Here is a 71,408-nt window from a genome sequence, read left to right on the forward strand (position 1 = left end):
AGGAAATTACAACAAAAGAATAGAAGAAGATGAATGTAACAACAAAGAATTGAAAGGTAGAAGTAGAAGAAAGCAAAGATTAAAACCTAGATCTAAGAACTAATCCTAATCCTAATCCTAATTCTAGAGAGAAGTGAGAGCTTCTCTCTCTAGAAACTAATTCTAAAACTAAACTATGACTAATCTAAACTAATGGTAACTAACATGTGTTTCCCTCTTCACTCCTTGGGTTAAATAGCATCAGAAATGAGTTGGATTGGGCCCACAAGGCTTTTAAAATCGCTGGCCACGTTTTGCTTCAAGTGGACTAGGTGGCAGCAACGGCGCGTGCGCGTACTATGCGCGTGCGCGCCACCATACTTGTAGCAACTATGGCAAATATTATACCGTTTCGAAGCCCCGGATGTTAGCTTTCTAACCCAACTGGAACCGCATCATTTGGACCTCTGTAGCTCAAGTTATGGTCGTTTAAGTGTGAAGAGGTCGGCTTGACAGCTTTCCGGTTCTTTCATTTCTTCATGAGTTCTCCAACTTTTCATGCTTCTTTCTTCATTCCCTTGATCCAATCTTTGCCTCCTAAATTTGAAATCACTTAACAAACATATCAAGGCATCTAATGGAATCAAGGTGAATTAGATTTATTCATTTTAAGACCTAAAAAGCATGTTTTCACTCTTAAGCACAATTAAAGGAGAAGTTATAAAACCATGCTATTTCATTGAATAAATGTGGGTAAAAGGTTATAAAATCCCCAAAAATCATTACAAGATAAACCGTCAAAATGGGGTTTGTCAATTAGTCACGCACTTCTCCCTTCCGCACCATGAAATCACCGACGGCGGTCCTACTCCTCACATCGTCATCAGTGGCGGTTGTCCGTGGGTTCGGCGCCTCCCAAGGAAGAAACCGAGCCGTGTCTTATCGCTGTCGCTGGAGTGAGGTCTCGTCGCCATCAAGCCATGTTGTTGCTTCTGCTTTTCTGCTTTTACTTTCTGCCTTCTGCTTATACTTATGTGTCTATTTTTGCTTTTGTTGTTGCTTCACCATTGTTGATTCACCCTTCACATTTGTTGTTGTTAATTTATTATTGGTGATACTGATTCTGATTATAGTAAATTAGTAATTGCTTCTGATTATAGTAATTGTATGATGATGATTTGGCTATGGTGGCAGTGGTGATGGTGGTGAGGAAAGGGAGAGTGAGGAGGTGCGAGGGAGAAGAGGTGATGGCTATGTTGCTGTTAATTTAATTTCTTGCTTCTACCTTTTGTTATGCTCTATCTGCCTGGTAGAATGAAGAAGAGTGAGAAGCTGAAAGGGGATTGGGAAAGAGTGAGAAGAGGAAGGGAAGGAGGGAAGAGTGAGAAGCTGGAAGAGGATTGGGGAAGAATGAGAAGGAGGAAGGGGAGGAGGGGTGGGTGTCCTCCGGCAGTGGTAATTGCCGCGACAAACGTGAGAAAAAGAGGGTGATGGTGAAGAGTAGAAGGAAGGGGATTGGGGGAGGGGTGGGGGGAGAGACCAAAGAGATGCTCGGGAGTAGGTAGAGTGGGGTTTTGCTCTTTTTTTTAATATTATTTTTATTAATAATAAAGGGTAATTTGGTTAAAAAAATAAAATTGAAGTAGAAAAGAATGATTTTATAACGTTTTGTAACGTTGAGGATGATTTTAATAACAAAAAAAAGTCGGAGATGATTTTAATTTTGACCTTAAATCTTATGGACGAAAAAAATACTTATCCCTTTTTTTTAATAATAAATAAATAATACTGTCTAATAATAATAAAAATTAATCCTTAGTATTTTGTAATGAAAAATAAATAATGTTTAATTATTTTTTAGTTACCGTTGTTATTATTATTATTATTATTGTTATTATTATTATTATTATAATTGTTAGTCATTATAGAATACTATATAATATTATTATTATTTTTAATAATAAATAATAAATAAATATTTTTTATTTTTTAATAATTTATTATTATTTTTTAAGATAATAATAATAATATTGTTTAGTTACCATTTTTAAATTTTTATTATTATTATTATTATTATTATTATTATTATTATTAAATACTATATAATATTTATTATTATTTTCTAATAATAAATAAATCATTTTTATTTTGTAGTAATTTATTATTATTTTTTAAGATAATAATAGTAATAATATTGTTTAGTTATTATTATTATTATTATTGTTATTATTATTATTATTCATTATAGAATACTGTATAATATTTATTATTATTTTCTAATAATAAATAAATATTAATTATTTTTTAATAATTTATTATTATTTTTTGAGATAATAATAGTAATAATATTGTTTAGTTATCGTTTTTATTATTATTATTATTATTATTATTATTATTATTATTATTATTATTATTATTATTATTAACTGATATCATTTAGAATTTAATAATTATCATTTTTTTTGCAGGCTAATAGGAATTTGTTGCACAGAAAACTCGATCCGCCCGATACTTTTAATGAGGTAGCTGCAGCGGCACTTGAATTTACCCGGTTTCAACACATTTTGCGAGTAGGCGAAATGAGAGGTCGTTCTGCACTACTGAGTGCCTTGGTGGAACGCTGGAGGCCGGAGACTCACACGTTTCATCTTCCGGTCGGTGAAGTAATAGTGACACTGGAAGATGCGAGCTATATTCTTGGTCTCCCAATTAGTGGGGAGGCCGTTACGGGTAGATTAGACAGCAGTCACCAGTTTTTGGTGGCAAAATGTATTGCGTATTTTGGTTGGGAGCCCGGTCCGCAAGATCACGCGTTGGGGAAGTTTAATATTGCATGGGTCCGGCGGTGTAGAGACACCGAACCGTGTGACACTCAGGAGTCTGTTGAGTGGTACGTCCGGGCGCACATTTTCTGCGTGCTCAGAACAGTTGTGTTTCCGGATAAGTCGACCACTTCATTTAACTCGAAGTTTCTACCGCTACTTTGGAATTTCCACCGGATTTCAGCATATAGTTGGGAAGCAGCCAGTCTGCCACACCTATACAGATCGTTGTGTTGTGCATCACGATACAACTGTAAAAAGATGGATGGCCCACAGATACTGCTTTTTGTTTGGGTGTGGGAGCGTATGCCGCTCCTGGCACCTATACCCCGCAATCAGCTCGGCGATCAGTAATTACTATTAATTGTATTTAATTGTTAATTAGGTGCCGGCATATGAGCACCACTATCAGGTCCCGGCATATGAGCACTAGGTTCAGATGCCGGCATATGCCCAGCAGTTTCAGGATCCGGCATATGCCCAACAATTTCAGGATCCGGCATATGCCCAGTAGTGGCCGGCATATCAGCAGTAGGCAGCATAGATACCAGAACCACAGTCGCCTCAGGCACCTGAGCCCTACATACCATATCTGGTAATTCCAGCCAAGGGTCATTTTAGTTCGTTGGGTGGATCTGACACCATCAGTTTCTCTCAGGTCCTGAGAGATACAGATTATCTATTTTCAACGATACCGTAGGAAGGGCCTGCTACATCTCAGCATTTTGGTGGTCGTCGTGCCACTTCAGGTCATACCAGTGACTTCGACTTTGATCAGTCGACGGGTCATGTAGATCCGTCCGGTCCTTTCGCACCACCATGCCGCCAGTTGTTTGATTTGAATGAGTACCCGCAGCAGAAATGGGGAGACTTGAGATACGAGTTGCAGCACTGGTATGATCATGGTGGAGCGAGTGCTCCGGGGATGAGTGGCTCCGGTTTGTATGACACTGGTGGTGCGAGCATGACAGATGTCGGTGGTCCTGATGTTAGCAGTGGGCTGGATGTCGGTGTGTCTCAGAGTCATCCATATAACTTACGGACATAGACTGCGCCTCCGGACAAATACACCCCATCCTTGTATTCGAAGAAGGCGCCAAGGAAGTAGTCTGTTGCAGTTGATCTTGTATTCAGTGTTGTATTTAGTGTCGTATCTTATATTTAGATAATTCTATTCAGTATTATTATTATGACATATTTTGCTTTGTTCTCGTATAACTCTGTTTGGATCGAAATGTTTGTTCTCTAAAAAATTAAGTAATGAGGTTAAAAATTTTATTTATTATAAATTGTTAACTAGGTTAAAGTAAATGACGAGGTTACAAAAAAAGTAACATATAATTATAAAGTAGGTCATAACAAAGTTACATTGAAAAGCTTAACCATTAATAACCTTCAGTGGAGCTTGGATCTGCGTGCTGAGGACATCGGCTGCGGCTATGTCCCTCGCGTCCACATATAGTGCACTGGCGATGACCACGCATATCCCGCGAATTCATCTTATTCAAGTAGCGGGTTGACTTCGATTTTTCTTTTGTCGCGCGCCTCAATATTCAGTTGGCGATCACCTTCGCTCCTTCGTATCTATCCCACGTATGTGGGTCACCCATCGGAACAAACTCGCCTCTATACACCTTGCAAATTTCAGACATCTTGTACACATCGTGCACGTACACTTGCCAATCACGACGCTGGTTGGCGCAACATGCAAGCACGTGGCGACATGAAAATTGCTCGACCTGAAAATGGTCACAGTCGCAGTGTTGTTGCGCAAGGATAACAGTTTAAATGATACCATCTTGCATTTCGCGAACCTCAAATATCTCGTTGCGCTTATCGAACCAGTTGACCACAGTGTTTCCTGCATGTCGGAAGCTTTCTTCAACTCTCTTCGTTGCAAATTCTGAATACGTGAATCTGTTGCGGAGACACTCATGAGCCTTGGTACTCTTCCGAGTTAACAACTCATTCAGCCGATAGAAAGTTGACCGGACAAGGGCAGTCACAGGAAGGTGGCGTGCACCATTCAGGACAGAATTTATGCACTCTACCAAGTTTGTCGTCATATGTCCCCACCGATGATCCCATCGAATGCCAACACCCATCTCTCAACACCGATCTTATCGCACCATTGAGTATATGCCTCACCCTACTCTTTAAGCCTTTAGTAGTTTTTGTTGTACTCCTGCTCCATCATAGAATAGCCTGTTGAACAAACCATTTAATCATAAGCAGATGCCACAAATTTACTATGAATAGAACCATAACAGCGAGTTGAAATACCTGTGTTCACCATGAGTTTATGCAAATATGGAGTCTTGAACCTCCTTAAGAAGTTGGACCCGATGTGCCTGATGCAGTACATATGCCACGCCCTTGGTGGTGACCATGCACTGTTACTGCGAGCTATTGCAGCGTCGATGGAGGTATGGCGGTCAGAAATAATACCCACACCATCAATGATAACAACATATCTCCGCAAATTGGTTAGGACAAACTCCCATGCGTCTGTTGTCTCGCCCTCGACAATTGCAAATGCAATAGGTACAATGTTTTGATTCCCATCTTGTGCAACCGCTACCAGAAGTGCACCTTTTTATTTTCCGTATATGTGCGAGCCATCAACCTGCACCAGTGGCTTACAGTGTCTGAATGCTACAATACACGGATAGAAGCTCCAAAAAACGCGGTGCAGAACTCTTATACTTGAACCTTCTCACTCTCACGGTAAACGGAGAGCATTTTAATTTGAACACGATACCTTGACATCTTCACTATCATTGCTTTTAACCATACTGGTAGAGTCTGGTAAGAAACTTTCCAATCACCAAAAACTTTTGCAACAGCTTTCTGCTTTGCCAACCAAGCCTTGCGGTAACTCACAGTGTCGTTGAACTTGCCTTGAACTTCTTCAATAACAGACTTCACTTTTATCGAGGGGTCTACTTCGACCAACGGCCTAATGGCACCTGCAATTGTGTCTGAGTCTAACTTGGCATGATCTTGTGAAATCGTGCCCATGGTGCATGTGTGCTTGCCATTGTATCTCCTGATTTTCCAACAAGCTTTTTTTCGAATCAAGCTAGCTCGGATAAGCCAGTCGTACCCTGCACCATACCCCTTGCATTTCGCATAGAATATTTGCGGCTCAGACTCATACACTGTATAATCAACTCTTCTAGAGATGGTGTAGCTTTTGATTGCAGATATCACCGACTCTCTCGAACCAAATTCCATTCCGACACTATACTCGCCATCTTCCGCCGCGTTGCCTTCACCTACGACATGCGCACCACCATCAGTCAGACAAGACAAATAAAATAAGCACTATAAATAACTTGAGTTAATAATCATAACACACCTGTATTCACATACTCAGAAAATTCCGGGGCATGCATGGCTTTGAGATCTAGAGTCCGCATAAAAGACGGAACACCAAACAGGTATTGGCTTACAATCGCATTTGCTTCATTTTGCACCGTCGGATTGTCTGCCAAGTCTCCGTCATCGTTTTCATCATCGACTTCATAGTTAGCTTCGAATTCCTCTTTGCTGTCATTATTATCTTCTTCCCAATCTATATCCCCGAGCTCATCAACATTGACCTCGTCGCCGATCGTACCCATCTCCAACTGCTGTTCAAACTCAATGTACAGCTCTATCATCGGCATGTGAGATCGGGTTTGTTGATAAATATACAACATCTGTTACATAATGGCATCGTCAATGATGGGCATTATTTGAAACTATATTAACCCACCAAATACTTGCACAGGACTTCTGTATAAAAGATTGCTCACCCTTTTCAAAATGTGGTTTTGAATGTTATTAAAAAGATCATTTTGCAACTCGACAAAACTCATGGTATATGGAATAGCAAATGACAATGGACATTCACAAACAAAAGTCACTCTTTCATATGTGTTTGGTATAACCTCACCGTTATAATATACTCGCAAATTTGCAACACTTTCCATAACTTCAGCCTCAACTAACTTTATTTTTTTGACACAGTTATCTGCCAAAAAAGTACAACACCACTAAAAACTTTATGCAAGAAAGAGTAAGAGGAGAAGTGAAGATGAAGATGAATGAAACTGGACTTCGTATTTATAGGCAAAGTTATGGATTTAAATATTATTTTGTGTACAAAACGCAACCTGCGTTTTGGGGATTTCAAGAAAAATTTTTTGACACTAACAAAATGCAACCTACGTTTTGTGGGTTTCAAAAAAATTTTGAATTTTCTGGCTTAAAAAACGCAACCTGCGTTTAGCCTAAAACAAAATAAAAAAAAATGGAAATGCCAAAAGATAACCTACGTTTAGTGTATTTCAAATTAAAAAAAAAAACAAATACAAAACGCAACTTGCATTTTATATTTGACCCATAGCAGTGCAATTTTTTTGATTCCCTCTATTTTATGGTGTTACACGTTAACAATTTCCATAACAAAAAAAAAAAACAGCCTTACTTTTTATTTCCTAATATTTTTTGTTTTAGTTCTTTTTGTGTAAAATAAAAAAGGAGAAAAAGATTTTTTTTAAAAATAACTAAATTAAATATTTTATTTATCAATATATATAATTTAAAGAGTATTTATATTTTTATATTGTATTATATATTTTATTTATAATGTAAACAATATTAATATATACACATATCTCATTTATATTTTTGTAAATGAGATAAATCATTTTTTTAAAATGTATTTTGAATACAAACAAGATATGTGTTAAATGATGTATTTCAGTCAATTAGTTTGACAATAACAAACGTGACACTAGAATATTTGGTTAATGACACAAAAAATCTCTTAAAAATGATACCAAAATGTTTAGTAAATAACACAAAAAATATTTAAATAAAATTATATATTTAAAATCTTAACTCACTCAACCAACAAAATATATTTAAATATGTTTTAGAACAAAAAAATATAATTATTTGTTACAAATGACACAAAAATAGTTAGACCTCTTATTTATGAGTTTAATATCACTCAATTAAATTCAATGATAAAAAAATAGTTAAAAATTTTTATTTATTACGATTAAGAAATTTCGATGTCAAAATTAAAAAAATTGTGTCATAGTTAAAAGATTTCATTGTTAGTTTTTCAATAAATTTTACAAAACTCAAAATTTCAGTTCCTCTTCTTCTTCATATTCTTTTTGTTTTACATTTTCATAATTCTTCTTGTTTCACCCTCTTAACAAAAATTTATGTTACGGTTAAGAAATTACGATGTCAAAATTAAGAAATTTCCTATATCATTATAAAAAAGTTTCGGTGTTATTTCTAATAAATTTTGGAGAATTCAAAAAACTCTCCTTCCTTGTCATATTATTATTCTTCTTTCTTTCTTATTTCACCCTTTTTAATAAGAACTTGAATTACAGTTAAAAAATTTTAATGTTAAAATAAAAAAACTTCACATGTCAAAGTTAAAAAATTTGGTACTATTTTTTTGAATTAATTCAGCAAATTCAAAATTCTCCATTCTCCTTTTCTTTTTTTCACCGTCATCTTTTTTTATTTTTTTTTTATCTTCTTCTTTTTATTTCACCTACTTATAATTTTTTATTTATCATTTTAACAAGAATAAAAATAAGAAAAAGAGAAAAAATCAAATAAAAAAAAATAAAAATATTGCAAAGAAAAAGAAGAGAGAGAAAAAAATAAAAAAACTCATTAACAACAAAAGAACGATAATGAAAAAAAAACGCACAAAAAAAAGAAATGTGAAAAAAAAGTGCGTGATTCACGTGCACATTGTGTGAGTAGTTTTATTGAATTTTGACTAACTTAATCAAACTTTGTTACAAAAGCACTTGAATATGTAATGAAACCGAAAATTTAAATTAAACTATTTATTAAATAAACAATATATATATCATCTTTAACTTTAAGATATAACATTTATTGCTACTAAAATATCTTAAAATACTAAAATATTCCAATTATATATATATTAATTTTAAAAATTTTAAATTATAGTCCTTGCTGTCATAGAGTTATGATTTGGAGTTTTCAAAATATATATATTATAGGAATAAATATTTTAGTTATTTTCTATAATAAGAATATTGTAGTCATTTTTATAAAAAAAATAATATTAATTTAGATCGATTTTTAATTTAGACTGGTCTAAAATTTGATTCACCATTTTTTCGATTAAATTAATTTATTTGGTCTAATTTTGACAAAAATAATACCATTTAATTGATTACATATGTTAAATTTTAATTACTAAAAAATATCATAAAAAATATTTTAGACGTCTTTATCTGTACTACTCTCTTATATTTTATATTTGTATATCTTATCAAATATAATAAAAGACATTTAATGAAAGTTTTTTTCTTTTGGAAGACTACATTAGTTATTAGTAGTACAAATTGAAAATATCACGTTAGAGTTGATCTCTTAAAATAGTGTCCTCATGCAATAGCGTGAAAGAAAAGACTACCAACTTTGTCAATTAGTGAGTAACAAGTTATACCTTATGCTCCTTCCTCATCGGCACTACTAAACAAAACCATCTAAGCCATACAAGAATTCAATTTTTAACTCTTTTCATGGCATCTCTCATTAGTAGTGTTGGCCATTATTGCTGCATCACAAAGGCACTACTTGCTCATCAACTCACAAATGGAATTATTGTATCTTCCTGCCATGTTAGAAGACCCTCCAATGATTCCAATAATTCTCAAGAAGGAAAGAAGAAAGACATGGATGGAGGAAGGCTCAAGAATAATAGCATGGTGAAATTGAGATTATTATCACTGTTGAATGGTTTTGAGAAGTTTGGGAGAAGAAGGACCAAGCAATATTTGAGTCCAGAGCAAAAGGGTGGTGATTGGAAAGACTTGTTTCTAATGAGTTTGTCCTTTGCTGTTTATGTGTACATATCCCAGCAACTAGTTTGTGCTTATTTTGTTTGGACAACTATGCCCAAGCAACTTTGGTAGTAACTAATTTTTACTTGTTATATATATGCTTTTTCTTTTGATGATTGTATAAAGGATATAAGGTATATTAGCACTAAGCTTAGATATGAAGTAATGCATTTTATTTGTTGTTTCATACTTTGTTGATAGTTTATTTGGAGTTGTTATGTTGACCCAAAAATGAAGTGTCAGAGATTCATGATTCTGACTTAAAAAAATGTTACCATTTAAAGCAAATACTGTTTTCTTTTCTGGGCATTTTTGGCACTTGGAATGATGGCTTGAGCTTAAGTTGGATTGTTAGAACTTAGAAGCACAGAACAGAAGAATACATGCATCTTTGATCAAATTTTGAGAATATTTTTCTCTTGTAGCAGAATTGTCTAAGAATCAATATCACTAACATTCTACAATATTATAGTAGCTTCTGATTGTACATAAAGTAGCATGTAAGTCACATTTACAGGCAGCATAACATTGCTCTAGAGATCAATTTATTATTCTAATATTTTAGTAATACTTAACAACTTAGTTTTATTCCTTGATTATGTTACAATGCAAATATATTATATTTGAGACCGGAAGCCTTGATGTAGTCATGTGGAGCAGCTTCTAGATAAAACAGCAAAGTGATAATATGAATATGTGAATCAATGCAAGGCGTGATAATGTGATTCTCAGAAGCAAAAGGCGTGGCCCTTACTTAGAAATGGTTAAGTCATCAAAACATTTCAATTCAAGTAGTCAGATTTGGGGCTTTTATGCTTGAAGAGATTAACAAAGCCATAAAATAGTGAAAGCAACCACTGCCAAATGAGAATCAGCAAGTTACCACATCGCTTATTACTAGGTCTTGGTTCTGGCCTTGGTCTAAAGATCCCATTGTATAGTTCTTTCTGCTTTTGATAAACAATTTGTCGTGTTCAGCAAGAAACCTCAATTTGTCTTCAGGGGCATACTTGCGTGTCTTTTGAAAATCTTCCTTGGCGGCATCTGTTTGCCCAAGTGCTGCCCTAGCCTTAGCCTCTCCTAAATAGAGCCTTGACATTGTTTTCATCCTCAGTCAGTACCTTCAAGTTCCATCATCCAATCAAATATCAGGGGAGCAATAAATCTCATGTACCTATTATTGTAAAATTTTAAGAGTTTTAATTCATTGCAAAAACCAGATTTTTCATAACTTAATTTGTTTTTGGAGAAGATAAAATATCTTTTGATAGAACATATGAACCAGAAGTAAAACAATTCTCTGGTTGGAGAGAGAAAGAGAGAAAGAGAGAAAGAGAGAGAAACTATGTAGTTTACTTGAATGACAAAATATGACCGAACATGTTAGTGGTGATGAAATCCACAAGTTTCTGTATACGAATGACTGAACTGTGTGATTATGCGATAATGAAAACTGAGTTTGAAGTTTTCCTCTGCTAAGATTAAGCAAACCCTTACGATAAGATGTTGTAACTCTCTTGTGTCAGAGAGAACTTAATTGGTTCCATTTTTTGTTGTGACATTAAAGATAGCAATATTTTCAAAATCATTCTACTTCCGTAGTTATATTCCATTAACAACCCAAAATTAAGTTAACGGAACTTGCAGAAGTCGTAATTATCAATTTTTATATCCAGAGTTATAATAGTGATTATTAGAATATTACATTATTTTGTGAGATAACAGACATTTATTTTTATTTTTTCTTGATATTTTTACATCTTAACTATGACATTATCAAAAGTTTGGTGCAAAATTTCAGTCAACTCTTCGGATTCTGACTCAAATTCACAAACATTGTGCGAGCGAAATACCAAATTGTCAAATCTTTTGCTTCTTGACTCCAATAGAGGCTCGTCTTGGTTGTTCTTGATATGTATGTGCCTCCTCTTTATGTTTTTACTCCGGCTTTCCAATATATACTTCGGTGTCACTTTATCTACTCGCTCAAAGCTAAAAGCATTAAGAGAATGACAGTACAGTATACCTCTTAACTCAAACAACAAACACTGACACGTTACATCGCGTGATATTGCGTCGTATGTAACAACAAACTTGTTAAATGTTGAGTTAGAAACATACTCTACAACTTCAAATGTCGTAAAACCTAGAATAAAATATGCTGATCTTGTGATGCAATTCACCTTTTCTTTAAATTATGCTTGAACTTCCCTGAACTTCTCGTGAGTATACATGTGCTGAAATTGAGTATCTATTGAGTATCTATCACGGTATAAAAATCTGCACCATCAAATTCTCTCTCTCTTTGCTCTCTGCTTCCTAGACAATTATCATATTACTTCACAAATTGAATCAATGAGCTATTTCGTGTGATAAATTTGTTAAAAAAATATGCATGCTTTCGCTCCTTTGTGTGCTTCTCATCCCGACCCAAAAGTGGTGATCGAGATAAACTAGAATCCATAAATGACGATCTTCGTGTAGCTCTGCAAAATATGACACAATGCAAAAATCAGACACGAAAATGAATCGAAAGTTATACCCGTTCGAACTGGAAAAATAACAACATCAATTAATTCGAATGAAACTGCGGTTATCTGAAAGTCACTTATTGCCTCTAACACCATACTTTGTGAGAAAATCATTCCAATTTTTGTCAAATGCATCTTTCGTAAACGAGTTCCAAACAACGTGACTCATCTCTTGTTCGATTTTTTCATGTCGCTTGTAGCCATTTAATTTATTTGGGATCTTCTTCATGATATGCCAAATGCATCACAGGTGAATTATTGTTGGCATAGAGGTCTCAATAGTCTTTTGCATTGATGTGCATTGATTAGTAAGAATTTCTTTTTGTGCCTTTCCTCCTATGCAACGAAGTCAACATTTGAATGATTGAATATCCTCATTTTTTATCAAAGCACATTCGAAAATTGTTGACTGACCGTGGTAGTTCCCACCCACAAAAGAACCAAAAATCATATTATACTTGCAAATGGACACCAATAGTTATGAACCGAAACTCGTTATGCGTATGAACTGAATACTATATCACAGTGAACCGAATACCTATATGTGTTGTAAGTGGTATCAAATGAAACAACATCTCCAAAAAATTCGTACGCAGCTCTGCTTCTAGTGTCAGCCCAAAATGTATTTTTGATAGAGTGATCAACTTCAAGGTTAAGTTCAAAAAAGAAATTTTAACTTTTTTTTCTCATTCTTAATAAGTACTTGTCAAATTCTTTGGCATTATCTTGTTCGTAAACATTCCGCAGTTTCCTTGTAATGTAACTCCTCGCATCTATTTCAATAAAACTTAGTTCACGATGACCACTTGCTGCTGCTACAAATGACTGACTGATATGTTTTGCTCGGTCTGATTTTGGCTTTTGCATTATTTTCAATGGTACAACGCACAAACATACTTAGGTCCCTGTGTTGTTTAAGCATCTCTACTCGATCTGGATAGCAAGGGTGTGAATAATTCAAAACAACTTTAGAAATGATCTCAAGACCAACAGTCTTCAATATATGTTTATAAATCTTAGCTGGACAATTTATTCCTGCTGAGGAGTTTGTCTTTAGAGTTGGAGATATCTTGAATTTTCACTTCCCCTCTCTACTGCATGTAATTAATTGATTCTTAATTTAATCTCCTTTCTGAGTGGTGTTCCTTATTTTCGTAGAAAAATCAGCAAGTTTGGAATAATCTTTGTAGAACTTTCCAGCTTCTTCGAGTGTCTTGAAAGTCATCCAAACCTTTGGGACAAATTGTTCATCGACAACATATCTGGACTGTAAAATGAACCGAAATATTGTCATAATAAGACCATTGTGTAATAACCAATGAACCGAAACATGTGCATTCTATAAATTCAGAAACTCCTACATTTTATCCAAATTCAAATTCATAAACAATACTGATTTTAGCAAAGAAGAATAAAATTATTCATTATTACTTTATTCAATTGCATTCTATTTTATTCAATTCAAAATTGTTGAAGAATGAACGGAAATACTATCATAACAAGACCATTGTGTAATAAAAAATGAATTAAAAAGTGTCCATTATATAAATTCAAATTTAGAAACTCTTGCATTCTAGAATGAACTGAAAATATTATAAAAAAACCATTGTATAATACCAAATGAACCGAAAAATGTGTTCATAAGCGACACTGGTTTTAGCAATGAAAAATGAAAATATTCATTATCACTTTATTCAATTGCATTCCATTCCATTCAATTCAAAATTATTGAAGAATGAAACTAGATAAAATGAAAATCGATCCAAACCTCGTCCACTTTATTCGATTCAGAAACATAATCCAAATTGCTCTCACTCAGCTGATTTGAACTTGAATCATTCATTGTTTTGATACAGAAGAATAATACGCTATTCAATTCAGAAGAATAATACGCTGTTCAAATGCAGATCAAAATCTGAAGAGAAAGAGAAGAAATCAGAGGAGAAACACAACGAAAACGAAAAAGAAAACGAAAATTTAAAGAGAAATCAAAGAAAAATGAAGAAGCTTTACGTTGAAGAAGAACGAAGAAAGAAGCTTTACGTTAAGAAGTTTACATTAAAAGTCTGTTATAAAAGCGTGAAAGAAAAGGTGGCACGACGTGTGAGAGAAAATAACATAGTTAGACTTAGTTAGGAAAATTACTTAGATGTAGAGCATTACTGTAAAAATATTTAATGTAGCATTACGTTTAAATTAACCATTAAATTAGTTTGTAAATAGTATTTTTAATCTAAATTAGTCTATGACTAGGAGTTTATTTAATATTTGAAATAATTTTAATTTATACTTCAAAGTTCAAATATTATTGGAAAGAAACTTAATTAGTTTACCTTTGATCGTACGTATATTTGATATATATATATATATATATATATATATATATATATATATATATATATATATATATATATATATATATATATATATAATCTAGAGTTCAAATATTAATTTTAACTATATTTTTAATAATATAATATAGTCCTAATTTATAATTTAAAATAATTATTATATTATAGTTATTTTCCCCCTATAAGTATTAACTTGTAAACATAGTTGCATTTGCAAAATTATTACCAAAAGAGAATTTGAAACACAGACAATTCTTAAAAGCATAACAACAATGAACTTATTTAAGAGAATGGTTAAACATCTTTTACATACATAGTTTGACTGAAATGTACGATTCAGGTTCCCAACTGCACCTCAAACGTAGATGATCATCATCCTTCATGCTCATGGTGAATTTCAGTTGTTACAAAGACTCAGTTGTGTGTTAGGATACTAATACCATGATATTTTTGCGGAAGAAGAAGTAGAACATTCTGAATAAGATTAAAACTCTTCTCATGTCTTTCTGATTGATAAGCAGATTGGAATTTCCATCTACAAGAAATTGCCTTTACAAAATTCTCATGTCCCCATAATGAAATCAGATGTGGACAATAAACAAAAGGAAAAAGAATGCAAACTCACTCTCATATAAAGGGATTTATCTATACATTTATAAACAGCTCCGAATGCAAGGATGCAACTAAATAAAAGGATATACACCAAGCAAATCAGAGCAGAAGAAGAATAAATATAATTGATAAATGTTGTTGCCAATTCATTGTCGACATAGCTGCTCTATTTTTCTGCATCTGCCGAGAATCAACATCCGGCGGCCTTCAAGAAATTATCATACGGGCGTGCCGCTGGCAGTTGAAAGAAGTTAGGCTGATGTTGGTATGCAGTTCCACAATGCCTTGGAGCAGAGTCAGGAAATGTGTTGAGTGAATTAGGACCCATGTTTGGAGGATCCAAGAATGGATTTCCACTCTGCAATTCAATTGTCATAAAAATTATATAGTTGTTTGGTTTCAGGAAACAAGTTCATGTTTTTAAACTTGATCAAATCGACCAATGATTAATATATAAATTAATGATTAAGCCCTCTTTTAAAAAAAAGTGCAGACTTAATTTGCCAATAAACCATAGATGTAAATGTCTCAGAAAAGTACCATAGAAGTCATTTGAAGATTGGAATTTGCAGACGTGTCCTTGTCCCAGTTCTCATGGTTGTACATAGGAGGAGCAAACCTAAATGATGATTGCAATGTATTGGAAGCCATGAAAACATTCAACTTCTCCTGCTTTCCCATGAGGAGGTTCTCACAATGGAGAGCCATTTCTTTGTAACTCATGTCAGGAGCCGTTGATGTAGAAATTCTCCCTACATGATTGGTTGTGTCCAAAACCTGCAAATGAATGATAATATCAGGAGTTCATTGGTTTTCAGAAATAAAATGTAGAGGAAAATTGAAAAGTCAAGCGTGTGATGTGTGCTTATAAATGAACAGAAGCACTTACTGAACCCAAAATGTCATCAACACTCAAAAGGTTTGTATTTCCTAAAGGCTGCTGTGCATTAGGATGAACTTGGATTTCCATTCCGTTAGATGGAATGTCGTCATCCATAGTAAATAATGGAATATCAACCTGCATTTTTTTCATGTTCGAACGACGAAGGTTCAGATAAAAGGAAATAACTGGAAAAAGAAAAAAGAAGAAAACAGCATAGCAGTTCAGGTTACCATATCGGAATGTTTATCATCTTTCAACCCGGCCTGATAGATTTCTGTTGTCTCAGTAGATAATTGGGCTCCTAGTGGACAAGCATCATCAGGCGAAAATTCACGAAGTAGCTCTTCTTTTAAGGTGGATGATTCCTGTTTCACAAGGAACTCAAGGGTATTACTAAAGTCCTGATAAATAGTGCAACATTGCATGGTATAGAATTTTTACATCTATTGGAATTCCTAGACCCTGTACTATCATGGTAGCAAATGATTCTTTAGACTGGCTTTCTGTCAATTTTATAGCTGAAAGTGACTTCAAAGCAGCTGCATCATCCTCTTTCGATCCATAAACTCTACTTGAATGTCTAGCTGTATCAAGAACAACTTGTAACTTGCTGTCGTTTAACAGTTGCAGGAATGGATCACACTGAAGAAAACCATAAAAGACAATTCAGAAGATACACGGATTATAATTTTATCACTTCACATACCAGTACAAAATAGATAGAAGCCTATTCAATTGAGTAAACAATCATCATATTATCAAGCTAAAAGAGAAAATGGGGAAGTTATAGAAAAGTAAAATAACTTAAATGCACAAAAGAAAATTCCATAAAATTAGAAGTACATACTGTCTTATCTGTCAGTGGCATTTTAGCAATAGAAATGAGAGAACCAATATTGTAGGCCTTGGAAGTGAAAACAATCATGGATGTTGCCAGTGTAAAGAGAGATCTGCGCCGTGATGGTTGAAGTTTGACTGGAAAATATAACAAAGCTTTAGAACTAGGCACTTTTAACAATGATTCACAACAAATTTTCTCCGAAGTAATATAAGGAAAATAAGCATTAAATAACAATCATCTAATATGAGAATAAGACTATGCTATGAACAAAGTATGTTATCACGACTTTTGTTTGGTTGAGTATGAACGAAGGGATCCAATTAATTTTGTTCCATTTTGTGCATCGCTGAAAATCCAACCTGCCATATTTTTATGTGAAGCATTGTACATAAATTACCACATGATAATTTTGCTACACAATATTGACTGCTAGTTTTTAATTAAAATCACAAAATTAATGAGTGCTTGATGCATAGTTTTTCTAGTTCAATTATTTAAAATAAGTGAGATGCTATGCATGAAATTGCATATGAATCCCGATCAAATTTAAAGGCATTCATCCAATAAATTTATAAAAGAAATCACTATCTACTATACTCTACCATCCATAACGCTAATATAGTTACATTGTCAAATCAAGAGAAAAGTTAGATCATGCACTATATAATCATCATTATATAAAGAAACTTCTCTTTTAGTCAGTGAAATACTGAACTTTTGATGAAAACTTAGTCCCTGAAATATTTTACCAAAGCTTCATATTTTGTCGGAGCAGTAAGTACTAAATATTATGCTTTTAGTTACTAACAGTGCCTTAATTTAACTTATTAACTATGAAAAAATGACAAATGAGGGAAAATTTTGAGAAAACAAGAAAAATAATCATGTGATGTCCAAACAAATGTGGGAACGAAGGCTCTACCTTTATCATTGAGGGAAATGCTCCTCAAGGAAATTGCCAACTGAAAGCTTTCAGTTAAGGCCTCATAAGAGGAATTCTGCAAGAGCCAAACTCACAAGATATGAGCATAAGATAAAAAGCCTACACTAACTTTTTAATGTAATAGAGACTATGAACTTTCAAAGAATGATTTTTTTTTAAGAGATTATTTGTATTTCCAGACAAAAATGCTGACATTTTATATCTTACAGTTAAAAAGGCAAATTGAATGAACAATCTGCATCTAATCTAACTATAATCGTCAAATGCATGCACTTCCATTACCTTACTCTGAGCAACAAGCAAGACAAGGCTGAAGGTGTGAGCAATTGCTTCAAAATTTTCAGGCGTGTTCATGGGGTAGACGGACTGAGCCCAGATAGATGATAGCATAAGAGTAATCTGATGACTACTCAACCTAAGGGGTAATGCCTGTAACACATTACTCATCAGAAGACAGGCAGAATTTGGTGGTGTTGATTGAAAAATTATGTTCTTGTTATTATTACAGTGAATTGTAAATAAGTAAACAAGAGCAAACTGTGCAATTATATACCAGTTGTTTATTGGAACTATCTGTAGTATTATTTTCTTCGGGCTGAGTCCTTCTTACACTACCTGATCGGCTAGACTTTAATCTATTTATTATAGAACTACTACCCTTTGAATTCTTTCTCTCCAGAGATTCAATAGAAGAAGATCTTCTACTAGCTGTCCGACTATAAGTTGACTTCAATCTGTTAAAAATAGAGTTATCACCAGTGTTTCCATCTGAATGACTTTCTTCTTGAATGGTAGCTGGCTTCCTCTCCAACTTTTCAAAGAGTGCAGCTGAAGAAGAAAAGACAGACGTGTTTCTTGAAAGCACCCTTTGAATATCCGCTGAATGTTGAGGTTGTGGACAAACGGATGATGGCACAAGAACAACAGAAAATATGCGGTGTGCACCCACCCTGGTTTCTTGGTCCAGATGGACCATCGACAAGAGTAACTGATGAAATAGAGCCTCGGGGAATGCCTATATAATAGAGTAACAAATTTGCAGGAAGGAAAGATGGAAAAATGAAAAAGTCAGATAGAAGCAAGGAAAATTACAATCATAACCAATCAATCAATTTAATAAATCTTGCCTTGTTCTGATATGTCAAATTCGGTATTGACGCGACTATTTGAGCAGTTCTATAAACTGCAGAAATCAAGGTCCTGGACATAACTGTAATACTAGACATATTTTCCAGCATCACAGCCATTGTGTCGAGAACAGGACCTGCATCTGCAATCTGTTTAACATTACAGCCACACAAGAGAGTTAGATCATAGAGATCATATGTTTATCTTGTTCATTACACTAATAAATAATATCTTTAATAATGTGGAATTTTTTATCACCTTAGTTGTTAACTGTACAAGGCATTCATCTACTTCTTGTCGGTATTTTTGGTTCCATTGTATCACTTCAGCCCCCAGACTTGAATCGTCAAGGGAGCAGTGTATGCTTTTCCGTAGATGCCTCATCATATCACTCAATGCACCAATAATGGCAACAGATTGTTGAGATCTTGTATGCTGAGCAACACAACTAATAACGCCAACAATGTCAAGTTGCATATTAGGATTCTTTAAAACATTCTTGTGATCAAGGTGTTTGACTAAAATGGACAGCAACAAATGTGTATTCTGTCCTGTAAATTACAATGAACTCAATTTTAAGATGATCAGATAATAAAAACTGGTATAAAATGTACCATATCTTAGAGCACTCAAGAAGATAAATACCAGAATTTTCAATTATCGACTGCATGTCAAGCAAGACAGAAAGAGCAAGACCATGATCAGGAGACCAGAGATTTGAATTATCAAAATAGCGGAACAAGGATTCCAAAACTCGTCGAACAGTTGTACCCTCCTTGGCTAACTTTGCCATATTCTGTATGCAAACTCGTGACCAGAATCCAGGGTTTGCTGCATCCTCCCTATGGATATGAAAAAAAGAAGTTAACAGCAACTATGATAGATCAGTAACATACAATGGAAGCTATCACAATGACAAGGACGATTACTTTGACACTTGAAGTTCTCCTTTTTCATTCACTATCATTTTCCAAGAATAGAGCCTGGCTGCATTCCGTTGAGCATCTTTCTGGACTTCACCGTAATTTTCCAAAACAACTGAAACAACCTGAGTTAACAAGAGTTGCATAAAGCTGTTAAAGGCATGATAAACATAAAAGGGTATCAACAAACATATTTTGTGCGTGTAGATTCCAACGCTATCAGAATTGATCATGACAGAAAATAATCATTAGTTACATATTTAAAGAAACAGCACCAATTTGAGTAGAACTAGAAATCACAGTGAAGACAGTCACCGATTTAGTTTTCCAAGGAAAAAAAAAAGAAAAAAAAGAGAGAAATGCAATCTCAAAAAAACATTTAAAATGGACTACTAACTCACATTGTCAAATTCAACTGAAATATGAGAGAATTCTCCCATGAACCAAACCTGTAAAAGAAATAAATAATGATCAAGCTGCTGTTGCAAGCATCCAGTTTGCTAACAAAAATATGGCTTAAATAAGCTAGGAATATGGGAAGAAGGACCACTCTAGTTGGCCAATTGGGCGGGCAAGAAGAGAAGAAAGTTTAAAGAATCTTTTCAAATAGTAGATCGCATATGGCTAATATTACCATTGATGAAAGGACTTGAATTCCAGCAGCACGCAAATTTTGTATTTTTGCATCTTCTCCCATTTCTTGAGCTAGACGGCAAAGTTTTGAAATGAAGCCATCTAGATTGAACATATAAGTACCATCCGTCTGTATCATAAGAGAATACCTCTACATGCTTCAAACTCCACAGGAACAAATTGCTATATTATACATAATTTAAGTACAAAAATAAAAATAAACTTGCAACAAATTCCTAAATAGATAACCTACCAAAAAACCCCACCTGATTGTTCACAAAGTCAAACAAGGTGTGGCAGCCTAAAATCTGCACTTCATCATGCCGTGTTTGATCAAGAAGAATTTGTATAATACTAAGCAAGCTACTTGCAAACAAAGGCCTGCCACAATAGTATTCTCACAAATCATACAGATGCTTTTGTGCATAAGAAATAGAAAATCAGCTAATATTGCTTCCTTAGAGGCTATTTGGTCAAATTGGTGCAAATTCAAGGAGACTATAGTCTCCAAAACAAGCAACAATTTCTGCATAGTGTCTTTTCTGTGATACATTAGACATCAGGATATTGGTGATAGAGTACTGCTTGGTTAAATCTGAATGTATATTTATTTAACTAGTTTACTGACAAGGTGAAAAAAACATATTGATGTTGACGGTGAAAGTATATGTCATGAGAAACTCAAAATCCTGTTTGCCTCAAATAACCTGATTATTTCAAATGGAGGGGGGGGGGGGGGGGGGGGAAGGTGAATTCAATATGATGAAAGTACTCACATTTGGTCCCGACAAGAAACCAACAACTTCCTGTAGATACAAATGACAACTTTGACAGCGTGGTAGTTCTCATTTCTCAACTCCCTATAACACCTTTGCTCAAGATAGCTCGTTATCTGAAATAAGCAAAGATCGCAGAAGGTTAATTCAATATTTATAAGAAAAGAAATAGACTTTAAATTTTTAAAGGTGTGAAAGATGCTATAGCACTTCACGTAGTAGCTGTGCACATGGCAAATAACAACATTCAAAAGCCTTTGCCCCTAAACTAAAATCTTTCAACTGAGAAGCAGTGATTGTTTATCCGAGAATGCATGGTAAAACATTGTGCAAAATGTGATCTCCAAATATACAAAATCAAAATACACAGACACACGGAAAGAAAGAAAGATAGATAGATAGATACCTTAGGAACGCGAAGGGGATTTTTGGCGGCGTATTCACATAACTTGCTAATCATTCGATCATTGGGTTCCTCGTCCTGCCACAATCACAACCAAGAAACATACAATACACACATTCATTCATTCATTTACTCTCTCATATTGCTAACAATCATAGGCAGTTATCCGAATGAGCCGAACTAATCCCTCATCTGACCCCTGACATAGCCTCAAAATATCAAGAGCGAGGGAAGGGAAACATAACATTTTCCCCTCACAGGCTCGAAACCGTGACGCTAGCTAACACCTATTCTCTACTTGGCTTTGTCTTGCAGATCCAATAAATTTTTAAACAGAGAATGAAATGAAATGAAAATTTAACAGAAAAATAGAAAAACCTGGTTTTTAGGGAAGATATCAGCAAGGAGCTTCTTGTAACGCTTGATTGGATGCCTTGAACGCTCCCTCAACGCAGGACAGAAACAACACAAGCTGCCGCATACGGGCCATATGTTCCGAGAAATCACGCTCATTCTTCTTCTTCTTCTTCTTCTTCTTCTTTCTTCTTCCTCCTCTTCTTCTTCTCTCTTTCTACCTTATTGATGATTGATCCTATCAGCATTCAATTCAGTTTCGCAACGAAGAGAAGAGAGAGAGAGAGGGAGAGAGAGAAAGAGAGAAAGAGAGAGAATGAATGAGAGAGAGAATTAAAAATCGGTAACTGTATTTTGTGTGTTCGAGGTTGATTCGATCCCCTCCCTGCCTCTGCTTTCTTTCTCTATTTTTTTTAGATCTTTTGATTTTTGATTTTGTAATGTTACCTTCACTTCCTCTTCCTCTTCCTCTTCTTCTTCTTCATTCATTCAATTTTTTGACACTGCAATGATTGGATTAGGCAACATTGTAAGGTAATTTTCTATCTAATGATAAGTAATAATGGTTTATGGTATTTATTTGTCGTCTATTATGTTCAGACAGCTCGATGGTTTGGGAGACACGTAAGATTCACGTCATATCCTTAACTTCTTTTATTCAAATTCCCCGCCAAGTGCCAACCAACCAACCTTATTTTCGAAAAAAAAATCCGGTACCCACTCAAGAAATAGTGAGGCTCTTGATAAAAAAAAAGATATTCTTTTTTATCCTTAAATTTTATTTTTTTGAGATTAATTAGTTTTTGAGTCCTGCTAGTATAGTTGTTAGAACCGAACCAGTGATTGAACCGGTCAAGTTATTGATTTATTAGTTTATTAGTTCAACCGATAAATTATTAGTTGAATCGATAAAATCAGTCTCACGTAAATATAAAATATAAAATAGTTAAAAACTTAAAAATTAAAATTTGAAATATATATCTTCACTGACATTTTATGAAGAATCAAGTCTCAACTTTTAAAAATAACTAATATAAAAAAAACCATAAAATTTATCAGTAATACTACAATAGTATCTTAATTTGACACAATAAAAAAATAATTAATTCACAAAGTCTATCATCTAACTATAATATCAGTAGATTTTAACACTAATATCAAAACAAATAATCTTAATCACAATACTAGCAATAAAATAGATCAAGTAAATTAATAAATTTTTAGTGAAATTTATATTTATATTAATAATGGTATATAATTAAAATATAATTAATTTGAAAAATAGAAAAAACAAAAATTAAATTAAATTAGATATTTATGTATACTATATAATTAATATTTGTCAAATATAATATTTAGAAGCGTAATGGTTGAGTGGCAAGTGGAGGTTGCTTTTGCAACAAGGTTCTTGGTTTGAGACCTGGTGGAGACATTTTTAAAAAATTTTCAAGCAGGCCGGTTCGATTAGACCGATTTGCACTGGTTCTCATCGGTTTCGATTGGTTTGATCCGATTCATCCCGGTTTTCTTCCTTAAACGGTTCAAAGAGTAAATCGAACTGGACTAGAGTTCGTTTTACCGGTCGAACCGGCCGGTCCGGTTCAATTTTTACAACTATGCCTACTAGGGAGCTAATGGAATATTTGTACAATGTGTACAATGGGTTATATGAGTTACAAAATGAACATGACCCATATTATCCAGAATAACCATCCGGGTACTAGGGATCTCATGTCATAAAACCACTCATCCCAAAAGCTTAAGCTTATTTTGGGGTTCACCGAAGATCAAACTTTTGACCTTTCGGATCTAGAGCTCTGATACCATGTCATAATACCACTCATCCCAAAAGTTTAAACTGATGGAAAAAGGTAACACTAATGGTTATATCTCTAATTAGGGATGACAATACCTCCCGAATCTGCAGGTACCCACTCCGCCCCTACCCGCTCAGGGCAAGTAATTACCCGCCCCGCACCGGGACGCGTTTTTAGCGGAGCGGGTTCTTGAGAAGGGCGGGGCGGGGCGGGGCCGGGTTTAGGTAATACCCGCCCCTACTCGCACCGCTATATATATAATATTATATAATTTTAATATATAATATGTATAATATATGTAAAATAATTAGTAAATGATTAATAATATTGTATCATATTTAAATTTTTACTTTAATTTATGTTATGTATGTAATGATGGTTATATAAATTTTGAAATTTAATTTAATTTATTGGATTTTAATAATTATAGGGGTGGGGCGAGTACCCGCAGGGGCGGGTTAGGGTTTAACGTTTTACTACCCGCTAGTATAAGTGGAGCGGGTTCTATATGGGTTGTTGTAGGGCGGGGCGGGTTGGGTAGAGCAAAAACACGCTCCTACCCGCCCCGCTGCCACCCTCTAAACTTCCATTGTACACATTGTACAAATATTCCATTGGCTCCCTATACTTCCTCTTAGTTTTTTTGTCAATATTTTCTCTGTATATTAATAAAATAAGCTTATATAGCATATTAAAATGTTGATTTATCTATTAAAAATAAACTAAAATTGATAAATTCTTTTTAATTGAAAGCTCGTGGTCATTAGAAATAATTATTATTTTTTTTTGGTTACCTTTTATAAATAATGGACTAAATTTACTATGTACAACTAAAAAGTATTAGTAATTTTTAAATTATTTTTATTTATAAAAATTAAATAAAGAATATATTAGTAATTAACGAGTCAGATAAGTATGTTATGGAGAGATGATTGACAAAGGGACTAATCAATCTCACGAAGTTTTTTTTTTTTTTTTTTGGTTTCCCACGGTATCCCCCAACCCGGCAGGTCAAGGACTAATCCGTCGCGGTACTGAGCTCCATTTAAGGGTTTGCCGCTGGCCAATGGGTTGCTGCATGCACAAGGCGGGATTCGAACCCCCGACACTTGCTTAAGCGGACTAGTGAGCTAACCACTAGACCAACCCAACTTGGTTTCACGAAGTTAATTATCAGAGGCTGAAATAGGTATTTTTTTTTTTTAAAAATCTCATACTCCTTCAAAGAAATTATCAAGAGTTTGAAATGGGTATTCAATCTATTTTCTTCTGTTCTCTTCTTTTTTACTAATTACTTCTTGGTCTTGACCATAAAATTATTTTTTTTTCGGTAAATACTAAATAACCAGTTAATATTTATTTATTTTTTTGTTTATTTTTTAACATTTATTCATTAATTAAGTAGTTTATTGTTGATTAAAATAGTTAGTACCTTAATAAAATTGTATATTGCTAATATTTATTCGTATTAATGTTACTTTTGGCATTATCTAAAATACATTTTAATTTTATATACATATTTTTTTGTTAATATTATATCCTCTCGTCTAGCAGTACAAAGACTCATTCGTCATGAATTTGAGTTCTCTTTAACAGTACATGCGAGATAAAATTCGAACTTTTAAGTTTTAACACTTATTTAAATTGATTAGTGAACTAACTATTAAACTAATTCAAATTGGTTATTTTATATACATGTTAATTATGCTTATTTATATCGAATAATACTACACATTCAAATTTTTTTATTAATCAAGTTGGTCAACATGCCAATGAATAATAGCTCAAATGGCATAGTCTCCACATACTCAATTAAGAGGTTGCGGGTTCGAGTCTCCTATCTTTGATAAAAAAAAAAAAGTTGGCCAAACATAATAAAAATCAGATATGACTAGCATTATTTCAAGTCTTATTATTTTAACATGGTTAAACTTAGTTTATAAAAAGACTTGAATGTGTACCATTACTCATTTATATTTAAATGGTTTGAAATTCTCCCCAACTTAAAAACCTAGTGTCATTGTGTCTAATAAAATTTGCACTTGCATCATGTCTAATAATGGAAGAATGTATATATATCGATTCAAATATAAGACAAAACAAGTTTACACAATAATTTAGTAAAATCATTGGGAAGAAAGATAAAATACATGCATTGAGCGACTAATCATTAAGATTCCTGCAAACCTGAAATCCCTTGGTTTTATTTTTCAAGCAAACAATACCATGATTATCATCACTATTTTATATTAATTTATTTTATTTTTATTTACCATTTCTCTCTTTTCTTTTCTTTTCTTTTTTTTTTATTAGGTTATTTTTCAAATCATTAAAATCCCTTCCAAAATGTTAACTGTTAAAACAGATTACAGCTAAATCTATTAGAAAACGTGTTGTATGTTGATGAGAAAATACAAATCAAACATTGAAGAGCTAAACTAATCAGCAATAGTTAAGTTCACATGTAAAAGAAACAATACAAACAAACTTGGATTGATCGAGTAATTAACTCACCCGTCTACTTAAATAAATATCGAGAGATCGAATCATATCTTATGTATGCAGCACAATTAGTCCTTGACTTCATGAGTTGGAAGATAGCGTGCGAAACAAAATTCATACAAGGTCAAACTAGTTTGTAAACAAATTAAATATAACCAATTGTACAAGGTAGCCATAAGCCTCTAAGATTGTGTGACATTCCTTTTAACAATAATCTTAAGATAATGAGTTTGCATTTTGGTGATGACTTATGCTGGTTAAGTGAGAAATGTATCATATAAAATGGGGAACCATGTGGCATGCATTATTAGATTAATAATGCTTAAGAGAATATAAATAATTAGCGATGGAAATGTAGCACAACTTTTGTGATATATCCATTTTTTGCGGTTTATTAATATCCTTATACACTCTCCAAATCCTTCAATTTTGAAGCTTCGTAGATCTGGTACTTGTTAAGAATGTTTTCCTCCATTGTCTCCTAAAATTAAGATATAAATCACAACCATTCACCATCTCAATTTTTTTTTTTTTGCCAAACTTGGCGAAGGTTGATCATTAGTAAAATAAAAAATTAAAAAAAATGAGAAGGAAAAACTTTGTACTCTTCTTTGAGAATGTAAACAAGAATGATAACAGGGTAAGCTAGAGAAGAAGAGGAGGAGGAGGAGGAGGAGAAGGAGAAGAAGAAGCAAGAGAAAGAAGGGAAAAAAAATAATACATATACACAAAAATATATTTATATTATTTATCTGATCAAACCCCAGGTTTTAACTTAAAAAAAAAATTAAATTCAACATGGCAGTTGTATTGACCCAATGTTCAGAAAAGTTAGGCTACCTCGTACTTCAATTAGGCAAAAATTTTGTTATGTTTATGGTGATGGTGATTGTATGCAATGCTTTACATTATTTTCTAAAGCCTTATTCACAACCTCGGATCACTTCTGACATATTTGTAAGTTCTGAATTTTGTTTTCTTATTGTCAAGTGTTGTCTGCTTTTAGAATTTTGGAAAAAGGAAAATGCTCAAAATTTTTATACTTACTCTTTATTTTCTTTTTTTTTTTTTATTTTGAATGCAGGTAGGACTAGTGATGGGGAATGTATCTTTCTTACGCAAATTGTACATGGAATTCAACACAACCTTTGTGTTCATCATAGATTTTGGTATGATGTGTTACATGTTTGCTTTGGGGATAGAAATGGATCCATTCATACTGTTCAAGAAACCAAGTAAGGATGCTCAAGTTGCATATGCAGGAATAATTTGCACTTTCATCATAGCAGGCACCACAACACCATTCCTGCATTACTTTACAGATCAAACCAAGTTGCTAGAATACACATTCTCCCTCTCAACTCTTCTATCTAGCACAGCATCCCCAGTTTTGACTCGTTTGATAACGCGACTCAAGATAGGCAAGTCGGATATTGGGAAGCTTGTGATAGCAACAGGGATGCACTCGGATTTTGTATGCTCCTTGCTTCTTTCGGTTGGCTACATAGCCATGCCATTGGACGCATTTTGCGATGATTATGACGAAAAGAAGCGCCTTAAGAAGGCCATCATAATGGGGTGTGCACTTCTTGGACAGACTGTTTTGACAGCATTGGTTTCACCAATCTTTATGAACTGGGTTGATAATGAAAACCCGGAAGGGAAACCTATGAAAGGTTCACATTTGGTGTTGTCAATTGCAGTTATGGTCATGGCTTGTGCCTCATCAACTATATATGAATATAGTCCAATTCTAAGTGCTTTCATGGCAGGGGTGTGTTTTCCAAGGGAAGGCAGAGTTTCCAAATGGGTTATTGCCAAAATCAACTACTTGTTGACCACTATCTTCTTTCCTATCTTTTTCTTGTGGATGGGTTATGCAGCTGATTTCAGAGAGTTTGAAGCTGGACATCTATTGACTTGGGCAAAATTGTTTACACTTATTCTCATTGCCATTGTCGGCAAGGTTGTTGGAACAGTTATTTTGGGGATGATACTTGGTTTTCGCTGGCCGGAATCGGTTGCAATTGGATTACTCCTAACCACCAAGGGCCATTTTCACATCTTCTTGGCTATCAAAGCGGCAAGTATTTTCCTCACTTTTTCTTTATCTTCACTTATCATAGAGGCGGCGTTTGGTAGTTGGACAGAACACAAAATACAAAGACAGGGAGACAACGATTATATAGAAATTTTCTATTCATTGTCTTGTCTTCTCTATCTCTCGCTCTAAACACATTTTTGTGTCCTTCTGTCTCTGTATTTGCCTTTTGTCTCTGGAACCAAATGTAGCCAAATAGATACTAGTCCATTTCTTGCATGGAAATTGGAAATATTTACTTTTGTGATGTCTCCAAAGGGAATGTCATCAGCCAACATGCACGCATGATACTATGATAGTGTCAAGTTTCTATTTTCTAGCAATTTGATATAGCAGTACCCTTTAAAACTGAGAAATGAAGGGTTCTTCCACAATTCCAGATCATCATCATCAGAAATAGTGAAAATGGAGGAATATATATACCCTTACCTAATAATACATAATGAAGCATTTGATCTGTATTCGTGTACATCTATAAATTAAGTTCACCACTTCTAATTCTAACTATAAGGCATGCAACATAAATAGATAATAAAAAATCATGTTTATAACTGAATCAATCTCATATTTGTCCTTGTATTACCAGATAGGTTGTGGTGCCAATACTTCAACTGGCATTACAATGATAATGGCAATATTTTTCACAATAGTGCATACTCCATCAGTGATAGCATACATCATAAAACGTGCCAGGAAACGAGCACCAAATCATCGCATGACGCTCCAGTTGCTTGACCCACTACATGAGCTAAGGATACTCTTGTGTGTCCACGGACCTGACAACGTTCCTGCTTCCATCAACTTCATGGAGATCTCAAGAGGGGCAACACCCCCCGGCATTGTGGTATATGTCGCGGACATGATTGAACTCACTGATCAGATAGCAGCAACAGTAGAGAGAGGCACAGAAGGACATACAACAACTGTGAAAGATGCTGCAGTCGTGGAAATGAGGGACAAAGTATCCAACTCTTTTCAAGCCTATGTAGATGAGGATAGTGAAGGTATTACTCTCAAAAGAACATTAGCAGTGTCAACAATCACTAACATGGCACAAGACATCTGTGTCTTAGCAGATGAATTGATGATTGCCCTCATTATACTACCATTCCACAGGAACCAACGTCAGGATGGAAAATTGGATATGGGTCACCAGGGATTCAGATATGTGAACAGAAAGGTAATGTCAAAAAATTTATCATTAGTATTATTTTGATAAATAAGATGAACAAGTTCAAGAATCAAAGGAGCTAGCTAGCCATAGTAAATCCAAGTAGCTGCAACAAGAGTAATGTCAAAAGTTATGTGCATCAATTCTCTTTGAGACTATCAAGGAAGAAAATGCACATGTTAAATGAAAACATATATAGCAAATAAAAAATCAATTACCTTAATATTGATAGCTCAATAATGCAATAATAGATACTGTTTAACAGTTATTAAGGAGTGCTCCTTGTTCCGTGGGGATTCTAGTTAACAGAGGCCTTGGATCAATTGAAAAGATATCAAGAACTCAGGTATCACTGAATGTGGCAGTAATATTCATTGGCGGAAAAGATGATAGGGAAGCACTTGCCTATGCAGGTATGGTAGCACGACATCCAGGAGTAAAACTTACAGTGATCAGATTTCTGGTAGATTCCAGTGCAGAATCCTCAAGATTAGCAGCTTATAGAGTCAACCTTCCAGAGCTGGAGGAAGAAGTGGGACACGACGACGAATGTTTTGCACAATTCTACGAAAAGCATATAAATGGGGGTTGTATTTCCTACTTAGAGAAGCATCTTGCCAGCGCAGCCGAAACATTCACAACTCTCAGATCATTTGAAGGGAAATACTCTTTAGTCATCGTTGGTAAAGAAGGTGGGATGAACTCTATATTGACAAAAGGGATGGACGATTGGCAACAGTGCCCAGAATTGGGACCAATCGGGGATGTACTTTCAGGACCAGATTTCGCAATGACAGTGTCTGTGTTGGTAATCCAACAACATAGACTGAAAGGAGAACTAGATGGTCTTGATGAGGACTTCTCCATCATGTAGGCATTATTAGATGATTAGGTAGTATAGTTGTAGATACTAACAGTAGCAAGAAAACAAAAAGATAGAGCAAACCATGTGAAAATTGTAAAGATAAATGTAGAATTTGATGAACGTTTCATCAGGAGGTTAAAATCAATAAAGATATTGTACAGTGAACCATGTCTCTAACAACATGATCGAAAGCATTAGGAATGACTTTATGTGCAGCTAAACCCCCTTGTTCTTCTCCTACACTTAAATTTTTCAACCCTAATGTACTCCTGTAACAACTATTTTATTCGAAGATCTCACCATTTGCGTTCAACACTATCATGCTACCTTCAAGTGTATGTTCCCCAAAGTATATTCATATTCAGTAAAACTCAATTCACTGAACATTGCATTTAAATAATCCAAGTTATACTAGAATAGAACAATCAATTAAAAAAAGTGTATATTCACATTCAAGATTCATGGAGAGCAACAGGGTTCATGTGACAGGATTTTTTTCCTTTTTAAAAATAATTAGCTTAGTACAATGCAAATCATCCTTCAATAGTTTTGTTAACATTGAAATTGTTCACCACTGTAGAAGTTCCTTGGTCCAAAAGAAACATCTTTAACAAGTTTCATATCAAGCAAAGGCTAAAGGGAAAAACTTCCATCTTGAATGTACATCAATAGTCCCTTGAAAACTTCACCATCTCCGCCTGCAATTAAAAATATGAATTTGTAACTAACAGAACTAAAATAAAAATGGACAAAAAAACTTCGTAAAATCCATAAACGATTTGTCTCTTCCCAGCACAAAATTATATTGCAACATAATCATTCTAGGTAGTCAAGGGTTCCACAGAATTGTTCCCTATTCCCCACACTGAAATGCCAGAATTATGCCCACTTTGCAGAACTTAAGAGCCAATTCCCAGGACACCACAAAAGAACTACCAAGAGACTATTAGTATTTACGTTTGAAGTGCCATATAGAAGCGGAGAGTCATGAGAAACAATTTCTCAATATTCACAAAGATGCATCCTCAGAATAAGGCAACATCTCTTATAGAAGGAAAAAGCCAACTCACAGTCCTCCCCATAAATGTTGTCTGGACTTAGCCACATTTGCTAGGTGGAAAAGGCAGATACCATAAAAAGAAAGAACAATATAATTCTAGAATGGTAGAGCTTAGCCAAAATATAGCAAGAGATGCCAAACTTGTGATATAAGTATTCTTCTTTAACACATTATAAGTTACTTAAGTTGAACGTCTTCGGACTCCAATTTCCTAGAACAAGCTACTGACAAAACATCGGGTACACCACACAGTCAAATGATGTGATCAAATTCAGAACTGCAGCTACTTTGCAGTTTTGGGAGTGATGATATTGAAATGGGGCCAATCAGACAATCATCGCCCGGTACTAATGGATAATATTCTAATATCTGAAAGATTCTCAAGATTAAGGAGTAAACAAGTATCAGTGATTGCATGGAATTAAACATATTTTCAAGAAGAGGAAAAAAAAGAAACAACATACAGACCTCAAATGCATTCTTCAAGTGATCAAGTTCCCTGTCCAGATCATTAATAGCCTGGTTATATGCCTGCATTGGGGATGACTGGCTAGTGGTATGTATCTGCAAAAGCAACAGCAACAGCAACAGCACAACAGGTAATGCTAATAATTTCTAGATGTTGCACATAAAAGTAGAAATTTGAGACACTCCCAAGTTCCAAGTGCCGATTAGAAACAAAAATACCACAAAAGCATATACATATGGAAGTGTGAACTTTGAATATTAAAAGATTAGATGCTTCAAAACCATCACTAAGTTAGTAAACAAGCTGCTAGGGTAAGTTGTAACTTTTGACTCTTAGGATGTATTTTTGAGTGTTGCAAATGAAGGGAATGAAAGACAGGATTTGAAGAGTAAAGCAGAATCCTTTAACTCTTCAAGCCTTTCTTCCACCTCCTTTCCCCTTCAAAATCCCCTTCAAAATCCGACATCAGAAACACACCGTTTTAGTACCAAACTACATCGTATCACTTGTGAATGAAATTGTTGTGAAGCCAATTTCAATCACATTTTATTATGATCTATACATTTACCAAAAACTTTGTAATTAGTAATTACTGAAGGGAAAAATATGGAAGATTGGAAACCCACCCTCACAATAATTTTGTACTGGAGAGGGTGAGGCAGCTTGTATCCAGCAAACAACACGTTCTCGTCTCGATGCAGCTGCCTGAAAATACAAGCATCCAAAAAAGCGAACGATTTAGGTTTAGGGTTTATACAGCTAAAATCAAATTAAAACTGAAGGCAAAAAAAAATGCGCACATGCGAATGATATTGCCTATAGTGTGTTCCTCTCTCTCGATGGTGAAAGAGGCGGCATTGATGATCTTCGTGTCCCTCTCATACGACACCCTGAAATCAAGTTTTGACAATTAGAACTGTAGAGAGAGAGAGAGAGAGAGAGAGAGAGAGAGAGAGAGAGAGATGAGGCATACTTTTTGGTGCCTTCGGGGACGACAAAGCGTTCGTAACGGTCAGGGGCGTTCATGGCGAAGCGCTTCTACTCGCCGAGTCTCTGAGTGTAGCTCTTAATCAATTAGTTAATTAATGCTAATAGACTATTAGTAATGAAATAAGAAAAACAAAGGACAAGTGAGGAGTTAAGCTTCTTACAGGACGAAGATTACGTAACGGTGCTTGGCGGTCTGCTACGACTGCCGCAGAGGTGGCGGTGGTGGTGGCTGAATCAGAAGTTGGGGTGTGAAAAATATAAATAAAAACCAGTAGCTACGAGCCTACGAGTACGGATCAAGTACTCAAGTACATTGGCTTTCAAGTTTCAAATACCTAACTTAGTAAATCCCATGATCAAACAAAATAATCAAGGGCGTATTTTTATTTTTATTTTCTACTATTTTATATAATAAGTACTTTTGGTTTTTTAGTTTATTTTCATTTATAAAATTTTAAAAACAAAGCTATACTGCATGTCTGGTTTATTAGTCATAACCGACTGAGAGTCCTTTTTCTTGCAAATATTTCTTCCTGAATTGGCGGCAAACCAGCTGCAGCCCTCAAGCTGGCAATTAAATCTCTATCAGCAATATTTCTTCTCTTCCAAAGCTCTTGAACTGCAGCCTCAAGCCCCTGATCTGGAGCATACACATATACACAAATACACACAGCATGGTACAACGAACAAAATCAACAGAGACTAATTTCAAGAGGCTTGTTACATGGTTTCTGATATTGAAGGCATGATCCATATACCTGATAACATTCCCCACGACAAGTAGGACATTGATACTGCAAATTCCGATCCACTTGAAATTGGTGATATTTCTCATCACTGTCAAAAACAAAAAATAAAAATGAAAGAAGCAGACTTTAAACAGGGAAAAATGATGACTAACCTCAAGACAATGTCAAGAGTCAACAATCTCTCAAGAAAAACATGTAAAAAAATTGACAATAGACTCCAAATATCACGGAATAAACTCAAAATATTAATCAACAAGACAATAAAAAGAAATAGGATCATGAAGTTCACAATGGAAATGACACAAAAAATGGAATGCTCATCAACATATATATTCTTGGTTGCAAATGAAAGCAGTTCACCTTCGAAATGCAAAAGGTAAACTAACAAACCTAATATTATCAGAGTGACGATGCAGCCAGCGCTGGCAAATATCACAGCAAACCATTGGTGTTGATTCTGAATCTCTGTAAACCTGCAAATTAAGACAGATATACAATGAATCTCAGATTTCCTTCAGAATCCAACACCTGAGAAAAAAATAAATTATCTGCGTATAATATGCATGCTAGCAGCTATCATAACCTAATACTTGAGAAGACAAGATAATATTGGGATCCTATAGAATCCTGTACGACAGATGCAGTTGAGCATAGACTTCTACTATTTTGGTGTTAGGGAGGAGGAAAAGGGGGGTTGGAAGGGGATACATTTTGAGTAATTACGTCCTCTAGGATTTTAAAAATGCACATTTTAGTCATTAAGAAAAATTAATATACAAATCAATTTCCAAAGTTTTACTCCGGCAGATAAATCAGTTTTCAGTTTATTTTTTGGCAGAATAATTATCCAGATCAGTCTCTAAAGATTTTAAAAGCAGACATTTTAGTCCAAAAAAAAATTAATATACAGATCAATCCCCAACATTTTTTGTCAAACATAACAGTCTCTCGTCCAGTCAATATAAAGGATCGGCTTAGTAGACTGAGAGTCCTACAACAGAATGATACTATGTGCATGCTATGTAAGAAAGATGCTGAAAATATATAACATCTGTTTATTACCTGTGAGTACTCTTGATAGGTGTGGTGTGTTTGGATATCCGCGTTTGGACAGGAGTGGATTATCCCTGGCACTGTGAAAGAGCAATTTGAGAGTTGGAGAGATGTCCCAATGAGGAAAGAGATATGCAGGTATTGGCTAGTTGGTTTCTTCTTAGTGATATGAACTATATGGTTACGCAAAATGATGTCATTTCTCACAACAAGATAACAGGGATTAGAGACTCCGTGGATCAATCCTTTTCATATGCCACAGAATGGTGTTGTAAATAACTCATGTTATTGATGGCAATGCCGTAGATGACATAGGATTTGTACGACTGTTATGATTTGTTTTGTATTTCTTGCTCCACATGTGTGTTGAGCTCTTTCTTTAAAAAAAAAAAAGTCTCTCGTCCATTTTACTTTTATTATATGTCGACCTTTATTATTATTAACTTAACTTTGTGCATGTGAAAGATGACACTATCATATTAATAACTCTTTTTGTTAGAAACAAGGAAGGTGAATAATGATGTTTTGAAATCTAAATTAAAACATTTTCTTTTAATACAAATATGTTTTTTAAAAAATGACATCTTTTAATTATATTAAATATAAAAATATCAAATGGTTTCAATGTTAAATTTCTTGTAGAATAATATCTAATAATTTTATTGAATAATAATAATAATAATAATAATAATAATAATAATAATAATAATAATTGATAGTTTCAGTGGCTAAAAGAAGGAGGGGTTGAATCTTAGCCCCCTTTTCTACTTGCTAATACTTGCTAGACTTAGAGGAAACTTTTCTGTTTTTAGCTCGTCCCTAGTCACGAGACATTTTCATTTTGTCTCGTCACTTGACACGAGACATTTTTTATTTTTCATCTGAACAGTAAAAACAGAATTGAAGTAGGAAGAGAGATAGAAGATTACACCCAGATATATCCTGGTTCAGCTGCTAAGTGCAGTGCAGCCTACATCCAGTCTCCATCACAACAATGATGGAATTTCACTATAATCATCCAGATTACAAATTGTAAAGTGCTAACCTAACTTACAAGGGGATTCCCACAGAATCATGAAACACAACACAGATGTACAAAGGAACTCTAAGACATCTATGGCTTTTTCTTTTAATTTTGCACTCTCTGCTTTTTTCCGCTCTATGACTTTCTCATACAAACCTCACTGTTTGCCTTTTTCCATGAGACTCAAGACATGACAAAATTAAACAGAAAAATACTAAACAGAATACATTGAGAGAGAAGAGATAACCCTGCAAAACCCAATATGCAATTACCTCTGGCTCTTTCTTGATCATCACTCTTCATCAATCCGAGCTCTCCATCCTTGGCTTGCTCTCCAAGATGGATTTCTGGCCCTTGATGCTTCATGATGATGATGACTTCATCTGCTTCAATCTCTACCTCAACCATCACTTCGCCACTCTAGCTACTTCCTGTGGTGGTTGAGCAGAATCAAAGACAAGCCATGCTTCAAGAATCTCCCTTGCTGGCCGAATCTTCTTCCTTCTTTTTGAGTATGAAGGATCCGAGATTACCTCACCAAATCTTACCTCATTTGGTGATAATCTCAGCCACTACATACCTTTTGGTTTTCTTTTTCTTGCCATCATTAACTTGATGGCCTTGAAGCATGCAGCTTCTTCTTTATCTTTTTGGTAGCTGAACATAGCGTCCATAGCTTCCTGGACAAGGACCGAAGAAAGAAGAAAGAGATGAGAGAGAATAAACAACTTGGAAGGAAAGTAATAAAATGAGTTTATTAATTCAAGTGAAAAGGTGCTTTTACTTCCCTAGTGGTTTAGCGTGTAGCATTAATCATAATGATTCCCATCAAATCAAAGTCAAGTTCTCTCTCATGTTCCCCATGCTAGTGAATTAAATTTCAAATCCTTCCAAAGAGTGAAATGGAATCCGTTGGAAGCATTGAGGCTTCTTCATGGATTCGGATAAAGCATGGAAACATTCATTAATGTTGGGCTTGGTAGCAATAAAGTTCATTTTGGCCCAACTAGTAACATTTGCTTTCCTGATGGATTTTTGGATCAAGTATTGAACAAATAGGAAAGCTTCATTTGGGCTTGTAGTAATAATAACTCAATCTGACCCAATAAAAATAATAATTCAGTCACAACAAATAAAATATTTTTGCATCAATACTGAATGTACTTATAGAACACTTGGGCTTGCAATGATTTTTCTTTTATTTTCGGCCCATATTAAAAACCTGTATCACAAAATTATTAATTAACATATGTTAAATGAAAATCAAATTAATAATTTTGTAATTAATTATTTTAATAATGTTTGTTCATCATCAAAATTAAATTAAAGTTTTTCAAATTCATCAATAATAATAATAATAATAATAATAATAATAATAATAATAATAATAATAATAATATTATTATTATTATTGTTATTAAGTATATATATATATATATATATATATATATATTATATTATAAATATTTACATAAAAATCTAATGACTAAATTTATCATTATTTTTGTTTAAAAAATACAAAAAATTATGATATAATATTATTGTGCAATTAATAATAATAATAATAATAATAATAATAATAATAATAATAATAATAATTTTATATATCTTACTTTTTTTTGGACGAAAAACGGTTATGCCTAACGAAAAAAAATGTTGAGATTGATCTGTGTATCCATTTATCTTAGGGTCTAAAATGTGGGTAATTACTCTGCCCAAAAATGAACTAAGGACAGATTTGTCAGCCGGAGTATAGTTATTAGATGATTAGGTAGTATAGTTGTAGATACTAACCGTAGCAAGAAAACAAAAAGATAGAGTAAACCCTGTGAAAAATTGTAAAGATAAAAGTAGAATTTCATGAAGATTTCATCATGAGGTTAAGATCAATAAAGATATTGTGCAGTGAATCACGTCTCTAACAATATGATCGAAAGCATTAGGAATGCCTTTATGTGCAGCTAAACCCCCTTGTTCTTCTACACTAAAATTGTTCAACCCTAATATACTCCTGTAACAACTATTTTATACACAGATCCCACCATTTGCGTTCAACATTATCATGCTATCTGCAAGTGTATGTTCCCCGAAGTATATTCATATTCAGTTCAATTCAATTCACTGAACATTGCTTTTAAATAATTCAAGTTATACTAGAATAAAAAAGTCAATTAAAAAAAGGATATATTCACATTCAAGATTCAGGGAGAGAAACAGGGTTCATGTGACAGGATTTTTCCTTTTTAAACATAATTAGCTTAGTACAATGCAAATCATCCTTCAATAGTTTTGTTAACATTGAAATTGTTCACCACTGTAGAAGTTCCTTGGTCCAAAAGAAACATCTTTAACAAGTTTCATATCCAGCAAAGGCTAAAGGGAAAAAGTTCCATCTAGAATGTACATCAATAGTCCCTTGAAAACTTCACCATCTCGTCCTGCAATTAAAAATATGAATTTTTAACTAACCAAACTCAAATAAAAATGGACAAGAAAACTTCATAAAATCCATAACCGATTTGTCTCTTCCCAGCACAAAATTATATTGTAACATAATCATTCTAGGTAGTACACGGGTTCCACAGAGTTCTTCCCTATTCCCCACACTGAAATGCCAGAACCCAGAATTATGCCCACTTTGAAGAACTTAAGAGCCAATTCTCAAGACACCACAAAAGAACTACCATGAGACTATTAGTATTTACGTTTGAAGTGCCATATAGAAGCAGAGAGTCATGAGGAACAATTTCTCAGAATATGGCAACATCTCTTATAGAAGGAAAAAGCCAACTCACAGTCCTCCCCATAAATGTTGTCCGGACTTAACCACATTTGCTAGGTGGAAAAGACAGATACCATAAAAAGAAATGATAACATAATACTAGAATGGTAGAGCCTAGCAAAAATATAGCAAGAGAAGCCAAACTTGTGATATAAGTATTCTTCTTTAACATATTATAAGTTACTTAAGTTGAACCTCTTCAGACTCCAATTTCCTAGAACAAGTTACTGACAAAACATCGGGTACCCCACACAGTCAAATTATATGATCTAATTCAGAACCTGCAGCTACTTTGCAGTTTTGAGAGTAATGATACTGAAATGGGGCCAATCAGACAATCATTGCCCGGTACTAATGGATAATATTCTAATATCCGAAAGATTCCCAAGATCAAGGAGTAAACAAGTATCAGTGATTGCATAGAATTATACATATTTTCAAGAAGAGAGGGGGGGGGGGGGGGGGGGAGAAACAACATACAGACCTCAAATGACTTCTTCAAGTGATCAAGTTCCCTGTCCAGATCATTAATAGCCTGGTTATATGCCTGCATTGGGTCTGACCGGCCAGTGGTATGTATCTGCAAAAGCAACAGCAACAGCACAACAGGTAATGCTAATAATTTCTAGATGTTGCACATAAAAATAGAAATTTGAGACACTCCCAAGTTCCAAGTGCCGATTAGAAACAAAAATACCACAAAAGCATATACCTATGGAAGTGTGAACTTTGAATATTAAAAGATTAAATGCTTCAAAACCATCACTAGGTTAGTAAACAGGCTAGGGTAAGTTGTAACTTTTGACTCTTAGGATGTAATTTTGAGTGGAGCTCTTGCAAATGTAGGGAATGAAAGAAAGGATTTGAATAGTAAAGCAGAATCCTTTAACTCTTCAAGCCTTTCTTCCACCTCCCTTCCCCTTCAAAATCCGACATCAGAAACACACGCTTTTAGTACCAAACTACATCGTATCACTTGTGAATGAAATTGTTGTGAAGCCAATTTCAATCACATTTTATTATGACTTATACATTTACCAAAAACTTTGTAATTAGTAATTAGTGAAGGGAAAAAATATGAAAGATTGGAAACCCACCCTCACAATAATTTTGTACTGGAGAGGGTGAGGCAGCTTGTATCCAGCAAACAACACGTTCTCGTCTCGATGCAGCTGCCTGAAAATACAAGCATCCGAAAAAGCGAACGATTTAGGTTTAGGGTTTATACAGCTAAAAATCAAATTAAAACTGAAGGGAAAAAAAAATGCGCACATGCGAATAATATTGCCTATAGTGTGTTCCTCTCTCTCGATGGTGACAGAGGCGGCATTGATGATCTTCGTGTCCCTCTCATACGATACCCTGAAATCAAGTTTTGACAATTAGAACCGTAAAGCGAGAGAGAGAGAGAGAGAGAGAGAGAGAGAGAGAGAGAGAGAGAGAGAGAGAGAGAGAGATGAGGCATACTTTTTGGTGCCTTCGGGGACGACAAAGCGTTCGTAACGGTCAGGGGCGTTCATGGCGAAGCTCTTCTACTCGCTGAGTTTCTGAGTGTAGCTCTTAATCATTTAGTTAATTAACGGCTTAAGTACAATTTTAGTTTCTAACGTAGAAATTTTGGTCTTTTTTCATAACAAAAAGATTTCAAAAGTTTCAGTTTATTTTAAAATCATCTTTTGCGCCAAAAAAATAAATTTTAGAGATAAAATTGCTCCTTATAATTACTATTATCTTCGTTACATTCCCCCAAAATCATTTTGCCTTCTCCAAGTAAGCCAGTATTTAAGAAAAGGATTGTTGAGTGAAATATTTGTGTGAAATCTTACGAAAGTGTTTCTACGAGGACTGTCTAGTTAAGTGGTTGAAGAGTGTTTGGTGTTGGTAGCTCGAACGAGGTTGCTGAAGAACTTCCTGCATTCGTGATTTGGCTTCGTTATTACAGATAGCCCTTGTCGAGATAACTTTTTTATCCATGCAATATCGTCTTTGTTGATGGAGGTAACAGGTATAGAATTTAATCTAGGCCATGCGAACCTCTGTGTAAGGCTAGAGTTTGCGTTGATTGTTTTTGTTGTCTTTGTTTGTTGGTTTAGTAACGTCCTGTCTTTAATAATAGGGTTGTTTAGAAAGAAGATGACGCTCTTTAACATGATGGTGCACCATGGGGTGCATTCACATATGAGAACGATGTGCTCAAGTACTTGAAGGGTCAAGCTACAGTCGTGGAAGACATTAACGACGATCGGTGGAGTGTGTTTGAGGCATACGAGGAGGTGAGGCAGTTTGGATATTTGAAGTCCACCATCGTAGCGTTATGGTACAAAGACCCAACTGCAGATGATTCCAAGAGTCACTTGAGGTTGTTGAAAGGTGACTCAGAGGCAATTGAGATGTCCAGCATAACAAGGAAGAGGGGCTTCGTTGATTTGTTTGTGGTGCATGAGGTTGGGGATGCCGAAGGATTTTCGGAGGTTGGTTATCTTGACGTGGGGGAGAGATACTGGGGGCGTCGACAGTAAAAAACTAATGGAGAATAAATGCCGGTTAAGAATTGATCAAAGAATTTTCCAATTCAATATCGCAAAGTATAGTTCCAACCGACAAAGTATCCTCAAATCAATGTTACAAAAGGATGTCACAACAATGAATTCAATAACCGGGAGTAGAATCCCGAGTTGTTCTTCCAATGATTTGCACTAAAAATCTAGAAGGCACATTGTTGGTTAGAAATTTTGGAGTTTTTGGGTCGCTTAAGAAGAAGTAAATTGACAAGTATATAGAAGCAACAACCAACCAACAATTAAAGTGATATAATTAGAAATACCAAACAAGCATTATGTAACTAACAAGCATGCATCAAAATAACTACAACTAAAAGCATATAAGAATAAGAGATATGAATTGAGAATGAGGAAACTAGGAATTCCAAACTTGTAAAAGTGAGTAACAATCAATCAATATAAAAGTTTTGGCTAGGGGAGAGAATTGGAGTTCGTATCCCTATTGTCATCATCTATTGTGATGAGAATTGTCTATTACTTCCACTTAGTTATCCTCTAACAAATGAAGGAAAGTCAAGTGAGTACAAATAACTTGAGTTCACAAGTCCTAGTCAACTCCTTATAAAAGACTAGCTTTAGTGAAGTTCAAGCTAACAAGCAACTTCCAATACTCAATCAACCATAGACTTTGACAATTCAAGAGTTTCCAATACTCAACCCCAAAGTCAAGAGTAGAAATCTACTCCATAATCATAAAAGACATTTTCACAAACACCTTGTGTACACTAAAAGAAGACATTATAAAATTGAGAAATAAATCCAAATCAAAGCTACCCACTAACAATAATTGCTAATAACAAACCAAATGACAACAATGAACATGAAAGAAAACTCAATACATTAATAAAAAGTAATTCCAACAAGATCCAAATTCAAACTCAAAATTACTAAAGTGGTAAGAGTGCTAATTGAAATTAAGGAATAGAAACTACAATTAAAGCAACAAGAACTGAAATTAAAAAGGATCTAATCCAAGAATTCAAGTGAGAATGAACAAAGAACGAATAAACCCTAGAGAGAAGTGAGATTTTTCTCTTTCTAGAATTCAAAAACTATCTAAAACTAAGCTAATGGAATGTGTCTCCTATACTCCTTCACTCTCAGCCTCTAATCTGCAGACTGGGCTCGAAACTGGGCCAGAATTGAGTTCTGAAATCGGCCTCAGCGTGTTCTCTTTAGTGAGGTACGTGCCGCTTGTCACGCGTACATATCGATCAACTTCTGCACCAAGTCACGCGTACGCGTCAGTCACACGCACGCGTCGGTACCAACTTCTCAATTCCTCTATTTCTTGTATTCATTTCACTTTTGCATGCTTCTTTTCCATCCTCTAAGTCATTCCTGCCCTATAAACCCTGAAATCACTTAACACACGTATCATGACATCGAATGACAATAAAAGAGGATTAAGAATTAGCATTTTTAAGGTCGAAGAAGCATGTTTTGAACCCTAACACACAATTAGGAAGAAATAGTAAAAACATGCAATTTACATGAATAAGTGTGACAAGAATTGACAAAATCCACTTAATTCAATCCAAAATAAACCATAAAATTGTGGTTTATCAAGAACCTAAAGATGGTGGTCTGGAGGTAGTGGTGTTTGAAGGGGACCAAGAAAAGACTGACGGAGTTGGCGATGCGGTTGAAACCGAATGTCAGAATAAGGTTGTTGGAGAAGAGTTAAGCCAGGAGGGACAGATTGGGTCTGGTGACCATGATAGTAGTGGCGAAGACAGTGATGACCCAACATACTTGCCATCCAAAGAAGAGGGGGATAGTGCCAAAGACATCCACTTCACTGACAGTGAGGAGGTTTATGACTATGAAAGTGGATTTGGTAAAGAAAATTCTATGCCAAAGGACTCTAACGTAGAAAAGGGTAAAAGGGTTATGACAAGTGATTTGGACGATGAGGAAGCAGCCGACAGTGATGACTTGGAGCATAATTATATTATTGGAGGACAAGACTTGGGAGCTGATGATGCAGAGGAGGATGCTGATTGTGAGGGGCAAAGGTTTCCAGTGCATAAACTTGAAAAGGACATGGGAAAGTACAAATGGAAGGTTGGCACATTGTATGAATCTCGGCAAGAGTTTAAGGACACGGTGGCAACCTTTGCAGTCCAGACAGCCAGAAATATTAGAAAGACTGCTCCTTTTGGTGAGGGTCTGGGCTGTATATCAGAAAGACTGCTCCTTTTGGTTATATGCACACAAGGTTGGTGAGAAATTCACATGGCAACTAAGAAGCATGAATCTGCAGCATACCTGCATGCAGACACACAGGGTTGGAATTATGCACTCCAAATGGCTGGGCACTCAGTTTAAGAAAAAAGTGAAATCCAACCCAAGGATTAAGATAAAGGATTTGGTAGCAAAGGGACACAAAAAGTGAAATCTGACCGTTACTAAGTCAATGGCAGCTAAGACAAAACAAGAGGTTTTGAGCCAGATCCAGGGAGCATTTAGGGAGCAGTATAGGAGGATTAACGATTACGGTGGAGAGCTTTTAAGAACAAATCCAAGATCAACGGTGATTCTAAAAGTGATTCGATCACCAAATTTTGCTCAAGAGAGAAAAAATCTAGACTTGATGAACTATTTTGTTTTCCAAAGACTGTATGTATGCTTTGATGCATGCAAGAAAAGTTTCCAGCACTGTAAAAGGTTTATTGGGTTGGACGGATGCTTCTTGAAAACCCCCAAGGAGGACAACTGTTGACTGCAATTAGAAGAGACTCAAACGACCAGATTCTTCCAATTGGGTATACAATTGCGGAGGCGGAGACAAAGGATTCTTGGGTCTGGTTTATGCGTCATCTGTCCAAGGATTTGGGTCCATACAATATTGCAAAATGCACATTTATGTCTGACCAGCAGAAGGTAGTTTTACATATTACACTATGCATTGTGCTAACAAAACATTTATAAATGTACTAATCGAATGAAATCTCACCTTCTATTAATAGGGTTTGTTGCCAGCGTTTGAAGAGGTCATTCCAGAGGTGGACAACAGGTTCTGTGTCAAGCATCTCTACAACAATTTTAGAAAGAAATTTCTGGGCTTGGAGCTGAAGAACAGAATGTGGAGGTGTGCTAAGGCAAGTCACTGGCAGAGTTGGGAGAAGGAAATGAAATCTCTGCGAGGTCTGAATGAGGGAGCATTTTGACATTTGAATGGCATTCCACCCAGGTTCTGGTCCAGGTCCAGGTTTACTTTTCTTTCAAAATGTGACACCCTTGTTAATAATATGAGTGAAAGTTTCAATGCTGTCATAGTAGAAACAAGAGAAAAACCTATTGTGACCATGTTAGAGGATATTAGGGTGTATATGATGACTAGATGGGCTACCAATAGGGATAAGGTTCTGAATTATCAAGAAAACATTATGCCAATGATTAGGAAGAAAATAGAGAAACGGCCAAGCTTAGCTAGAGATTGGAGGCCATACTGGTCAGGGGCTAGTATGAGGTTATGTGTGGACTGGATAAATTTGTTGTGGATCTGACTGTTGGTGAGTGTTCTTGCAGGAAGTGGCAAATGAGTGGGATTCCTTGTCCTCATGCGATCAGCTGCATTACCTTCAAGGACCTTGATTTGGAGTCCTATGTGGATGATTGCTACAAAAAGGAAGCCTACTTGAGGTACTATTAGGAGGTCATACATCCTGTTAATGGTCCGGACTTATGGGAGAGGACTTAGTACGATGATGTCATGCCACCTTCATATAGGAAGCCAAGCCACAGACCTGTGAAGAAGAGGAAGCGAGGGCTTGGAGATTAAGACAACAGAAGCCAAAATCATCTGTCACAGAGGGGTCAAGTCCAAAGGTGCTCCAACTGTGGTGTAGTAGGACACAAGAAAGGTGGTTGCACCAAGCTTAAGAAGAGGGTTTGTAACATTATGTTCTAGGGTTTACTTACTCTAATGCTTTCTATAAATTTAACTACTTGGATATGTCTATAACTGTCTCTGTAATTTACATTTCCTTGATAGGCCCCAGCCTCAACAAAATGAGGGAAGAAGGATACATCTAAGCTAGCCCCTGGTCAAACAATTCGGACAGGGAGGAAGAGGAAGACTGCACCATTACTACCCAACCTGCCAACAACTCAGCCCAGGAAATCAAACTGAAGGCCTAAGAAACCAGCAGTTCGGCCCAACAAACCATCACCTCAGCAAAGCTTCCACTCAGCCTAACACCCAGGGACGGACCTACATTGATGGAAGAGGGGGCATTTGCCCCCACAAGGTTTAAAAAAAAATACTTATATATATATATATATATATATATATATATATATATATATATATATATATATATATATATATATATATATATATATATATATATATATATATTCTAAAATAAAATATAAATATTTTTTTATGTTTTATGTTAAAAAAATGTTTTGTTAAACTTAACATTTAATAATAATTATATTGTTAAATTTGATTTAGTATAAAATAAAAAATTAAATAAATAAATAAACTCAAAAAAATGATAATTAATTTTAGGTTTAATTACTCTATTAGTCTCTATATTTTCGCAAAATTTTCAATTAGGTCCTTATATTTTTTTCTTTTTAATTGGTCCCTGCACCAAATTTTTTTTTTCAATTGAGTCCCTACACTTTTTTTCCTTTTATTTGTGTCCCTGGAGCAATTTTTTTTGTTGAGTCCTTATACAATTAAGCCAATTACTACCAAAAGGGACCTAATTGAAAAAAAAATTGGTGCAGGGACCCAATTAAGAGGAAAAATAGTATAGGGACCTAATTGAAAATTTCGCAAAACTATAGGGACTAACAGAGTAATTAAACCTTTTTATTATATTAGTTAATTAGTTGATAATTAAATTAAGTTATATTAGCTTAGTCGTCCACTTAAACAAGTGTTGTGAGTTCAAATTTTGTCTCATATGTATAGTAACTCATTGGCCCTGTTAAATGAAATTCAAAATTTTGATAGATTAATCCTTAATTTGTTGGATATCGTGCAAAGCAAAAAAATATCTATACCTAAATTTTATTATATTTTTGCCTCCACAATTAAATTTTTCTGCGTTCGTCACTGCTAACACCCAAGCACAACCCAAGAACAAGGCTGCAGCAGGAGCAACCTCCACCAGCAACAAACAATTCCTGAGCCAGCCACTTGAGAGGAAGAGACATTTTTCTGTCATACAAAGTGGTGCACCACATGTTCCTCTACATAAGCTGAAGTTGATAGCCGAATTACCTCCATTTGAGTGGGAGAATCTTTAGGATTTGTAAGTCATCTCTTTAGTTAATTATGTATTAGTAGTATGAAAACAATGTTTGTATTTTGGTATTATCTCTTTAGTTTCAGAATATTGCTTTATAGACACTGGTTTCATGACTGTATTTTGGTATTAGATGACTTAGCACACTGTAGTTGAATACTGCTTCTCTGTTTTTTGTTACACTGCCAGAACATTCACTGTATTTTGGTATTAGGCCTAAGGAAACTAACATTTAATTTGTGTTTGTTTTAACTTCTCATCAAATGAAATCTGCCATTAGTTAATGAGTGAATTTTTAGTTACTGTGATTCATGCTTTTGTGCTTTACTCAAGAAGTTCATTAGGATTGCAAATTACCACAGGTTCACCATTAACCAAAGTCACATTTTATGTAACATTAAACAACATTTTGCTTCATTAATTTAAACAGGTTCACTCATTCTAAACCCTTAAACCAGTGTAACATCACAAATTACCCTCAAACTTTACCCCTACATCACAACAAATCTCATAAAATTCCCTACCTAATTATCTATAACCTAGGTGCATTCCATATGGATGCTTTAACTTATATTGATTCTGCAGCAATAAAAACAAAAACCCAACCCAACCAGCAATACATAAAGCACTAACAATCTTAAGCTTCGTTTCCACCTCCTTCAATCTTGCTTTTAATTTTGTAATCTTCCTCCTGGTTCTTGCAATCTCAAGCTCCTACTGAGCACCTCCAGGTTCCGGATCTACCCATCGAAAGAAACTACAGCCATCCTGTACCTGATAGAAGCCACATAGTGGTATCAAAAACCCCCAAATTCTCAGACCCAGAATCGCAAAAGAGGAACAACACCGTACCTCATAGTATACGCTTTCCCAGAATCTTTGTCCCGGGTTATCCTTCGTGGATGAAGTTCACAGAATCAGCCTCTCGCCATGTCCGCAGAGCAACTCTTTCGCAAGTGAATGAAATCGTGAAGCTCTTGAACTTTGGGAAGCCATGGACGCTGTCTCTTGAACCCTAGCGCTGCTGTTCTCCGTGGAGCTTCAGCAGAAGACGCTGCCATTGAACACCCCAGGCACTGCACCTTTATTCACTTTCATCATTTATATATTTATTCTTTTCTTTATTATTTTTATTATTATTGATATTTATTAATATTATCATTATCTGTTAAAACGGTTGTAACGGACGCTAACAACCTGAGGGATGATTTTAAAACAAACTGGAACCTTCGAGACCATTTTGTTGGAAAAAAAAGGTCGAGGACGAAATAAATTTTTTGTCCTTACGCTAAGGACCAAAATCGTACTTAATCCTAATTAATGCTAATAGACCATTAGTAAAATATTAAAACAGAAAAAGGTAATTTATTGTTAGCCTTCAAGATTTTTATCACGATGTCACAAATTAATTCATATAATTTGAGCATAATTTTTTATTTTTATATTATGTTATAAAATTTTATTAAATTTTAATTTTTTTATAATAATTTATCTTTATATATTGTTATAGCATTTTTTTAACTTTATTTTTTTATATTCTTTTATTTTTTATTTTTATTTAAATTATATTATTACTTTTAATATTAATATTTAATTTTTAATAAGTATAAATTTAATTAAAATCTAATTCCTTATCTTCTCTTTTCATATTCATTACTCATTCTTATATTTACTATATAAATCAATCGGTTCAACGATATATCTAAGTATTTTTGACAACTAAATCCAACTAATTTGGCCCAAACTTAACAAAAATCACTCTCATCACACCGGTGTGTATCACACGCACCTTTCAATAACACAACTTCTTTGTCTTCGTCTTCTCCTCCTCATTCTTCTTTCAAATTCGTGCATATAGGTTCTTCTTCTTCTTCTCTTTTGTTATCGTAATCACCAATAACTCCAACATTTTGAATTGAATTTATTTATATAATTGACAATGTTCGGTTCATTTAGTAATATACAGTGGTTTCGCTTTGACAATATTTTCGGTTCATTCTAGACGCATGTGTTTCTGAATTCGAATGTATATAATGGACAAATGTTCGGTTCATTTAGCATTATACAATGGTTTTGCTTTGATAATATTTTTTGTTCATTTTAAATATAGGTGTTTCTGAATTCGAATTTGTAGAATAGACAAATATTCGATTTATTTGGTATTATCAATTGTTTTGCTTTAATAATATTTTTGGTTCATTGCAGTCCAAGTGTATTATCGATGAATAATTTGTACCAATGGTTGGAATGACTTTCAAGACAAATGGAATGGAATGGAGTGAAATCTAATACAATTGAACAAAGTGATAATAAATAATTTCATTCTTTTGCTAAAAAAGACCCAAATCACTAACAAAAATACATCAAATTAATTTCTGAATCCAAATGAATCTCAATTAAACTAAGAAATAAACCGAAATTACTTAAGGAAATAAAAAAATTTGTCAATACTTATCAGCAGCATCAAGTGAACCCCAATTAACACACAAATGAACCAAAATAAATTAAGAAATAAATCAAAATTATTTATTGATAGTAGCAGAACAAATCAGAACTAATAAAGATGTTCGCAAAATATTGATATTATTGGTAAGAAGAATTTGCGTGTGCGAATTTAAAAGAAGAAGAAGAAAGAGGATGAGAAGAAGAAGAGAAGAAGAAGAACCTGCGCAAATTTGGAAAAAGAAGAAGAAAGATGAGGAGGAGGAGAAGTATTTAAAGAAAGCGCGTGATTTGAAAAGTTGTTATAACAACTTGGTTAGAATTGGTTAAGTATTTTACTTAAATGTAGAGCTTTATTCATATTCATTTCACACATTTTTTTTTCCTCTCACATAATTTCTTACTTTTCTCTTTCTCCCTCTTTCTCCCTCTTCATGATTGTATTAATTAATTTTCTATTTCTTTGTATAATTGTATTTATAAGTTATATAATATTTTTGTCGTCTATATATCACTTTTTTTTCAATAATTTATATTTTCTTAATATTATTTAATTGTCATAATATTATTGAAAATCCATGTTGTCATGATTTATGAAAAATTAAATTAGAAAATTGAATATCATTTTTAATTATCAAAATATTAATAATATTTATACTTGTATTTTATCTAATAGTTTTATCATTGTACCAAAGTATTTAAATATTAAAAAAAGAATAAAATCAACAAAAGTAACTATTTAAAAAATAAAAATAAAAAATAATTATATGAAATCAGGTGAACAAACTACAATTGAATATTTTTATTACATATAGTCTAATTTATGTATAATTTTATTTGTTATAATGATTAAATTTTGAGTTAATTTTTTATTTTAAATTGTCATTTATCATCATCTGCTATAAAATTTAAATTAATTTTAATATGCTACTAAACAAAATTTTAAACTTTTTAATTAATTAAATTTAATTCATATTATTATTCAATTAAATTACAAAATAATTGATTAAGCATAATTATTATCTATATTAAAATGATATATTTTTTATATTTTTTGTTGAATAATAATATTATTAAATCATATATAAATTACCAAATTAAATAAATATATTGTATAATATTTTTTACAAATTAATTTCTAATTTTAATATTAATTTACATATGATCTAACATATTTTTAAGCAATATATATAGCATTTTAAATTTATACCATATAATATAATAAATTTAGCTCTTTGTGCCGGTATTAATCTAGTTAATAATGAAATAAAAAAAAAAAAAACAAAGGACAAGTGAGGCGTTAAACTTCTAACATGATGAATATTGCGTAATGGTGCTTGGTGGTCTGCGACAACTGCCGCAGAAGTGGCGGTGGTGGTGGCTGAATTAGAAGTTGGGGTGTGTGAACAACATAAATAAAAAAGTTTAATTGTTCTAAAGGTTTTTACAATTTTATTAAATTTTTAATTGAATATATATATATAGAAAAAAAACCGTCTCCGACTTTTGAATTTTCGAAACAAGAATTTTACGTAAGAGTTGAAGTCCCCAAAGGAGAATTGGGGATTTTTCTAATAGGAGATCAGAATGGTTTTTTTTGGAGATGGAAAATTCGTCCACCCGGTTTAAAAATACCGAATCCCGTCTTAATCATCATTTGTCAGGACTATTCAGAGTCAGTTTCTTGGTTTGGACAGGACATTTAGTTCATGACACCGTCGTTTTGTTTTCTCTCTCTCTTTTTTTCTAAGAATTTCTATGGAAAAAAATCGGAAAAATTGGGCCCCCTCTTTTTTATTGTATGTAATTTGTTCTTAGTTTTTAGTTTCGTTAAAATGGGATGAAAGAAGGCAAATAGATTTCGGGTAACGCAAGAAAAGGGCAATTCCACTTCCGTTCCCAAAATTGTTAAAAAGCTAAAGTCTCTTTTTTTTTCATTGGATCCTTTTTAGTGGATCGTAATGATATCCATATTAATTTTAATTAGAAAATCTATAAGAAAATACGTCAACCGCTTTACCACTGAGCTACTGAGGAACAACGGGAAATTTGATCTCATAGAGTTCAATTCCCGTTCTCACCCTTACTACATGAGAGAGGCTCGGTGAAATAGACATGTCTGTGAAGATGTGGAGGATATATATATATATATATATATATATATATATATATATATATATTATTGAATCCTCTTATCTGTTTAATTTTTTTTAATTAAATCACTAACATTATAAAAATATATGAAATAACAGAATATTCTGTTAAAAATTTGAATATTTTAAAATTTAAAATACTAAACTTAACTAAGGATACCTGAATATTTTTTAAATTCCAAAATTACTCTTGTCATATTTGTTATAAAATTTGTGTATCTTTGCATTCATATATCTATAACTCTATATCTCTATTTGTTTAAGACAATAACCAAATACACTCTTGAGTAATCTAAAGTAGTTATAATATAAATTAAATATATAATAAAATTACATTAACTACAGAAAAGTTTAAACCGTGAATTGTTCAAAAATTGAAACTAAGACTATTGATATTCTTTATACCAATTTGATCATTTATTCTATAGTTTAAAGAATTAGATTTGATATTATACACACATTTGTTGACTAGTATACAAGAGGCTAACTTGGTGATCTAAAAATCTATTTTAAGTTACAAGTAAAAACTTAAGTAAAATACCAACATCAATCTGTAGTTCCTGCTGATTCTTGTGGGTTCCGAACAAAATCTTTTAGCACAAGTCACAACCACCAAAATCTACCATGTACCTTAAGAAAATGACGATAATTTGAATTTCAGCATTCGAGAAAATAAATTCATATCATGAAGCCTGCAATCCAAATACTATTAGTAGCCCTAATCAAGTAATACATCATTACATCTAGTACTTCTCGGGCTCTAAGTTGCCCTACTATTCTAAAGGAATGGGTAACCTATACATCACGATACAGAACTACTTTGTGAAATTGGTACATCTCAACTCGGAGAAGAAAAAAAAAATAATTTGCCCAGAAAGGCAGGAACAACCTGCGACCCAGAGAAGGGCAGGGGCAGGTAAGCTAAATTCTGGCTAAAAAAATCTGAAAATTAGCTCCAATCGGAGAATGCTTCACCCAAAGATCAGCATCATTGAAAGAGACTAGCAATACAAATTCAATAAGTAGAGGCCTCACAGATGAAATAATCTTCAAGTTAAAGGAACACCGCCACATAAGAGGATCACTAATAGTTGATAAAGATTTGTGATCATGTCTTTGACCTTTTCTGCTTTTGAGAAACAAAGCGAACTCCCTGCTTCCTGAGTTCCACGGTCTTGATCTTCCCATCATCTAAGGTAACATACAATTTCGATGAGCCTTCAACTATATCAGTAACCTCTCCCTTATGCCTATACAAACATGCAGAAGGTAAGAAAATGTAGACTGTAGCCTATTACAAAGTCAATGCCTCATGAGAAAGAAATGCGTTGAACTGTCGATGAAATCAAATTAAATCAGTATGGACAAAGATGGTCCAAGTTTCATCCATTCAGTGAGCCAGTAATCAGATAAATAGTAGATAAAAGTGTTCAGATATGAAAGATAAACTAATTAGACACAAAGTAGAAGAGAACTTCACGGGCTGGTACAAAAGTATGCATCATTTTCGCTGGCATGCCATTATTTAATATTAGTTATTTACTAACCAAGAATTGTCCGATGTGTGATGAACTTCAACTCTTTTACCAATTGCATCATTGCCCAACTTCATCAATATCCAGTTAGCATCCATGATTTCATCCATTAGATTTCCCGTCTGTGATTGATTTACATCTCCAGCCTCATTAAAAGATGCTTTCTCCTTGAAAGGTGAAGGTCTCTTCCTTTTTGACCTCTGGCCCTTGATTGTAGTCTTTTCTTCCTCTTGAATAATAGAATTTTTACTTTCTACACTAGGTTTCTTGAATTTAAATCTGAGTAGTGGTTTAGAATCTTTTGGCAAAGAATGTGAAGGTGTTTGATTATGATTGTTATCTGTCCCATCATATGCATCAGAAATGCCTTCTTTCGGCCTCCGATGATATGTTCTTTCACCTCTTGGTGTTGCTTCCACGTTTGCATCAGTACCACGTTTTCCCTGCAAGATGCAAGTTTGATCTAAAGGAACCTCACCTCTACCAGATGGTAGAGTGAATTTCTGAACTTCTGGCTTCAATTTCCCCAGTTTAATGAAATTTTCTTCTCTACCTGAAACCTTTAAATGTTTTGATTGGCCAGAGTCAACATTGCTTCCTGCAAGTCACATGAACCTCAATTACTATTCCTAGAAACTTGAGTTAATACTAGAAATATCTTCAAAACTCATATGCTAATACTTAGTACAGTGGAAGGTAATAGCAAAAATATTATGGACTTCAGGGATAGAAGAAGAGCAGGCAACACTATCTTTACCATCAACACGTCTAGCGGCTCCATCATGTCTATCTGATGCAAATCCTTTCCTTACTTGGCTTATATCTTCACTTCCTGAGAAGAAAATTTGAACAGGAGAAGTCACAAAACAAAGAAAAAGAAGGAAAAAGAGAGCTTCAAACTATTCAAGACCAAAAGCACACACAATTCAATCACTGTTAATAACTGTATACATATCTCTTCCCTATTGATGTATATCAATGATTTTCTGGGGAGGAAAGGGTGACATTGATTAAGAAATCAGCCAAACACAATTTCAAATAACAAGTACCACAACCCCAATTTCACAAGTTAATACATTGTAAGTAGGGAGACAGAAATACAAACAAACAACAGAAATACAAACAATCAATCAAATAAACAAATAAGACTTGATTGAGATGTATACCATTAACAGTAACCAGATCTTGATCCCTTTGGCAGCTTGAAGTATCAGAGCGGGGAGAATTAGCCACATTAATTTTCCGTGCACCCAAATTAATCACCAACTTCTTACCTTTGACACTCTCAGCCTTATCACCATCTTTTCCACTCTCATCTTCACTATTCAGTATATGTGCCTTATTATTTTTTATTCGGAAAACTCTGGGCTTCCTCTCTTCATCACTAACCATCACCTCATCAACAAACTTATGTTTCAAAATCCCTGTCTTGTTGATAGGACAAGATACTTCAGTTTGGCTCAGGCTTCCAGCAGCAGGGGATGAATAAACATCAGGACCTTCATTTCTTTGGGATTGTATATCATCATTCTTATCATCATCCAAGCTATGTAAAGATTTTACATCGCTTTGTCCTTCAAAACTATAGTGCATGTCTGGTTTATTAATCATAACCGACTGAGAGTCCCTTTTCTTAGAATTTTTGTTTGAAGATTTCTTTATATAATCCTTAAACTTCTTGGGTGAGTTATTCGACAAATTCTTTAAAGAGAATTTAAAGGAACGCCCAGATTCACTCTTTAATTTCAAAGGCTCGCTATCCTCATCATCTGAAAATGGTGAAATAGAAAATATTTCTTCCTGAGTTGGCAAACCAGCTGCAGCCCGCAAGCTGGCAATTAAATCTCTATCAGCAATATTTCTTCTCTTCCAAAGCTCTTGAACTGCATCCTCAAGTCCCTTGATCTGGAGCATACACATAAACAAATACATACAGCATGGTACAACGAACAAAATCAACATAGACTAATATCAAGAGGCTTGTTACATGGTTTCTGATATTGAAGGCATGATCCATACCTGATAACATTCCCCACGACAAGTAGGACATTTATACTGCAAATTCCGATCCACTTGAAATTGGTGATATTTCTCATCACTGTCAAAAACAAAAAACAAAAATGAAATAAGCAAACTTTAAACAGGGAAAAATGATGACTAACCTCAAGGTCAAAATTAGTGGCTATGTGAAGACAATGTCAAGAGTCAACAATCTCTCAAGAAAAACAAGTAAAAAAAATTGACAATAGATTCCAAATATCACAGAATAAACTCAACGAGGCAATAAAAGGAAATAGAATCATGAAGTTCACAACGGAAATATCACAAAAAATGGAATGCTAATCAACATATATATTCTTGGTTGCAAATGAAAGCAATTCACCTTCGAAATGCAAAAGGTAAACTAACTAACCTAATATTATCACAGTGACAATGCACCCAGCGCTGGCAAATATCACAGCAAACCATTGGTGTTGATTCTGAATCTCTGTAAACCTGCAAAATAGACATACACAATGAATCTCAGATTTCCTTCAGAATCCAACACCTGAGAAAAAAATAAAATAGCTGAGGATAATACGCATGCTAGCAGCTAGCAAAACATAATACTTGAGAAGACAAGATCTTGGGATCCTATACAATCCTGTATGACAGATGCAGATAACATTTCTATTATTTTGGTGTTGGGAGGAGGAAAAGGGGGGTTGGAGGGGCATACATTTTTATATCCTTCAACTATATTCAAAGATAAAAAAATCCTAAATAAAATATAAAATCTGCATATAAATTCCTTCTAACATTAGAAATACATCAAATAATTTCCTTTATAATCGTTCTACAAGCTTGCTCCAATATTGTCCTGCTTTACTAACAATGCGCTAGAAGAACATAAAGGGAAAAGACTGGCACCTTCAAACAGACTGGACAGTAGTTGCCTTTCACAAACAATCTTCCGCATGCATCACAGCAGGTGTACCCTAGAAACCACCTATATAATTTATTTGGAAAATAGGAAAAGGTAAGTCCGTCTAATTAAGATTACTCAATCAGCAAGGGCGGGGGGGATTAAATATCATGTACTAAGTAAAAATTAAACTGTTTTTAACTAGCCAATTTGACATATTGGTGGTATACATTCAGTACGGACAATCCATAATCCAATGCATGCTTAACAGAAGGAAGAGATGAATTATCAAAAAGATATTTATAATCTCCTTTAATTTTGTTAAACAGAATTATAATTGAACCCTTTTCTTTTATGCTTTTCGTTTTGGTAGTGGGGACAAGCAATTGTGATATTCTCTACAATTTTGAAATCTATTCAACAGGAAAAGTAAAACACTATTACATGGCACTTTCTATCATAGGGGCCTCACAATTAAATAGACATAAAGGTTGCATAACATCTAACAAAAAACATACAGGGCATATTATGATGAAACATGCAAATATAATTCATCCAATAAAATAAACACTGGAAACAATGTTTAGGATACAAACATTCTGGAATCATACCTCACACTCAGTCCATTTCCGGGAACATTGGATCCACAACTGTGACACCTTGTGTGTTTTGGGCACAAATATGGCCCAGTACTAACATTCTGCATTACAAATAATTGTAAATGAAATAGTATGTTGAAAATCAATATTATACACGCTACCAAGTGATAGAGATCCTACCTTATGAGGAGGTTGCAGACAATAACAATGGTAAGCACCATCACACCTTTTGCAAAACATGAACTTACTTGGATCACCTGTCCTTCTGCAAGCCTAGATGGAAGCCAATAATGGATAAGACATAAATATCTCTAACAACACCCAAAAGCATACAAATTCATCATACAAATTCATCATATATAATGAGTGTAAATACTTTTAGAATATTGAATGAAGTCAGACATCCCCAAGCATGTGATATAGCTGGTATAAAATATAACTTTTCTTTATTACAACAGAAAAAGAGAAAAAGAGTTTCACACTACGTAATCAAACAAATGTCTTATTTTCGTTTAATTTTTAAATTGAACATCCATGTCCATGTCCTATCCAATACCATAAAAATAACTAATAAGACAAGCAATGTGTTCTGAGGCATTGGGTACCCAAAAAAACATAATCAAGCAATCCCTAGTGATATAACAATCTTTTTTGTTCTAGAGAGTGAAGAGGTTAATATGGAGATAGTTTTATGAAATAAAAGAGCTAGATTGAGAGTATAATCAATTAAGAGGCCAGTAATCATTTTCCCAAGAGGATTCAAGAAACTATTCTATGTAAGCTCAATACTATCACATACCATCCTATCCACCCAATACCTACCTCACAAATTCGGCAAGCCCTGCAGGTCCATGAGCTCCAATGAAATAAATCTGCAGAAAAAGACCCAACTAACGTAAAGATATGGCACTTAAACCACACTATATATTATATAGGAAAACAAACATACTTCCTTTACCTCTATTTTGTGCCCAACTTCTCAAGCAGTTCCTATGATACTTCTTGTTACAACTCTTACACGATAGCATCTTCTTTGCTCTCTCACTTCCTTCGTTTTCAACACGATTACACATTCGACAAAAGACTTTGGCATTAGCTTGGCACGGTTCTTCTCCAACAGGATTTCCAGGTGCATCCTGTTCATATAAGCCAAGAGTACCAAACTCACAAACCAACTTCACTTGATCATGTAATACATAATACAACGAGGGAGAAAAAAACCCTCACACAATAATATTACTCTAACATCCAATACAGCAGCACATACATAAAAAATAGACATGAATAATCCTCAACTCGTTTTCCAACCTATGGTTCAAGCGCTCAGCTCAAGATTTGAAGCAACACCATGCCACCAAATTAGTCAACGAAAGCACACATACCAATTAACTCAGAAACCTAGACTACCTGAGTTCCATGATACACACGCAATTTCTCAACCAAAAAAAAAAAAGAAAAAATACCAAACAGTAAAACACTGATTGGCGGACTCCTCGCAAGAAGAAGAAGAAGAAGCCTCACCGCAACATCACCGGACTCCAACCGGCGAGCGTACTCCTCGGCGGCGATCATGGCGGCGGCTCCCTTCCGCTGCAGTGCCACGCGCTTTGCCTTCATCGATGCGGACTCCTCTTCCGCGGCAGGTACTCCTCCATCCGGCGTAGGATTCGGCGGCGGAGGAGGTGGTACGACCTTGGGAACTGCAACCTTGACGGTGGCCGTGTCCTTTCGATTGTCGGAGAGGAATTCGCCGAGCGCGGCAACGTCGTTGAGGAAGCCATTGGAAGCTTCAGTTCCATGAAGAGCTCGCGGAAACCCTAAGGCGCAGAAGCAAATTCTACGACTGCAAAAACCACCGAAAAACCAGAAAAAAGAAAAAACGAAGAGAGCGAAGAGAAAAGAAAACAAACGATAGATATGTAGTTAGTTTCTGAGTATATCGTAGTTGAAATTGCGAGGGAAAATATAATATAAGAGAAAATAAAAGAAAGAAAAAAGAAAAAAAGAAGAAAAAAAAGAGACAGTTAGAATAAGAATACCATGTAATTGGGCAAGCTACGTGAAATGCCATATGCTTTGGTGGATTTAGATTTCAATTTTTTCGTGTTTAGGGGATCGTTCACCCCACAAAACCCCTGAATTTTACGTCCTTCTTTTTATTAAAATAAAATAAATATTATTTTATAAGGGGATAATAAAAGAGGGTTGGGAAATTTGAAAAAAAGAAAAAAAATAATAATAAAGAGGGGTGGGGATTGAGAGGGTGAAGTGCTGTAACAATGCGTATTTGAGAGAGAGAAAGAGAGACAGAGAAAGAGAAAGATGGAACGAAAGATGAAATAGGAGGAGAGGGAGAATTCAATTGGATGCACCCTGACTTACAAAAGTCCATTAGATTTTGGGCTTTTTCTTATGCCATGGACTTTTTGGGATTTCTATTGTGGATTTATTTTTGGGAACAAAAATAAATTAGGAAGAATTGTTTGGGGAAAATTAGTGCCAAAGACCATTAAGAGACTTTAATTAATAAAAAAATCAATCATATTAAAATTATTAAAAAGGACCACATAGATATTATACTAAAAAAAGACAAATAAATAAAATTTAAAATGATAAAATTATTTTATTATTATTTTCTCTCCTCTATGTTTCTTGTTCTATATTTTCTCCTTCTCTGTGTTTCTAAGTATAATATATTTGATTTTTTTAATAATTTTGATATGATTAATCATTTTTATTAATTAAAATCTTTTAATCGTCTTGGCACTAATTTTTTTTAAATTGACTTCAAAAACGTGAAAAATATAACTTATTCAATTTAAAAAACAAAAAAAAAAAGAAAAAACCTGAATATTAACCTATATTTTTTCAACTATTTATTTGCATTCATATCATTTTGAGAACTTTTTTAAAGCATGTAATGAATTTTATTCTTTTAATTGATTATGATTTTAAAAAGCACAAATACTTTTTTTAAAAAATTTATCAAACCAAACTTTAGAATTATTATTTTGCATTTTCTTTTTTTTTATATGTGTTTTGCCTGTGTTTGCTCTACTAGGGTGTATTGAGTTTTTTTGTTCAAACATAAAAAAAATATATAAACCAACCAACTCAAGCAATTAGGGTGTTCATGGATCAGATTTGATCCACGTATCCGCAATGTTTATCCAAATTTGATCCAAAAATTGTAGATATGGATCTGATCCGCAAAGTTATCAGATTCGATCTGCACACTAATAGAATCGGATTGCGGATTTTGTGTAGGTATTTCTGCATATTTGTGTATCTGCAAAAATCAAGAAATAAATAAGTAAATATTCTTTTTATATTTTATTTTAATTAATAATTATCATATATGTTATATTATTTTAATTTATTATTAAAAAAATATATTTAATATTATTTTAAGCATAAACATATTTAAAAGAATAAAAAAATAAATTTTATTGATATTTTTTAATAAAAATAAGCTCTTAAAAATATTTTTATGTTTTGTGAATATATATCTGATATCCAATCCGATCTGATCCATAAATGTGCGAATTGGATCAGATCGAATCCAACTATCCAAACTTAAAAGCTATGGATATTAAATCCGATTCGATATACGTTTACCCTTACAAGCGACTAAATCGTGAACCACAATATAAATTACATAAATTACGTAGATGAATACACATGGCCCGATAAGGTTAATAGAATTGTTAAAACATTTATAGTGGTGTGAATTTTTTATTCATTTGTAACAATTATATATTAATTGAATCTGTAAAGGAATTATGACCATAAATGCATAAGAAACAATCCATTTGATATATTGAAATTGTACATAAGATTTAGATAAAAACACTCCTGGTCAAAATTTAAAATAAAAAAATAGTAAATACTTTTTTTTGTCTTGACCACTTGTCAATGGAATATATTATACCCTGATCATCATTAAATCTCAATCAAGTCTCCATCCATCGATATAAGTAAATCGATCGATCTCTGTGATCGATTGCGAACAAATTACCTGTATGACGTGTCAGTTAGAGACTGAGTTGTCAAATATAAATGTCATGTGGCACTAAAAATTGTTGCAAGGACTAAATACCCCCTCCCTGCAACTAAAACGTCATCGTCGCATGGGGTTTATAATCTCCCATTTCCTTCATAATACATTTATTTTAATCTCCTTCTTCATGTCACTCATTCATAAAAAAGCCTTAACACTTCATCTCCCACCATTGTTTCCCTCCAAAATCTTTGCACGACGCTAGAACGAAAATCTGGTAACGAGTCTGCGACGAACGTGTGGAAGGTTTAGACTCGATTGCGTGACACGGCAGTGAAAGGTCAGTTCCATTTTTTGGTTTTCACATTATATTAGTTGAGAATGAAATTGTTTTCCATGCATGTTTATGAGGAATGAACTGCTTCCTGTTCGTTTTGATCAGTATGAGTAATGGATAAAGTGGTTAACGAATAAACACTATTTTTAATTAGGGTTCGGTAATGCTAGGTTTTGATAAATGAAGTCAGTATTATGAGTAATGAAATTCTTATGTAGTGTTTTTAGTCATGAAATTATTGGTGTCGTTGTTGTGCATTACGGTAAAACTTTAATGATCCAAGTTAAAAATGTTGCAGATGTCTGTGTTTGTAATCCCTGTATTTAACCCTGGCGGAAAGCTTGTAAGAGCTAATGATAAGCTGCGTTACTTAGGCGGGAAGGTAGAGAAGTTTCCTCCAATGGATGTTGACTTCGTAAACAAGAAGGACCTTGAGAAACTGTTCAAGGGTTTGGGGTACTTGGCATACAAACAAATTTACTGCCACGGCCCAACTGTTATTGAGTTCGAGGATGGTCTGCATGTGCTCCATGGTGACAAGGAGATCAACAATATGTGTGACTTTACTATGAGCCACAATATAAATGAGTTCCACCTTTATTTTGAGAATGGAGTGGATATTCCTGTTGTAACTGAAGATGATCCTATGGTGGAGGAAGTGGTTTCTGAAGATGAGGGTGTGTTGGTGGTAACAGATTCTTTAAAATGATCGTCTTCATCATCTGATCCCTACAAGAGTGATGAAGATGAAGCTTACAAGTCTCCTCTTCCTGGATATGAGACTGAGAGTAATAAGGAGTCTGTAGAGGTACAAAGAAAAAAAGAAGAAAAATAGAAAGTCTTCCTCACCTAAGACTATGGCAAAGAGAAGGGCCTCCAGGAGATATACTAGTAAGAGAAGGATGAAACATGTTCTAAATAAAGAAATAGAAAGTGGGCCTAGCAGTGGAGATTTAGGGTTTGGTCAAGGCCAAGGTAGTGGAGATGTGGAGAAAAAGGAGGTTCCAAATGATGCTGGTGAGGATGTCGTTGATGGTGGTAAGATTGTATATGAATATGAGTCTGAAGGTTTTGTGACTCCTGTTTCATCAGATGATGAGAGAGGCCCTACTGGTCCAAATTTTAATGAGGACAAAATATTTGGAGAGATGCAGTTTGAGTTAGGTATGTAGTTTGCAACTATAGAACAATTTAAAAAAAACACTTAAGTATGTGTTTGTGCAAGATGGGAGGGATTGCATGTATATCAAGAATGAGCCGGGGAGAGTTAGAGCAACTTGTGCAGAGGAAGATTGTCCTTGGCTGATCTATGTGTCAAAAAACTCGGTTACCAAGACTTTTGAGGTCAAGACATCGCACAGTGAGCACACATGTGGCCGAGATTATGGAAGCAACCTTGCTGATAGAAAATGGGTTGCTGATAAATTGGGATTGCGACTGAAAACGCAACCAAAGTTGACACCTAGGGAGACAATGGATCATATGAAGAAAGATTACAATGTTCAGTTGAATGGAAAGATGATTACAAGAGAACTGAAGCAGGCTAGAAAGTAAGTTACATAGTGACTATTTAGCTTTCACTATTATAAGTTTGGTACTAATTTAATTCTGTCATCTAATATTCTACAGGGTCTTGTAAGGGCAATCAAAGAGGTGATGCCAAATGCATATCATAAGAACTACCTGCTGCATATGTGAAAAAATTGTGAATAGAGATTTAGGAATAAACAACTAAAGGGGTGTGTCGGGAAGTCGCAAGGAGCACAACTCCAATTCAGTTCAAGGTTGTCACGGATAGGTTGAAAACTGTGAGTAATGGAGCATAAAAATACATGAGTAAGTCTGAACCTAACGTATGATGTAGGGCATTTTTTAGTCACTACCCTAAGAATGCTGCTGTGACAAACACCATGTGTGAGTCTTGGAACGTAGTTATAGTAGAGGCTATGGAGAAACCGATTTTGACATTGTGTGAAGAGCTAATGGTTCATATTATGAAAAAAGTGGCCACACATAAAAGGATCTAGGGGCATATAAAGGAAGGTTGGTACCAATGTAGCCAATGAAGTTGGACAAATGGATTAAGCCACAAAGCCATAAGTGGAATGCTCAATGGTATGGTGACAATGACAAGGTTGTATTTGAGGTATCCAGAAATTCACAAAAGCTTGGGGTTAACCTCAAAAATCACACCTGCACCTGTAATTTATGGCAGCTCACAGATTAGGTGTACACATCTCCAATATTTGATTTATATATTACATTTGAGTTATCGAGGTAATTAATCTAGATTATGTATTCTATGTCAGCAACATGTATGAGATTTATATATGTTAGTTGCAACATGTATATGCAGACCATTTATTTGAGACATTAGGTTCTATAGGTGTACCTTGTGTTCATGCTGTTGCAACAATATCTAGAGTGAGAGTTAAATCAGCTGAGAATTTTATGTCTCCATTTTTCATTATGGAGGCCATAAGGAAGACATACGATATTTGTATCAACTCTGTAAATAGTGAAGAGTACTGAAAACCAACTGACCAATTGAAAGTTGATCCACCAAAAATTGTAAGGCCAGCTGGTAGACCAACTAAGAGGAGAAAGGAATCAGTTTCACCTCCAGCTCCAGCTGATGACCACAAAGTTAGAATGACCTTCTAGGTTACCTGCAGCAAATGCGGAGAAAAATGTCACTATTTTAAAACATGTAAGGGAGCACCTAAAAACCCTAACTGGCAACCTAAAAGCAGGAAACATAAGAAGGTATGTTTGAAAATTGCACCAATTAATGATGATGGGATCAATAATGAGGTTGTTGCTCCAAATGTTGATCCTGCACTAGTGGCTGCTCCTCCAGTTCATGTTAACTAGAGTATAGAAAAATTGGCTTTATGTTCTTCATCCATGGAATTCTAAGTTAATGATGAGAAAAATATGTATTATTTTTCAGGGTAAAACCTCTGACCAAACTCACAACAACCCCAAGCCTTAGAAGCCTAAGCCTACTTTAAAAGAAATTAGGGTTAGAACTGTGAACTGACATATGCTGTGTTTTTTGTTTTTTGTTTTTTTGGGTTTAGTGCTATGCTTGACTGTTTGTGTTGTTAAATGTGATTGGTATGGAATGAATGCTCACTGTTTTTTTATCATATTATTTTTTGCAACTAGAACAAACTAAGTCTAAGAAGCATAAGAAAAAGATGTCAAAGAGGCTACATGCTCCACAAGATGGATAAGAGAAAATCCCAATCACACAGTCTGCTTCTCCAGTGGTAAATGCTATTCACTTTGGGCTACTGTATTATTGTTCAACTCATTTTTTGTGAACTAACCACATCTTGTAGAGGTTGTTGCATAGCAATCTCAAACTGAACCTGCACCACCAATCCAACCAAGTCATGCACCACCAGCCCAGCTAAGTCCTAGATTCAGGCCCAAGAAGAAGACTTTTAGGCTACCAGGTCTTCTGAATCCATAGCCTCCCCTAAATTATGGTCTTAATCAGCCTGCACTACCAGTCTAGCCTCTTTCAGGCCACCTCACTGCTACACCAAAAAACAATGAGACCATCTCCAAAGAAACAGTGGCAGCAGTAAGTGGAGGAACTTCCTCAAAATTATTGAAATTCATTCCAACACCAAATTTCAGGCCACCAAAGCAGACTTAGTTAACTAGGATGGTTATACCATAAGACATCGCATTTAGTTATCTGTTTTTTATGTTGTTTCTGTTTTTGGGTTGCTAATCCAAAATTTGGGAAACTAGTACCAAGTAAGGACATGTTTTTTGGAAACTTTGCCTTACATAGTTTGTGAGTTTTACTTTGAAAACTTTGTCTAACATAGTTTGTTAGTTACCATTTGAAAACTTTCCCTCACATGATTTGTGAGTTACACAATGCAAACATTGGAATTGTGAAATGATAATATATCATGTAAATATTGGGTAATTAATTAATAATTAGTCAATAAATTAATTATTATTTAAAGAAATTATAAAGTTAAATTTTATAATTTAATGAGGTAGAAATAATTAAAATATGAATTTTGACACTAATTTTAAAGGATTTGGCCTAAAATTGGATCAAACGGGCAGAACCGATTGAATGAGACCCAAGACCCAACCCAACTCACTAACATATATGAGCTTCAGCTCATCTTTCTCCCTCACCAGTGAAAAACACGCTGAACACAAGTGAGAGGGGAGAAGAACATAGCAAACCCTAGTTCCAAATTCAAATCCACTTAATTTTTAATCCAGAGCTCCGATCGCGTTTGCGGCTATGCGACCACCGCGTCGAGCTCTACAAAATCCACTAAATAATTTGGTAAGTACCTCACTATTTCTTGCTCAGCCACTCTCCCTAATTTCGAAAATTCAGGATTTGATTTTGAGAGATTATGTGATTTTGGTGTTTAGGATCAAATTAGCATTGTGGACTTGTTGAGTCTTGTTCCAAATTTCCATTGGTAAGGTGAATAATCACTAACTTTTGTGAATCATTAATAATTATGAGTCCTAAGTTAATTTTTAGTAATATTGTTGGTATTAGATTATATTGTGAGTCTTTGGATCAAATTGGTGGTGTTGCAAAGCGAGAACTTGAGTCTTGGTGACTGGGAGTTCGCGTTTGGTGAGGACTTGAAGCATTGAAGCTTGAGGAACGGTAAAATTGAAGTGTTTTGGGCTTTATCGAGGAATCAACTAAGGTATAGTTTTAGTTTCTTATAGATAACATGTAATGCTTCGTGGTAACTTAGGCTAGATGACTATAGGATAAGTTGTATGATATGGAAAGTTGAGGATTAGGACTTGTTGTTAGAATTTGTTGAGTGAGTGACTGAAATGTATGATAAATGATTGATGATAATTTGTATTGAATAATGATGTTGATGAGAATGTGTGATGAATGATGATGATATTGAGTTAGGATGATGACATTTGAAATGAATAATGATTAAGTGTGGTTTAGGTTGAGAATGCTTAGAGGTATTAATGAGAGTTATGTATTGATGATGAATAATGTTTGTGAGTATTGGGGTTGTGATAGCCGTGAAATAATGGGTTGTGTATTGAGGCTTTAGTAAAATTGAGGATTGGTGATTTTTTATAAAAATTTGATTTTTTTTGACCAACTTTGCCGAGACATAACTCTACTTTCAAATCCTCAATTTCTATCAAACTTTATTTAAAGAAAAATTAAGCCCGTGAAGTTTATGCCGTTCAAAAAATGGATGAAAAATAATTTAAAACAAGAAAGTTATGCACGTGAGAAGTTCGGAGCAAAAATCTAATTTTCTGCAAACTTAACAGCTTTTGAGAAAAAAGGTAGTGTCGCATACGCGACCTACACGCGCGACGCGAGCTATGCTCACTGTTTTGCAATCTCGCGTATGCGGGGCAAGACCTGCATACGCGAAACCTAATTTTCTAAGCTCGCGTACGTGAGAAAACGCACGCGGCGTGATCACTCCTTCCTATTTTGAAATCTCGCGTATGCGGACATAGTCTCACATACGCGATCCCCTTGTTTTAGCCAAAAATGAGATTTTTGAATGTAAAGTCAGTCCTCTATATTTTAAAACCTCCTTTATACTCGTTTAAGGTCCATTAGTAAGCTTTTAAGCCTTAGAATGAGGGTGAGTCCATTAAATATGAAGGAGGAGACATTTGAAAGGATTTTGTGAAGTGTTAACTGAAATAATGAAGGGTTGGTTGATTGAGGAAGTGCGGAATACTGAGACTATCATGAATGAAAGATAATTTGATTGATTAATATAATAAATGAGACATGATCGAGGATGATTGATGATGAGCATGTTTATGTTTTCTCTCTATTTGTAAAGTATATCAGACACTATATCCCATGAGTGTGTCAGCCACTATATCCCAAGAGTGTGATGGACACTATATCCCAAAAGTGTGGGAGCACTTTACCTTGAAAAGTGTGTCGGGCACTATATCAAATGAGTGTGGCGGGCACTATATCCTTAGAGCGTGGATCCCAAGAGTATGGGAACACTTTATCTCAGGAAATGCGACGGACACTATATCCCAAGAGTGTGGAGGCATGTCAGAGAGACGATATCTGGGTTAGCTATCGGGTGTGTTAGGTTCTGGCAAAGTAACCGACACGTGAGCTTACGGCCAGTAGGAAAGGCATACATCATATGCATTTGTTTGTCTTGTTTGAGTTTACATTACTTGAGTTTGCCTATTTGAATATCTATGCTTATTTGCTATATGTTCTACTTGTTGTATCTACATTTTATCTATGTTTTCCTTGTCTGTATTGTATGTCTGTGCAACTGAGATCCCCCTTATCTGACGGATGAGTGACAAAGGCTGTTCTCCGACCGGCCTTGGCTTTGCAGGTTGAACCGGAGCTCGATATTCTCTATCTTTGACACTCCGACCTTATTATATGTTTATGTCCTTACTTTTTTTCATTCGCAAGTTTATGTTACGTGAGCGTTGTGCTTTTCTTTTCACGATTTTGTTTAAGTTTTCTTTCAAGGCTCCTCGAATATTAAATTCCTTCAACTATTATTATGTATATATTTAATTTTAGAGATCGTAATACCACACCACATCTGTTTTACGACTTAAGTGTAAAGCTCTGTGTAGTAGGGTGTTACATACAATCTTTGTGTAAATGTGCATTATTACTATGTTTTTTAGTTTCCTTCAACCTTGATTTTGTCAATCAATTATACAGAAATCATGGAATGTACAAAATATGCATAACTGAATACACAATGTTTATTAATCCAGGACCACAGTTTATTATAATTTCATAGTGTAATCTTTCACTGGATTCCTAAATTGTACCCATTATGAAACATTAAATTTACACTAACAAAAGTATACTAACATTATACAACTGTAACTAGACTCCATCCCTTTCCTATTACAATGTCCAACAAAATCAACCCAAACAGTTTCCAATTGCTAAAAGCACCACTGTTCTTCTCATCTTTTTTTACCTCATCCATCTTCTTCTCTATCTCTACAATTCTGTCTTCCATGTTTTTCGTTGGGTCTGTACTCCATCTTGTGGCACTTCATCAATACAACAATAGGCAATATACTCATCTAGTCAGGCAAAGTATTTGCAATGTCGTGTGTTGTTCTATATCAAAGATGCCACTGTTAAACGCCAAAAAATTACAAAATAACTCAGCAAACCAAACAAAACCCTAAACACAAATTTTACCTTAAAATAAGAACAACAAAAAAAGTATCCTTGAATTTTTTTAAGTGCCAGATTCGGACAAAATGGCGTAGGATCTACAATTACACACTGAAGGAACAAATTTCTTCTTCATCCTTCTCGATGCTCCTTCCAGACTGCTTCCATCGGCACTCATTCGACTGCTCTAACTCTCCTCACACTCACCGCATCTTTTCTCACGAATGAATAAAGAATCAAAATTCACAGTACCCATGCCCACTGTTGTGAGTCCTCTCACATAGTGTAACACCCCAATTTTTATAAAAATTAAATACTTAGTTATGTTTTGAGTTCGGTTCGATAAGAAAGAAAAGAAGAAGAAGAACAAAAAGTAAAGGAAAGAAAGATAATTAAAGAAATCTCTACCACAGGAGAGCAGAGAATAAAAATTAAAGAATATATTAACTAAAAGGATATCTGCCACAGGAGAGCAGAGAACAAAGATTAAAGGAATATATTGATTAATGAAATGACTGCCACAGGAGAGCAGATGTGACATTGTTTGGGCCTTAATGCCAAATGTAAGGTGGGGACGCCCATACACTGAGAACTGTTTTCTAGATGTACGCTTATTGATTTGGAAAGTCACACTGTATGCAGCCTAGCCGTACGACTTAAAGTCACACTGTATGCGGCCTAGCCGTACAACTTATAAGCACACTGTATGCATCTGGAAAGCCATATCTGGGACTTGTGCCTGGGTAATGTCGGGAGCGGGTAGGCAACCAACACATGAGCTCATGGCATGCATTAGGGATAGACATGCATCATCATTGTTTGCATATTTGCATTTATTGTGTTTGCTTATCTTGTCTCTTTGTGATTGTGCTGTTTGTTTTATTGCTATTTGTTTGTGTGTTGATCTGTTTCTTGTGCTATTAGTTTGTGTATTGAGGTGACTGAGAACTGAGGTTATGATTGAGATTTGTCTTAAGTTCAAAAATTTAAAGAAGGTAATTAATTATATAAAGTAATAAGTAATAGTAAAAAGTATTTTCAAAAGGTTTGATAAAAATATAGTTTTATTGAGTAAAGTTAATTATTTGCATTTTATTTCATTACTCTTACAGCATTCTCATTCCCTACTGAGAATGCGTGATTTGTTCTCACCCCAAAATCTTCCACCCTTTCAGTGACACAGGTTCGAAGACTAAGTTTGAAGCTGCGGACGGTTATTCGTTTTATTTGAGTTAAGTTATTTGTTGAGTTACTTTCATAGAATTCTCTCGCCTTTGTTATTTTAGATTTTATTTTATACAGAGGGATAGAAATTGTATTCGAGTTTCATATTGAATTCACTTGTATAGTATTTATTATTATTAATAACTATGTGATTATTATTATTATTTGAATATCTTTTATATGTGATTTTTAATTACTAAAAACAATTTCCTGGAGTTTTCTATAAAACTGAAACACGATACCGAACTAAAGGCTCAATATTAAATAATTAATAAGAAAAACAGGTTAGTAATATCTTACTTTTAGCACGATCATGACGTGCTAAAAGTTAGGGTGTTACACATAGACTAAAGATGAAAACCCTAAACCCTTTGAATTGTACGAGAAAGGGGAGATTATGAACCCCACGCAACGACGACGTTTCAGTTACAGGGAATGAGTATTTAGTCCCTGCAACAATTTCCAGTGACACGTGACACTTGCATTTGACAACTCAGCCTCCAACTAACATGTGATACAGAAAACCTGTTTGCAACCGATTACAAGGGTCGATTAGTTCACTTATATCAATAGATGGGGACCTGGTTGAGGTTTAGTCATGATCAGGGTGCGACATATCCCATGGACAAATGGTCAGGAGCCGAAAAGGGTATTTATCTTAAACAACCTGAAAATTGTAATATTGAGTTGTGACGAGAAAAGTGTTAACAAGTTTTATAACATAATAAGTGGTTAAGAGAAATTTTAGAAGATCGGCAAAATTTATTGTTTTTTACTAACAATTAGCTACTAATGTTTAAAAATATTGATAAAAAGTATATTATTAAATTACTAAACTAAAAGAATTAAGTTAATAGCTAAAAATAATAGCAAAAAAATAATAAATTTTGCTACTCCTTTAATATTCTTCAGTAGTTTAATAACTTGATTAAAAAAAATTAAATGATCCTTTGCTGCATAACATGAGCAACCAAAATTTAGTGTTACCATAACAGGTTCTACCATTACAGGGTTAGAGATCAACTACTTCACATAGTATAATTCTTGATTATCCCTTGCACAAAACCGTAGCAGATGTTCATAGCTTTTGCTCAAAGGATAAAACTAGCTTTTTTGTATTTTTAATTAAGTACATCGTTTCAATCAAATTCTATTAAAAAGAATAAAGGAATTTGAATTTAATTAATGGTAAATTCTATGATGTAAAAAGAAAATTTTTTCTACATTTGTATATTTATATTGTCAAAAAGGTAGTGTGATAAGTATTTTAAAAGAGTAGTTGAAGAGACAAAATTTAACATATTATAGATAAAATGTAGTACACTTTGTTTTATGCAGGATGTGAATGATGTATTGATTAAATAGGCTAATTATATTTATGTTAGTTAGTTATTAAAGATAATATTGGGCCTGCTATAATTTTTTTTTTATCTTTGAACTTTTTGAATATACACTCTCTCTCCCCATATCACAGTAACAACTGAACAAAAATTTTGAACCAATAACTCTAAGCTAAAGTTAATATAAAAAGAAATCTAAGCTAATAATTTTTCTTCCAACTCATGTTATTTGAAAAAGAAAATTCAATTAATTACTTTTATCTACATAATAAATATTATCTAAACAATTAATTTTTACACACAAAAATTTATTAATATTTATTTTAAATTAAATTAATAAATGTATAATATATATTGGAAAGTTTATCATTCTTCTTCAACACACCTCTATCGTCTCAAAGAGAAACTAATCGTATAATTTTATTAAATCTGTTCAGACATATTTTTTTTGTTTAATAAAATAATAAATATTAAATATTCACTCAATAACATAGTTTATTCATGGTAAAAAATTAATAATTTAATTATAAATAATAGATTACATCTAAAATGTTTCGATAATAATTTAGAGTATTTAATATTTTTTTAGACAATTTTTTTGGAATATCAATTATTAAAAGATTTTTCTTTTTTAGTATTTAAAATTTTCTCTTAATTATTTCTTATGAACAACTGTAAATAAATATTTTAGTGCAAACAAAATAACAAGATAGCGCCTACATAATATCAAAAAAATAACTATGTTTTCTTTTTTTTTTGTGTCTACCATGTTTAATTTTGGGTGCACATATTTTTAGTGAGTTTAATTTTAATATATTGACAGTGTAAAAATATGTTTTACACAATCATATAATTATATTTGATCTTTTGAATGACAATTCATACCGTCAATATAAAAGATAATTATTTTTGTTAATGTAATGTTACGTCATTAGATGTAGATATAAAATTATTTTATACTAACACTGCGTTAAAATTAAATTTATTTTTAATTTTCCTTTATAACAAAAAGTAAAGTCTCTTGTTACAATTTTCATTCTTAAAAAAAAAAAATCAACTCTCCCAAAACGTATATTCTCTCTTTCTATACCATAAAAATGACAGTATTACAAATACTGTTTTGACATCAATATTTTTTAAACAATTAAATATAAATTTTTTGTTTTATTAATTAAAAAATAAT

The 71,408-nt window shown here is 34.1% G+C and overlaps 6 protein-coding genes and 1 long non-coding RNA gene across 8 annotated transcripts; 2 read left to right on the plus strand and 5 right to left on the minus strand.

Annotated features, from left to right (window-relative positions):
• The first annotated feature begins 1,163 nt into the window (after positions 1–1,163).
• On the plus strand, positions 1,164–3,155 carry LOC112772724 (serine/threonine-protein phosphatase 7 long form homolog). Its single transcript, XM_025817723.2, has 3 exons — positions 1,164–1,207; positions 1,293–1,434; positions 2,448–3,155. Exons 1-3 carry the CDS (start codon positions 1,164–1,166, stop codon positions 3,153–3,155), a joined length of 894 nt encoding a protein of 297 aa, XP_025673508.2.
• Positions 3,156–10,093: 6,938 nt separating this feature from the next.
• LOC140181766 (uncharacterized) lies at positions 10,094–11,238 on the minus strand. The gene is made up of 2 exons (XR_011876963.1): positions 11,060–11,238; positions 10,094–10,824 (listed from the first exon to the last, which is right to left on the minus strand). It is a non-coding gene; the product is annotated as an uncharacterized lncRNA (long non-coding RNA).
• A 3,826-nt stretch (positions 11,239–15,064) lies between these two features.
• Positions 15,065–22,604, minus strand: LOC112789427 (protein SEMI-ROLLED LEAF 2). Its single transcript, XM_072226640.1, has 20 exons — positions 22,529–22,604; positions 22,106–22,319; positions 21,731–21,805; positions 21,325–21,440; positions 20,815–20,929; positions 20,550–20,678; positions 20,317–20,364; positions 19,922–20,040; positions 19,638–19,834; positions 19,251–19,543; positions 18,992–19,141; positions 18,418–18,879; positions 18,147–18,293; positions 17,844–17,919; positions 16,928–17,055; positions 16,522–16,722; positions 16,311–16,445; positions 16,087–16,215; positions 15,738–15,974; positions 15,065–15,555 (listed from the first exon to the last, which is right to left on the minus strand). The coding sequence occupies exons 2-20, from the start codon at positions 22,238–22,240 to the stop codon at positions 15,388–15,390; spliced, it is 3,060 nt and encodes a 1,019-aa protein (XP_072082741.1). The 5' UTR covers positions 22,241–22,319; positions 22,529–22,604; the 3' UTR covers positions 15,065–15,387.
• Positions 22,605–27,030: 4,426 nt separating this feature from the next.
• LOC112789430 (cation/H(+) antiporter 28-like) lies at positions 27,031–30,546 on the plus strand. The gene is made up of 3 exons (XM_025831315.2): positions 27,031–28,487; positions 29,092–29,681; positions 29,938–30,546. The coding sequence occupies exons 1-3, from the start codon at positions 27,479–27,481 to the stop codon at positions 30,544–30,546; spliced, it is 2,208 nt and encodes a 735-aa protein (XP_025687100.2). The 5' UTR covers positions 27,031–27,478.
• A 420-nt stretch (positions 30,547–30,966) lies between these two features.
• On the minus strand, positions 30,967–33,497 carry LOC112789429 (DNA-directed RNA polymerases II, IV and V subunit 11). Of its 2 annotated transcripts, none has more exons than XM_025831312.3 (6): positions 33,218–33,497; positions 33,040–33,119; positions 32,867–32,956; positions 32,693–32,771; positions 32,066–32,161; positions 30,967–31,235 (listed from the first exon to the last, which is right to left on the minus strand). In XM_025831312.3, exons 2-6 carry the CDS (start codon positions 33,090–33,092, stop codon positions 31,203–31,205), a joined length of 351 nt encoding a protein of 116 aa, XP_025687097.1. In that variant the 5' UTR covers positions 33,093–33,119; positions 33,218–33,497; the 3' UTR covers positions 30,967–31,202. The 2 variants fall into 2 exon arrangements, with proteins under 2 accessions (XP_025687097.1, XP_025687098.1); XM_025831313.3 differs by having other exon boundaries at positions 33,040–33,131; positions 33,218–33,439.
• A 4,556-nt stretch (positions 33,498–38,053) lies between these two features.
• Positions 38,054–40,418, minus strand: LOC112789428 (DNA-directed RNA polymerases II, IV and V subunit 11). Its single transcript, XM_025831311.2, has 5 exons — positions 40,132–40,418; positions 39,937–40,026; positions 39,762–39,840; positions 39,149–39,244; positions 38,054–38,320 (listed from the first exon to the last, which is right to left on the minus strand). Exons 1-5 carry the CDS (start codon positions 40,182–40,184, stop codon positions 38,288–38,290), a joined length of 351 nt encoding a protein of 116 aa, XP_025687096.1. The 5' UTR covers positions 40,185–40,418; the 3' UTR covers positions 38,054–38,287.
• Positions 40,419–51,753: 11,335 nt separating this feature from the next.
• LOC112789431 (uncharacterized) lies at positions 51,754–58,484 on the minus strand. Its single transcript, XM_025831316.3, has 13 exons — positions 58,169–58,484; positions 57,651–57,972; positions 57,088–57,265; positions 56,952–57,001; positions 56,310–56,402; positions 56,142–56,230; positions 55,536–55,614; positions 55,039–55,121; positions 54,645–54,723; positions 53,792–54,530; positions 53,383–53,457; positions 52,638–53,223; positions 51,754–52,340 (listed from the first exon to the last, which is right to left on the minus strand). The coding sequence occupies exons 1-13, from the start codon at positions 58,198–58,200 to the stop codon at positions 52,199–52,201; spliced, it is 2,547 nt and encodes an 848-aa protein (XP_025687101.1). The 5' UTR covers positions 58,201–58,484; the 3' UTR covers positions 51,754–52,198.
• Between the last annotated feature and the right edge of the window lie 12,924 nt (positions 58,485–71,408).

This window comes from Arachis hypogaea, chromosome 3 (genome assembly GCF_003086295.3).
Source record: "Arachis hypogaea cultivar Tifrunner chromosome 3, arahy.Tifrunner.gnm2.J5K5, whole genome shotgun sequence".
Taxonomy (NCBI): Eukaryota; Viridiplantae; Streptophyta; class Magnoliopsida; order Fabales; family Fabaceae; genus Arachis; species Arachis hypogaea.

What these genes read in the sequence shown, in the direction of transcription:
- LOC112772724 (XM_025817723.2), top strand. Translation starts at nt 1,164, where the DNA reads ATGGTGGCAGTGGTGATGGTGGTGAGGAAAGGGAGAGTGAGGAG. An exon ending in AGGAAAGGGAGAGTGAGGAG is followed by an intron (nt 1,208 to 1,292) that starts GTGCGAGGGAGA and finishes TCTGCCTGGTAG; the next exon opens with AATGAAGAAGAGTGAGAAGC. An exon ending in GTGGGTGTCCTCCGGCAGTG is followed by an intron (nt 1,435 to 2,447) that starts GTAATTGCCGCG and finishes TTTTTTTTGCAG; the next exon opens with GCTAATAGGAATTTGTTGCA.
- LOC112789427 (XM_072226640.1), bottom strand. Translation starts at nt 22,240, where the DNA reads ATGAGCGTGATTTCTCGGAACATATGGCCCGTATGCGGCAGCTTGTGT. An exon ending in ATATCTTCCCTAAAAACCAG is followed by an intron (nt 21,806 to 22,105) that starts GTTTTTCTATTT and finishes TGATTGTGGCAG; the next exon opens with GACGAGGAACCCAATGATCG. An exon ending in GTCTAGGAATTCCAATAGAT is followed by an intron (nt 16,446 to 16,521) that starts GTAAAAATTCTA and finishes CTTGTGAAACAG; the next exon opens with GAATCATCCACCTTAAAAGA.
- LOC112789430 (XM_025831315.2), top strand. Translation starts at nt 27,479, where the DNA reads ATGCAGGTAGGACTAGTGATGGGGAATGTATCTTTCTTACGCAAATTG. An exon ending in CTTGGCTATCAAAGCGGCAA is followed by an intron (nt 28,488 to 29,091) that starts GTATTTTCCTCA and finishes ATTACCAGATAG; the next exon opens with GTTGTGGTGCCAATACTTCA. An exon ending in TCAGATATGTGAACAGAAAG is followed by an intron (nt 29,682 to 29,937) that starts GTAATGTCAAAA and finishes ACTGTTTAACAG; the next exon opens with TTATTAAGGAGTGCTCCTTG.
- LOC112789429 (XM_025831312.3), bottom strand. Translation starts at nt 33,092, where the DNA reads ATGAACGCCCCTGACCGTTACGAACGCTTTGTCGTCCCCGAAGGCACC. An exon ending in GTCCCCGAAGGCACCAAAAA is followed by an intron (nt 32,957 to 33,039) that starts GTATGCCTCATC and finishes ACTTGATTTCAG; the next exon opens with GGTGTCGTATGAGAGGGACA. An exon ending in ATAGGCAATATCATTCGCAT is followed by an intron (nt 32,772 to 32,866) that starts GTGCGCATTTTT and finishes TTGTATTTTCAG; the next exon opens with GCAGCTGCATCGAGACGAGA.
- LOC112789428 (XM_025831311.2), bottom strand. Translation starts at nt 40,184, where the DNA reads ATGAACGCCCCTGACCGTTACGAACGCTTTGTCGTCCCCGAAGGCACC. An exon ending in GTCCCCGAAGGCACCAAAAA is followed by an intron (nt 40,027 to 40,131) that starts GTATGCCTCATC and finishes ACTTGATTTCAG; the next exon opens with GGTATCGTATGAGAGGGACA. An exon ending in ATAGGCAATATTATTCGCAT is followed by an intron (nt 39,841 to 39,936) that starts GTGCGCATTTTT and finishes TTGTATTTTCAG; the next exon opens with GCAGCTGCATCGAGACGAGA.
- LOC112789431 (XM_025831316.3), bottom strand. Translation starts at nt 58,200, where the DNA reads ATGGCATTTCACGTAGCTTGCCCAATTACATG. An exon ending in GGGCTTGCCGAATTTGTGAG is followed by an intron (nt 56,403 to 56,951) that starts GTAGGTATTGGG and finishes GCTTCCATCTAG; the next exon opens with GCTTGCAGAAGGACAGGTGA. An exon ending in GGAAATGGACTGAGTGTGAG is followed by an intron (nt 55,615 to 56,141) that starts GTATGATTCCAG and finishes TAAATTATATAG; the next exon opens with GTGGTTTCTAGGGTACACCT.